At 43.3% G+C, this 72,089-nt stretch overlaps 1 protein-coding gene and 1 pseudogene across 1 annotated transcript; one reads left to right on the top strand and one right to left on the bottom strand.

The window, feature by feature from the left end:
* Window positions 1-4,394: 4,394 nt before the first annotated feature.
* SLC24A3 (solute carrier family 24 member 3) lies at window positions 4,395-44,597 on the bottom strand. Its single transcript, XM_066625265.1, has 14 exons — window positions 44,523-44,597; window positions 42,633-42,717; window positions 38,247-38,350; window positions 31,193-31,267; window positions 27,855-27,880; window positions 23,716-23,769; window positions 21,041-21,174; window positions 19,167-19,327; window positions 16,257-16,527; window positions 14,074-14,240; window positions 12,438-12,552; window positions 10,497-10,609; window positions 4,908-4,973; window positions 4,395-4,544 (listed from the first exon to the last, which is right to left on the bottom strand). The coding sequence occupies exons 1-14, from the start codon at window positions 44,586-44,588 to the stop codon at window positions 4,395-4,397; spliced, it is 1,587 nt and encodes a 528-aa protein (XP_066481362.1). The 5' UTR covers window positions 44,589-44,597.
* On the top strand, window positions 30,000-30,119 carry LOC136650320 (5S ribosomal RNA; annotated as a pseudogene).
* Window positions 44,598-72,089: the final 27,492 nt, after the last annotated feature.

The raw sequence follows: 72,089 nt of genomic DNA on the forward strand, positions 1-72,089 counted from the left end.
TTCCCCTTGGCAAATGGTTGAATATTCCAGCATTCTGAATGTTATTTGGATGTGATTTACCAGAACTGGTCTATACGAGCAGCAAAGATCAATTAACACAACCAGATTGGCACGTCCAGAGTGTGGGCTTAGTGAGATCCCTGCAGAGCAGAACATTCATTAATGTGAGTACATCACCATGAATGTTGGGTACAACTCAAATCTACATACATTGACGCCACTGTGAAGCAAGCTACAAGGGGGTGATACATGGCAAAGAAATCTCACTCTCTAACACACATATTTCACCATGCACTCAATTCTGCCTAGATCTATATAGTCAAGGTTGAAATAGGAACTTCAGTGGTAGCTCTGCCATATTTTGCTCCCTCCAAGCATTATTTCTTAAAACACAAAACCAAACCCTAAAGTGGAAGCTGAAGTCATATGTTGAGGAACATGTGTAGTTTGACCCTAAGAGCCTGGCATCTTGTGCATGCCTGGCATACAGAGCAGAATCCTCTCCCTGTTACCCTTCAGGCTCCAAGGCAGTTCCTGATCTCAGAGACCTTGGGTTGGAGAAAACACATTACCGGTCTGAATTCAGGCATGGTCACATGGATCCACATTTTTCAACATCTCAGAATAAATTAACTCAGTTTTGTGACTGGTTTTTGTAATGAATATGCAGTACTGGTAAACCAACTTTTCAGTGCAACAGAACTCCTAAAATATTTGATTCCCTCCAAAATGAAAGGTCAATTCAATGCAGTGTTTCTACTATGGGGTAGATAAAGAATATTTCATAGAAATAGATCCAGCTAGCTCCATTGGAGCTTCTCTACAAACACTTGAAAGAGGTCCTGATTTGACAGGTCTAGATGTGAACTAGTTTTCCACATACAACCTACTGTGCAATCAAGGAAGAACTGAGAGGCTATGGGGGGGAAAAGCTGTAAATATATTTCTGAAGTGCTAATTTGATTAAAGGAAGTGTATTGAATGGCCACTATTACTGAATTCAGTGAAAACACCACTAAGAAGTTATGACAGGGATGTCAAAAACAACACTTTTCAAACCGTATTTTGAAGAATCCCCAGTAACTTATCATGGGTTCTTCAATAAGAATAGTAGCAATGGTGAACAAACTTCCCTGAAACACAGTACAGGTGTGCACCACTTAACAACAGGGATGTACAATCCCTGCTATTATGCGATTAGGTCATTAAGTGAACATTCAGTCCAATCTATTGCTTTTGTTTTGTAAACAGACATTCCCTGCCAGACACTAGTTGGCTGCACAGGTTACTGAAGATAGTTTGCCTCTTCTTTGCATTAAGAGCCTCTCTGTTGTGTAAACAGACACTCTGCTGCAGGCTATGGGAGATGCAATTGCCTCATTAAGAGCATCTTTATTGTGCTTTGTCCACCGTTATATATGTGATCCATCATTAAGCAAACAGTTGTTAAGTGGTGCACGCCTGTAGTCTAGTTCAGATATAATATTAAACTATGGTTTAGTACTGTATGAATGAACGGTGAGTCATGGGTTCATTCACTCCCCCTTTTCTTTCCCCTTCCTTCATATGCAAGAGGAGGAGACAGAAGACTTCTGCTTTTACTTCTAAACAGACCACAGTTGCCTGTTATGACTGAACTTAGGGAAAGTAATCATGGTAAGTGAAACCAAACCTGGATCAAACTATGAGGAACTGTGGAACAATCCAAGGGAACTGCAGTTTGTCAAAAAAATGAAAGCAAAACCTTTCAATTGCTACCCCTTGCACAAACAGGAAGGAGAGAAGCATGCAAGCTCACAGCTGGCTGAGATGCGATCTCATAGTCTAAAACAAACAGTAGTTCAGCATTATATCTGGACTAGGCCAATGTGTTCATCATTACCAATCATCCTGCAATCCACAGCTGCAAGGGAATGTTGGGTGTGTTAGGGTGCATGCTCTCTTAAAGCCTAAGATCTAGCTAGTTTCTCACATGAACCATACGTATACAGTACTCTAAAACATGTCCCAGAATCCTCTGCCACATATATAAGTTCCATGGCAGATGCTTAGAGGTGCTTCCTCAACAGGCAAATTGATGTGAAAAAATGTTCCCTGAAAGGTGTCACTCTTAAACAATTGGATCATCTCATTATGGATACATCTGAATATTCGTTATAAGCGAGTACAAGAATATAGACAATGGATAAATGTTATTGCAGTTGTTTAACACAGAAATGCAAACACAAAGTAAGTGAGTGAGTGTGTGTGTGTGTAAGTGAGAGAAAGAGAAAGTGACCAAACTCCTCTACTGAATGAAGTTCGTGTGTTAATACAAGTATGTGGCTGATAACCAGAAAAACCCCAACAACTATCAAGGGCTCAATGTGGACATCATAAGCAAAAGCAAGGTGCTGTGATGACGGGAGATCACAGATTGGAAAATTTTATTTCACACTAATTATCCAAAGAAAATTCATTTTAAAATAATCAAGTGTAAAAGTGCAAACCAGTGGGTAGATTGTCCTCGGAAATTTGTTTTTATCCCCTAACACTCCAGATTTGTGCCTCTCTACTAATAACGGCCTTTGCTGGTAACATAGAGAAAAATACTGTATCTCAAACATTTCCTAGAAGGAAATTCCTTATTAAATTTCAGAACAAAAGGTACATCCCAAGTAAAGCAGAAATGCCCAGCGCCCAATGCAACTGTTACAATCAGGAACTCGCAGTTCTGATAACTATGAAAGTGTGATGGGGACGGATGCTTCTCCTGAGAGAAAATGCATTTGCAGAGTGAACAGAGCAAACCACAGCACAGACAGCAGGGTCAATGAAACACTGAATGGCAAATCTTTTGTAACCACCACAGTAACGCTCTGCATGTTCAGAGTGCCATTTCCGGCCCTGTGCCAACCTCCAGGAGGATATGGGAAAACTTCTAAGTACTTCTGAGTCCCTTTGGGGAGAAAGGCAGGGTAAAAATAAAGTCTGATAATAATAATAATAATACTTTTGATTCAGGGAGAGGACACAATCCACTGGGAAGGACTGCTAAAATGTGGCTTCAGGACTCCATCTTGTAGATTGTGCCAGTACTCTGTAAGGGAAAAGAACAAACTCTACCCAGGTCCAGTGTATCCTTTGCAGAGTGGCAAATGATAACATCAGCAATAATATCTGTGCAAAATATGCCTTTCAGAAACCAGTGTCTACAACTAATTTTTAAAAAACTTGTGCCATGTGCTTATGTTCCTCTCTCAATTAATAAGGTAATTCCACACTCCCCATGCCCCCTTCCCAGTTCCCAATACACTGAGAGCCAGTCTGGTCCGGCAGACTGAATTCTGACTTGGAACCCGGACCACTTTGGTTCAAAACTTAGCTCAGCCCTGGACTTACTCACTGGCCTTTGGCACACTGTTCTCTTTCAGCCTCAGTTCCCCCATTGGAAACATGGGAACACTAGTGACTTACCTCATAAGATTGTTGTCAGGGCAACAAAGGTAAGCGTTGTAAAGCACTTTTCAAACTAAAAGTGCTGTGGAGACTATTGATATTGAAAAACCACAAGAGGCCAGTCCAGGCTTTGCTTCTGACCTTGCTTTTTAAATTGCTGAAAGTTAAAAACCAGGGTTCCACCTCACTAGCCTTCCAGGGTTGGTAGGCCTAAAAACTATTGCTTGGAAATACAGCAAACAAGTTAGCAATCAAATTCTGACATAAAGAATAAAATGGCAGCAAAATTTATAGTCCGCATTCAGTTAGGGTTCCTTTCAAACCCTTCTGAGTGATACCTCACTTCCAGTAAGGAAGCCATTTTGCATTACTTCCATATTTTCTTTTCATAAGTACAAGATCCACTCCTATAACAAGTACCTTGAACGCAGCTTCCACAGCGCCATTTGTGACTTTTGGATCATCCAATGAAATGGAGCACTCAGAAGGAAGCTGCAGGAAAGCTTGTTTAGGACAAAAAATGATAAAATAGAATACTTCCATTTTCCTCCAAAAGCACCCAACACAATGTACCCTCTTCTTTGTTTCCTAGCAATAGTCTCAATTCATAAATTAGATTAGTCTTCTGTCAAATAAGTTAAAAAAGAAGAAGAAACTGTAGGAGTTCAGTTTCTCTGGCTCAGTGCCAGGTAGAAGCTAGCTCACTTAGACAGCAAGTCACTGTTCAGAATATCTGAGTTTGTAAATCTTCACATCAATGTAGGAGGTTTCCAGGTGTGTATCTGTATGTGTGAAGGGGTGGTTTAGAGAGCGACTAAACCAATATCTTGATGAACAGTGAGGAGGGTGTACTGCATGGCCTTCATGGGGCACCAACCACAGTTTGGGGATGCCGACCATGTTTCATATTGCACAGGTAATGAAGGAGGTTGTCTCTCCACAGTCTGCCCGCATGATCAGTGATCTCTGCACATCGGTAAATTCACAAAAGTGAAGACATTGAATTCTGTCATGATGGAGAAGCACAAGAAGATGCCATAGAGGGAAAGGCACACAAGCCCCAGCTTCTTATCCAGCTTCCATTTGTTCATGTGAACACCAAACACCTGCAAAAAACAAGAAGAAACACTTGCTACAAGCACATTAAAAAAAAAATTGCACAGGAACACAGAGCTAGTGCTGACCCAAGCTGGTCTAAGGGGCCAAAGTGAAGCCTTCTCTTGACCAACCCCCTCACGTATCTGTTTCATCACTTGCTTTTCTTACAGCCACAAGTTGGCCCAAGCAAACTTTCTGAGCAACAGAAGTTTCAACAAATGCAACCCCCCCAGTACATTTATTATAATGCAAGTTTTCATTGTGCTACTGCCTCAACTTTTATATGAGCCAAAGCATTTGGCTTTGGCATTTGATTTCACCATTTGTCATAATCTTAAAAGTTAAGAAGAACAAGAGGATGATATACTTACAGTGACAAAGACAGATGCTAGCAACAAGCCCACAGAATAGATAAGTCCCCGGCTATTCAATTGAATCTGAAAAGTTAAGGCAAATGGTTTAAGAATTGTGTCACACACTTTGTATGTAATGAGCTGTATCTGAAACCTCAACATAGTAGAAAGCTATAGTTTAAATATATAAATGAGACAAGGTCACGACCTAACAGTCTTTTAGATCAAAGCAGAATTGCTGCCCCATTATCCACAGTCTGGTGTTCGTGTGTTCTTCTGTATTCTATCTGTAGTGCTATATTAAACCCACATTAAACCTGCATAAAGCAAAAAAGAAACAGGAAATGATATATTTCTCTGTAATGAGCTGTTCCAAATACCAGAGCGGAACACAAAAAGCAAACCTGTTTTTCTACTCCGCATGTTGGAAACTGACAATACAATAGTCTGATGGCAAAGGTCATAGAATAAAATAAACAGTGGCCATTTATCTGAGCCTAGAAGTTCATTCTGCCTATGTGGTTATGTTAAGCTAACAACTCACTTGCTGAATTAGACCGAGATCCATCTTCCCAGGCACTGTTTCCAGCATTGGCCAGTCAGATGCCCTTCAGATCATGAGGGTGATGGCTTCCCTTGTCTGTACCCTTAATCTGGTATTCAGAGGTATACTGCTTCTTAGCTTGGAAGCTCAATTTAATTATTAACAGCTATCACAAGTTCTATCCTTGAAGAATCTATCAAACGATTTTCTTATGCCTCTCAAGGAGCTGAACACAGGTTACAAAAATTAAACAGAGACAGCAGGAAATACTTTCCATGTAATGACTTACATACCAGTGTACGTGTAATGACTTGCATGTCCAATGCATTATGGTGCTAGCCCATCCTGTCATTCTGGTTCCTAGCACAGAGAGCTTCCAGGCTTCTGTAAACATTTTTGGGGACTCTGGGAACCACAACTGGGAACTATCCAGGTTAGGTGCCAGAACAATATAATGGCTGGTGCTACATGTTATGGCCACAGAGAAAGCAACTGAACACACCGGGGCCTTTTCTACTGGATCTGCCTCTCCCCCCTCCATAAAGTAGATGGCAGGCTAAACTTAACAGGCTTCCTGAAAACCAAGAACAATTTGGGGGAAGCGTAGCTGATCATACTGGGGTGGGAAAAGCTTCTAAAATGCCCTATTCTGCACAACCACAAAAGGTACAGGAGTCCTCTCCCCCTGCATAGAAGTAACAGATTTTTTTTTTCTTGGTTTGACTCAATTCAAGCTAAGATTTTTTTAAAAAGCAGTAATAGGGGTAAGGAGGGCTTTCATAATGTGCACTTATAAAGAAAGGTGGCTGAAATGGTCCATTTAGCCTTGAAAATGGTTTTTCCCCCTCAAAGAGTTGAAAGTGGGTTAAAAAAAAAAAAAGGAGTGTTGCTCATGGCGGATAAACTCATTCCACTTCTTGTCTGGTAAACAGGTTTGGCAAGTTTTTCTCTTGTATTATTTTAAAAACCAGTCAACCCCATTTGGCTACAAGCAACAGTATGGCAAAAGAAATATCTGTGGTGCACCATGAGAAGGGAAGCCGGCTCCCAAACTCCTTTCAACCCTGTAAGCAATTATTGTCTGTCTCCAGCCTTAATCAGTCCTACACTGAATTGTTCTGTTAGCCAGATTCCTGCCAGAGTTTTATATTTAGCAAGTCAATTTAAATGAAACGCAATTGTTCGTTAGAGATATTTTTTATATGAACATCATCTAATATTGGTTGGCTCGCTTTTGTTGTCTTTAGAGTACAAGAATATTTTTCATGGCAAGCTGCCATTTGTTCTGGGGGCTCACAGCAGAACTAGTAGAGCACTGTTCTTCTTCCAAAGGTGATGGGATAATTTCCAGATCTTGGTTGCTCAGCTGGGCTGACAGATGTACAGAGAGAGGAGAGAAAAAGCATTTGGCCGTCACCATGAAATAACTCCGAGGAGAAAAGTTCATGCACCATTAACAATGTGTCTCTTGTTTGCTCAACAGCTGGGGTTTTTTCCCCCCCCACTAAGTAAAGTTGTCCTCCATCTAATAAGCAATTCAAATCAGAATTTTCTGCATTGAAGTAATGTTCTGGGTTGCCAGTTCAGTAAATAATATTCTACGTTGTATGAGCTACAGATTTCCACTCATTTTGCAGCTGGGTTGAAAAAACAGCAAACTTGTGGAAGAGTTAGAATATGCAGATGCAAAACAGATAAAACATTTGACCTCTTCTGCCACACATGCAAATACTGGAGAAATAACCAGACAATAAAATGCTCTGTGTGCACATGTGTGTGTCCAACATTCCCAGTCCACCTAGTACAGCCACCAATCTTGGGCTAACTCTGATCCTTTGAACTGTTCCCTGGATGTCAAATCTGAGAGTCTCCTAAGTAAACAAAAAAGGCTAATTTCCTCAAGGAAAATTCTGGGCAAAAATTCCTAGAGACAGTTGGCAACAATGCTTTATAGTTCTGGAATGCACTTTCTCAGGAAGCTTGATTGCCGGCAATAGACATCACAGCTGTATTTCCTGGAAAAGGGACCAGATTTCACTGGGCATAAGTTTTGGCTAGCAAAACAAATACTATTCCCCTCCAATGTAACTGATAAAGAGACAATTGCCTTGGGTTCAGCCATCCATAAGCTGTGCTTGACATGCCTCAGTTGTTCCAGGTTGCAGGCTGGTGCAAAATAAAATGAGGCAGTTCAAATTACAGTTGAAAAATCAGTGAGAAACTAGGAATCTTCACAGAAAGACCAGTTCATGGAAAACAGGGATAAAATAGTAAAGTTAGTAGCTCCCCCTGTTGGTCACATTGTCCAGGTTGCAGGTTGGTCACCACCACTTACATTCTCCTTCTGTAGCTTCTGACAGACAAGAGGGATATGGTCAGGCTGCACACAGCAGCACAAGCTGACTTGTAAGTAAATAGCATATGCTATCAGCTGCTACCAGTCTTATTTCTGAGTTTGCTTCTCAGAGAGAAAAATTACAAGAATGGGAAATCTTGGGTAGATCACTGAAGTTCTTTTAAGTTGCCTACTCCATAAGACCACCAACCTTTTCAGATGCCAGAGATCATCAGAATGGAGGGTCCTGGCTCATTCATCTACTGTGCACTCTTCACATTGCCCAGAAATGCACATATTCCCCTCCCCCCATACACTATGATATGAGTCAGTGATGTTTGGTGAGATCCAAAACTGGCAGCCATGGACGTATGGTGTGACGTAATGATGTCACACTGCAAGGCATTCAGGAGGTTACCCCAGTGCCTGCTCAGTCACAGGGAAGGCAGAGCTGTCACAGCTCAAATCTCTTGGAGAGACATGGAGAGACTAGAGCTGGCAACAGCGATGGCCCACAGGATCCACAGTTTGGAAACCGCTGCATTAAATCCTACACGGAGGCGGACAGTTGGAAACAGTAGTTTTGTAGCCTACCCATTCATAGCAAACCTTGGTTTACAGAGAGAATTTTAGACTGTGAATAGCTGTTGCCTTGTAGACTTGGCTCCCTCACCTTTCTTCTTGTTGAGTATATTTACTTTCTGGATAGTCCTGTGACTCTTTTAACCCCACTTGTGCCATCCTCAGTGGATGCTATTTGGCACAGAAAGGAAGCTACCTCTGATGACAATGGGAACTCCTCTCCTGGAGTAAAGAGCAACCATAGAATACCCTGCCCTGAGCCAGATTAAGATCTGGCAAAAGGTAACCCCCCTCCCCCCACAGTTCCAGTTCAGATCAGTGCCCCATGTGGCTGCTGATTAATTTTAATAAAGGAACACACAGGTGCCAGTCATATGTGTGAATTATCTGCCCTCAGTAACCTGCAGTTGATGAGGAGCTTTGTATTCAAAGAATTCTTGAATGCTCATGGAACAATAGTGTCTGTCCTGATACACGGTTTGAGAATTACTGTGGCAGAAGTGGTTGGGGGGGGGTGTCCTATCATACAGAGACTCCCAGGCACAGAAATGGCATCCATACCAAGTGAAAAGAGCAAAGGAGGCATGGTAGAATCAAGCAACAAACCGTAGAAAAAGCAGCAGCTCTCTATGGAAGTGAAACAGGTCATGGTGTTTTTCCAGAAGTCAAATGGGAGAGGAGGGGGGCAGAACACCCTCCCACTCAGGAGCAGAAGCTATAGCCTGCTCAGGAGCAAAGACCTACTTGCAAGCATAAAGGTTGGGGATAGAACTGGGAATGGATGCAGCCAGGATTTGGGGGGGTGGGGGTGGAGCAGCAGCAGCAGCATAGATGACAGACAACTGAGGTTTTGGGCAACCAGTATGAGCAGTCGGAAAGAAGACTCTAAATGTCCCTTGGGAGTTGTGGTGGTATGAGACCAGCACTCCTACACAGCATATACTGAGTTATTGTTAACAACGCTATCCAGTAATTTTTTTACATTCTGTGGTCAGGTAGTTCCACACAATTGCCAGCAAGCATTCAAAGGTCACTCACAGGTTTCAAATGGCAAGCAGAGCACATGTTGTGGTTTTAGTAATAGACAAGTATGTTTCTTGGCATTATACATTTAGAGGCTTCACTATCAAATACACTCTCTTTGCTGAACATACCAAAAACTCTCCATTATATTAACCTGGCAACAATTCATTCCAGACAACTAATTAACATTGAGACGGTTTCTGAGTCATAAATTTCATTCAATGTCTAATGATATCTAATTAATCCTAAATGAGATAGTACTGATTGGTGCTTTCTAGACTTTTCTGGAAAGTTTTAAAGAAAGGAGATTTTGTATATGCAGAAAGTATACGCAGAAACTCATATTCATTCAATTTCTGGTGTTTCCTAGGGTGGGGAAAGATCAAAATCCTGTTTGAGAGCTGTTCACCTGAGCTAGAAGGACCCAATGGTCTGACTTTGGATAAGGCAGCTTCCTACAAAGGGAGCTATAATAATTCTTATTTATTTACAGCACAGAGTGGTAGGTTGCAGTACTGCGGCCAAGAACTCTGCCCATGACCTGAGCTCTATCCCAGCAGAAGATGGATCTCAGGTAGCTGGCTTGAGGTTGACTCAGCCTTCCATCCTTCTGAGGTTGGTAAAATGAGGACCCAGTTTGCTGGGGGAACATGACTGGGGAAAGTAATGGCAAACCACCGCACATGAAAATCGCCGTGGAAGTGGCGACACCCCAAGGGTCAGTAATGACTCAGTGCTTTGCACAGGGAAACTTTCTTCTCTTTATAAAACACTCACAGGCAAGCTTCCCTGTAAGCTGTGTGGCCACGTGGCTGCACAGCTTGAAAAGAAGGCCAGGTAGCTTCCCTCTTGGCATTCCAGGGCTTGACAACAATGTGATCACCAAGTGCTCTAGAGCCATCCCCAAGCAGCCACAGTAGTGCTTGACAGTTAGAGGAAACATTGCTCACAGATAGATCTAAAGAATGTTCACAGAAAACAAACTGCAATGTCCTGGGAATCTGTCCATGTATATCACTCAAAAGCAATTAATGAATTTGTATCTGACAGTAAACACAAAGAGGGACTAAAAGGAAACCTGTATATCTTAGAAAGGAGAAGTTCAGCTAACGTTAGAACTTACATAGGAGCCATATTTTACTGCTAGAGTCTGTAGAGACCACGGAAGGCCAAGGCCAATTAGAATGTCAAAGACATTGCTTCCAATGGAGTTTGACACAGCCATGTCGCCCATGCCTGCAGAAACAAGGAATCATGATAAATCAGAATTAGTGGAATCCATGGTTATAAGCAAGACTCGGTTATAAGTAAGACTGTTCTTGCCTGAATTGCAACTGCCATTGTCTTGGTAACATTTTGATTCCTCCCTTTTATGCTGCTAGCACATCCCCTCCACTTCATCACTAATTCAGAACAAAATCTGAGCAAATTCAGAACATTAATTCAGGTTGAGCAGTTACGCACATAATATTCTTGATGGTCACAATCAAGCCTCTCCATGCACACAAGTACAGGCGTCTCCGGTATCCATGGTTTCTCCCCCTCCATTGCAGATACCGCTGTGGTGTTCTGCTGTCATAAAATGGCTGCCGGTGGGGGTGCTTCATCAGCAGCAGAATTAGTTAGGATTGCGCTGTAATGTATGAAAATGTACTTGCTTTTGCTCGCCCTGATTAAATGCCAATTAACTTAGGGCGCAATTCTAATCACTTATGTCAGTACTTTCCAACACTGGCATAGCGGTGTCAATGGGACGTGTGCTGCATCCTGCAGTTGGGTGTCACTCACGGAGGCCTCCTCAAAGTAAAGCAATGTTTGTTCCCTTACCTCAGAGCTGCATTGCCCTTAAGTCAGTGCTAGGAAGCACTGATGTAAGGGGTTAGGATTGCGCCCTTTATTGAGTGACTCTGGATTCTAGTTTTCTGAGAGACAGACAAAAAACTCTCCTTTTCCAGTTTTCCACACTAAGCATAATTTTATAAAACTCTATCTTGTTCCCCTTTAATCTCCCCGTTCTGCCCTTTCGCCAAAAAAGGAGCTCCAACCCCTCAATCCCTTTGTTGGCTCTTTCCTACACCTTTTCAAGCTTCTTGATATCCTTTTTGGGATGGGACAATACCGTTTTATTTTCAGCCCCTTTGCTAATAATTCTTAGATTTGCTTCTTTTAATGCCACTATACACCAGTGGCAGACCTCCCCAGCCCCGCACCTGAGGCAAAGGTTCGTGATGGTGCCCCCGGAGGGTTGTCGCTGCCCCCCTGTGTGAAAATCTGCCCCCCCACCTGAGGCTCACAGAGCTGGATCGGGGAAGTCGCTCTGTGGTTCCCTGATGCTATAAACTATGCTCCCAGAAAACCAGAAGTACAGTTTCTGACCCCATCAAGAGCCTCAGAGAAACCTCCATGGGGTCCTTGGGGCATTTGCCCATCGGACCTAATGGTAGGTCCTCAACTGCTGCGCACTGAGTTTATTTTTTCATTAAGCTATTCATAATGACCCCAAGATCTTTTCTAGTTTATTTGCTGCCAATTTTTGCCTTATAAGTCACTACGTAAATTCAGGATGGTTTGCCTTAGTGTGTGCATCATCTGCACATACTGAACTTAATTAATATTGAACCTTTGGCTGCTCATCTACTCAATTTGGGGAGACCCTTTTGGAACACTTTTTAGTCTGCTTACCAAGTGTATATGTGCACATTTATATAGGTATAGACAATATAAATGGGCAATTGTGCTAACTAAGCAGGTTTCATCTTGCAGGGTCAAAGAGATCTCAAGTTCCATAAATACAGGATCTCTCTAAACATTCATAAGTGCCTACCCCCATGAGAAGGAAAAGCAGGAAAGAGACAGAGAAGGAGGGATTGTATGCTTTATTTCCAGTTTTAGCCTGGGTAAAATCCTGGCTGCTCAGTAGCATCTGAACAGACTCATAGTTGGGAATGTCTGTTTTGTGACACAGCATTTGCTGCTCTTTTATCTTGAAACAAATTTAATGGTTTCCCTTGAAAAGCCTTCATCAGCTCTTGGATATTCACGTTTAAACCGACAAAAAACCTACCTTGTCTTGCTACAATAAGGCTTGCCATGCAGTCTGGTACACTGGTTCCAGCTGCCAGAAATGTGATTCCCATGATCACATCTGGAATACCCAAAGTGTAGCCAATGATTGTGACCTAGAAAAATGAAATGAGCTGTCAGGATGCTTAAGCTCATTAAGGTATACACACCTGTACCTACCTACAGCAGATAGTGAAAGGTTTCCTGCTTTGGGGTGAGCTCTGCCCCTCCTTTGCTTCTTGTACATATGTACTTAATGCCAAAATAGTACTTATATTTCCAGTTTCTTCCCCCCCCCCCCCAATGCTTCAGGCAGGCTCACAGCACAACAAAAAGGGACTGGCATTTTCATCCCACTAAATATATATTAAGCACTTAAAAAAAAAGTCAATCCTGTTTTTTAAAAACATGGAAGACTGCTTGTTTAGGGGAAGTGACATTTGGCCCAGTTCTTTCCCCCACTATCCTATGTGATGAAGTTGTAACTGCTTGAGTGCACACTTAATCCAATGGTGAGAGAGTGATCAGACGGACATGGAGAGATATGTAAAAGTATTTTGTTTAAAACTTACCTCCCTGGTAGGCCACCTGGTCACTAATGGTCATCCTCAGATCTACACCAGCCATTTAGCTAGTGTAAGTCTGAGGAGCCTCACAGCCCAATCCTATCCAACTTTCCAACACCGGTGCAACCGCAATGCAGTCCCGGGGTAAGGGAACAAATGTTCCCAAACCTTACGGAGGCCTCTGTGACTACACCCCCAACACAGGAAGCAGTGCAAACCCCTTAGGCACAGCAGCACCGGCACTGGAAAATTGGATAGGACTGGGCTGTCAAGGGGCAAGTCCAGGCCAGGAAAAGGGGATAGGATCCTGGCATGTCCTGCTGCAATGCATGCCTTCCCACACTTGCTTCCATTAGTCCTGGGCTGTTGGTCACAGAAATACTCACCTCCCCCAACAATTAGCCACTTCTGGTGGAACGAGTTATTTTAAGTATGAAAATAGCATAGGGGAAAAGTATTAGCCTTCTCCCCATGTGCCACAATTCCAGGCCCAATTGTGCCCCCAGCCGACTATTACTTTTTAAATGAAAACGAACCATGTAGGGCTCAGAGTACCCAAAGGGCTTCTGCTGCTATTCCTGCTCCTCTCTGCTGCAATCCCTGGCCTCTCCCAAGCCTGAACCGTCACCTGGGCTGCTCGCCTCTAATCCGTTTTTGCTGCCTCTCTGCCTTCCCCCACCCCAGAACACCTCTGGCAGTCATCCCACCAGCACAGAGCACCAGTGCCAACTGACACTGGCCTCCCCTCTCCTGGGAGCCACAATGTGACCGCCTCCACCAGGGCAACATCTGGGAGACCAGTGTGGCCAGGAAATAGGACTGGGCCCTTAGTCAAATTCACATAGGACAGGTCTATCAGCAGCTGTTAGTCTTGCTCATTAAATTGTACCTAACAAAATGTTTGCTGGAGGGCAACTAAGGAAGGGTTGTTGCCTTCCTGCCCTGTTTGTGTTGTGGGCTTCCTGGAAGCATTTGGCTGGCCACTCTTGGAACCAAGAAGCCAGACTAGATACCTTGGTCTGATCCAGCAGGGCTCAAAGCCCTCTAGCATTCCTCAGGACCAATACATACCATCCATACCATTATGTAGGAAAAGCCTGCAATCCATAGGGTGGAGGATGCAAAGGTGACCAAGAACCACTTCTCCCAGTGGGGCTTATTACAATTGGGTACTGTGAAGTACAAGAGGAAACACAGGGGCCAGGAGAACAGCCACTTGGCCACTTCCACTTTGCCAGCTGTCAAAAAGGAACAGACACAAATATTAATTAATTTATTGCATAGATTTATGTCCCTCCTTTCCTCACTCCATGACTGCAAGGTGGCTTAAAAAAACAAGTTTACCAAAAATACTAAGCTACAAAAAACAATACAGAATGATAAAATATCTAGATTTTCTAGAAGTCAATAAAACATTGATAAAAATAACAGACCAGTCGTAACCCTCCTTTCTGCCAGCAGAGTGTGTATGCTGCTGGTGGAAATGATGTTCCGCTAACTGGAACAACAAGGCCACCAGTACATTGGCTGGCAGTGAGTTGGTGGTGGGAGTGGGCAGTGGGAGGAATGGGGTGTTTCTGGGTGGGGAGGGGGAACAAACTAGGGCATGAGGACAAGGTGGGAGGAGGTGGATCCAATGGCAATGGTGCATACTGGATCTTATCCCCTCTTTCACAAATCTCCCTGCCCCTTCTCCTTCCATGGACATATGTCACCAAAATAGGTGGCCTATGTCTAAGGAGACCTATAGCCAGACAGAGGGATTACTTGGTGGTAAGTAAAAATGTGTTTTACTTTCCTCCAGTTTGCTTTCAGGTGTCCCCCTACCCCACCATAGGGTGCAGTGCACACCATTATGGCACGGCTGCGTTGGCACTGGTGACGGGGCATAGGATTGGGCTGCAAACTCATATAAGGCTGAGAGAAACAACATTGAAAAGCTCAAAAAGAACAAGTTAAGTCTTCAGTCTCACTTGAAAAATGGAGAAAGAGGAACCTCTCTGGGAAGGGAATGATAGAACAGAACAGCAGCACAGCCACTGAGAAGGTTTAGTTCCTGGTGCCCACTAGCTAAAAACAGAGCCTGCCCTCTTTATTCAGTCCTATTTGTTGAAGATCACAATTATAAACATTATAAATTATAAAATAAATCTAGAATCAGGTTTTGTATAGTTTCTTTCCAATTCCTATCTTAATACCCCACCCCCAAATATTATCTGTTTGGATTTCAGCTGAATTAAATATGCACACTTTATTTTAATGTTTTTCCTGGTTGATAAGCAGGCAATCTCTAGTGCTTGGCTCCATATTACACTCAATATATGAAAAGTATGCATGTGAAAGCCAGGATCTGACTGTTTAGAGGGCTGATGGCTTTTCAGGTCAGGCACAGAAAATTGAAAGAGATTGTAAAGCTACTATGGCTGCCTTTCTCCCTTACCTTATTTCTTTGCAAAGAATTGTCCCTGCTTTTTCTCTTCCCAAGTGCTATAGAAAACTAACCACTAAGGAAAACATAAATTAAGGACCCATAAATAACATAGAAAGGTGACCAGCAGCTCTAGGATCCCCCTAATTTTCTTTGCTGATTTTGGGGGCTCCTTCAGAATCTCCAGCAGTTAGAATTAGGTCCACACATTGCTTCTTTTAACGCAATGCGTGTAAACGTGGAGCTAGAATCTTAATTTTGAAGAGGAGGTGGTAGCGTGAATTGGAACAACAGCAGAGGTCATGGTGCTGTCTGTAAGTCCCACAGTGCTGCTCTTTTAATGGGAAATCTCCACATTGGCCATCAAGGGTATTGTTATAATATAATCACCACATGTAGCCGGTTGGCTACATGACATATCATAAAGCCAAATCAGAGTGAAGGCAATGCTTTCTGTCTTCACTTTGGTGTTGTGGAAGTAAGGAAGAAATTGTCTTCAAGCAGTGATGGGATGTTCCAGTTCTGTACATCAGTACTGTTTCTTATAAGTTGGGGAATCTGGCCTTTGTTCACAGGCCCTTTTCCTAAGAATTGCAAAGCAGATCACTTCTGCAACCTAACAATAGGACTGCTAAGCCATTTGGGCATATAGTCAATAATGAATGTGTGAAGAGAGGCCCACATTTGCTGCCACTGCTTTATGCTTGTGTCTCCTCATCCCAAATTCTCTGCAGAGTATCTAAAGGAAGCAATAATTTCTTTCAACACTTACCAATAAACTGAAGCAGGTTGAAAGTGTTAACTGTGAAACCTGAAAATATCTTACTTGGTAGATCAAAGGGTGTGTAAGGGCCTTCATTCTCCTCCTCTTCCTCCTCCTCTTCTTCATCATTTTCATTGTTTTCATTGTCATCATTCTCATTCTCTGTTTCATTCCCAGTCTCTGCAGTGTTGTCATCTCTTCTGGTTCCATTTGCACCTTTCTCAGCAGAATTGCTGGGTCCTGAACCATTCTCCACAGTATGCTTGATAGGGACCTTGATAGCCACCTCTGATTCTCCATTAGTGTATACTCTGCTATTTATTAGTCTTTGTCTCTGCAGGAAAAAGATATTGGCAATGCAAGTCAGGTGGATCAGTTGGAAGGAGGCATTGGGGTTTGTGCCTTCTCTCTTTGCCCTGATCTGCCCTTGGCAAGGACCCAAACTGGAAGACTCTGCTCCCACCAGAAGGACAACGCTAGACAGAGAGAGACTATCCTCAGGAGCTTCTAGTTATATGTCGAATCCCTGCCAAAATCTATCTGATAGTGTTGAACCAAGGAAGAGGAGAAGAACTGGGGCAAGGTTCTCACCACATTCAACCAACCACAGGCAGGTAAAAAGTTATAATACAAAAAGGTTTATTAAAAATTCAAGGGTGGATAATGCACGGAGCAAAAAAAAAACACACCGACTTGGAAAATGGCTTGGGCGCTGCTGGTATCCAAGTATTGATCTTAAATAAAACACAAGCAAGAGATTACAGGCAAACGTTAAGAGTCCCTCCTACTGTCATTGTCCCTCCGCTGATGCAGTGGTGCCAAAATGGCTACCGTTGCATCCTGTGTGTGTGTTTGGGGGGGATGTTTCATTACCCAGATGTCTCCTCTGGGTAATAGAACAATTGTTTCCTTACCTGGGGGTAAGCTTTGTGGCACTGGAAGGGTGTGTCTACTCAGACCTGCCCTAGCCCAGGTCTGCAAAAAAAGGTCCTGGAAGGGGGTTAGGATTGGTGATCACTGTTGCCACCAAACTGCCCCCTTCCTGGATCTAATCCATCCATCCCCTGTCCACATTGCCACCCCATTTGACACCCCTGACATAATCTTTCTGAAACAATGTTGATTACAACATGTGTCAGGGAACCTTATGCTGAAGCTTTTCTTAAGACATAAAGAAGGGAGCAAAAGCGAGCTCAATCATCACAGCATGAATACTCTTTCAAGCACAATGAAACAAAAAAACAAAACCTGTACAAAAAAATATCCCAAGTAGCTGAAAATGAATATTTTAGTTAAGGCAGTTAATGAATAGTTAATGAATATTTAGTTAATGAATATTTAGTTAATGAATATTTTAGTTAAAAAAATATCCCAAATAGCTGAAAATGAATATTTTAGTTAAGGCAGGCAACACAGCAGTGTCATCTCATGTAATTTCAGAACACTTACAAATGGTGCTGATTTCCAAAACCCTGCATATTCCATTCCATGAAAATTTAAATATTCATTTACAAAAGTTGAATGACAATAGACTTTGAAGATGCAGAAAATGTTACTTCTGGCTTTTAACTCACTAATCATGAACAAATAAACTAAATATAAATAAACTTGCATATTACTGAAACTTCAGTATAATGCCTTTCTGAAACATCGAACAAAATGTAGGAGAACTCAAAATCTGGTTAGATAGGAAAGCCATTCTGAATATTTTTCATTCTGAGTTACATTAATCCCTCAGAACCAAAATAGCTTCAAGAAAGAAACAAGGGTGCCCTTGGTTCTCAACCCCAGTGATCAATCAAATGAAGTTTCAATTGATTCACCTACTTGTTAAACCAATTAAAGGCTGCAAAATATCATCTCTATATACTTTATTTTTAAAATCACATATCTCAACAGTCTAACAATGTGTTAATATGTGACTTTTCAAGATTCTCTAAGGTGGGGTGTGTTTCTGCTCTGCCCTGTGCCAAATATAACCTGATAATTGTTATCAGTGGAATAGAGGGTGGAGAAACATATGAGGTGATATTTTGGCAAATCACAATCTCTATTTCCCATCTAAATAAAATATGGAAACAAAAGTGACCAGGTTCATAGCATTGTCTAGAAAACAAAATAGTATTAACAATCATTTTGGACTGTGAGAACCAGTCCCTGCCAAGAGTAAGCTGTGTCCCAGTGACTCGGATCTGGATTTCTTCAGTTTTTCTGCAGCTTTTAGGCAGAGTCTCATAACCACTGAGCAGCGAAGAGGTAAGCGGGGGCGTGGTGGGAGGCGGGGAGGAAGCGTACTGGGGAGGAGGGCGGAGGGCGGGGAGGAGCCATTATGGGGAGGCAGGAGGTTGGGAGAGGGCGGGGAGAGGCATGCCAGGGGGAGGGAGCAGGGAGGGAGGTGGGACCGATGGAGCGATCCTCCACCTGATCCAGAGCCTCCATGTTGGGCTCACTGCCTTACTTGTAGGCTCTTGATTCACCGCTGACCTTTTGGTTGGCAGTGAATCAAGTGGCCTCATTGCGGGGCTACTCTCTTCACCCGGGGGAAGGGGACAAAAGTCCCCTTCTCCCGCCGGTGGCTGCTCAAAGTGTGCAGGATGCGGCGGCAGCCATTTTTGGTGTTACCGCAGTTGTGCACCCCAGGCAGCTCAGGATTGGGCTGTGTGTCTGTCAATCATTGTACTCAGGACATTCCTTGTCCCCTCTGACCATCTGATATGATAGGAGGTGATAGGAGGAAGTACAGCATGAAGCACAGTTAGTGTCAGGAAGCTAGCGTCATCCAGGCAACACACGTGTGTGCACGCACCCACCCACTCACCCACCCACACACACAGAGGGAATGAGATGTTTTGTTGCCACCCCTTCTGAATGGTGACATGAGAGTAGACAAGAACTGCTTCCAGTTTACAGATCATAGCTAGAGCAAACAAAGGGATGGAGTGCATCACTTAAACAAAAAAAAAGGGTACATACCTCATTGATCAACATGCGACTGGCCATGGATAGTCGGGTTCTGGGAGGAAAGTGACTGGTTATCATTATACGGAGCCCAGCCTCTGAAAAGGAAAGCTGATGTGGATATGCAGATAGCAATTCATCCACCATGATCACGGAAGCTTTGCGATGGAAATTTCCTGAGGAGAGTTAACAGAGGGAAAGGGGCTTTAGCGTCATCAGGTGTTTTTCACGTAAGTGGCTGTCATGCATTACAAGTTCGTTACGGCTGGGTGTAGAGAATAGGACTTCCTCCAAACAGCCTGCTTTAATAATTCCTTCCCTACGTTCAGAAACGTCTGCAAATTTCTTAGTTCTGAAAAACCTGGACATTTTAATAGGTGTATTGGTATTGCTCCTTCCATTTACTAGTAAATACAGCAATTTTTCTCATCTTCTGTGGTATGTAGCTTCTATGGTATGTAGTTTTGAAAATGTTGGAAGAACACCGCAAAAACCCTGCACACCTGATATAAACCAGACATCATACAAAGACATAAAAACAGAAGACCTACGCCCAGGGCCAGCTTTAAGCTAACTAGACCAATTGCTCTCTATTGAGCCCTGTGGCTAAGGATTCTGCCCCCCCTCCCCCCGCATTAGGCTAATCTACTCTAGACTTGGTCAAATGCACACAACAACACAATGCAACTGTTCTTGTGTTTGCGACGCCAAAATAATATATATGCCTCTCAGATAAGGCAGAACAGAAGGGTAAAAATGTTTTTAACAAATAAATCAGGCACTGAGCCAAAAAGCATTACAATGTTTCAAACCTTTAATGTAAAACCAAAACCAGGAGGCACTGCACCAAAATATGGGGTGCATAAAAAAGATAAAAGACCCATTTTATTATTATTATTATTATTATAAAAGACCCATTTTTCTTGGTAGGAGACCACTGTAATTTATATAAGAATGTTAAAGAGAGCATCCTCAGAGAGGGAAGTTGAAAAGGTGACTAGCTGCAATACACACATGCAAATACCAAAAAATCTACTGAAAAAGGCAGATCCCACTCACAAAAATTAAGACTGATTAAACTACTTAATGTAGCAAATCAATGTTTGGTTTTTTTTGGCACTTTACCTGACATCATCCTCACAGGCAGCTGGAGTTATTTTCCTGCTATTTTGTTTCTACATAAGCTGACTGATTGGCTGCAATTATAAAATTGTTGAGCAGCTTGAGAATCTCCATGAAGATTCTGAAGAATGAAGATGAAGAATGAAGACGGAGATTCTCATCATCTTTTGGGAAAATGTCAATGTTTGGAGACTGTCCTAATGGAACCTCTGATGGTGGGCACATATGAGAAAGAAACATCCCCCATGAGCTGGATGGCAGCCATGACCTGATGCAAACCTAACTTGGAGCACCCAATCATTTTCAGATTAGTTGAAAGAAGCTTTGCTTCCCAAGGTGTACCCATATATGTCATTAGCTCACTGTCACCTCTTGTCAAACAGGTTTCTGAAACAACAGAAAGCTCTGAAACCTTTATAACTCCATTTGCTCATATCCAACCCCTGTTACACGGACCTCTGTCCTCCCGCCTTTCTTTTTGTTGCCTCCTCCATATTTAATTTTAAACTCTAAGTCAGAAACTTCTTTCTTCTTTAAAAGAAATGTTATGTGTAAAATGCCACACATATTGATAGAACAACAACAATGAAAATCTGTTGTACTTTTTCTGTCTGCTAGGATTGGTTCCTACGTTCAATTGTTTTTTTACAAAGAGGATGCCATTTCTCTTCCCAAGATATTTTGATATATTCCATATTTTGATTTGGTCCATTAGCACATCAGTCAGAATTCTGCAAGTAAGCAGGGTGACTTACTGGAACAGTTACCTTTCTTTAGCAATACTACTGTAGCATCACAATTGCTGTTGTCATCCATCTCTGGGTTATTTGCTAATCCATTCACCATGTTTGTTGCATTCTTTGTCCTCCTTTCGAAGATATGTTGCAGAGTGGAATTATACCTAGAGAGAGAGAGAGAGAGAGAGAGAGAGAGAGAGGGAGGGAGGGAGGGAGGGAGAGATTTCATTTGGATGGCTTTTTCCAACAGATGTCTAACGCTTTCAAGAAAAGAAATCTAATGTTAAAAGTTAAAGAAATCTAATGTTAAAGATGGTATGCAGGACAATTCACTATGTGTGCGATGGCTGCGCCATCACAAGAAAATTTACAGTAGCAAATCACTAGATCCCTATTGGATTGGGGCAATAGAATGGATAGCAAACTTTCTGTGTCTACCGTTAAAAATGTCTCCACCCTGGTTCTCCTTGGAGGCCTTTTCTTATCAAGAAAGTGTTGTATAGGTGGAGCCTGATTATATATCTGCAGATCTGGCTCAACGTGGGTCCCTGGACCCGCATTGAACCAGACTTGGCTCCACCCAAGCCCTCTGAAGGGGACTCTGTAGGGCTTTCTGAAGCTCAGAGAGGCAGCTGGCGGATGAGGCAGCACAGCTCCTTCTCTTGGAGGGGTTAATGGAGTGAAGAGCGCAGATTTGAATATCCAACAAATTCGATATCACTGGGGGGGAGGTTTGATAACAGATCCCCCAGGGATACTTAGACCCCACTTGTATGTGTTTTTTATTTTTATTTTTTGTAAATATATGTACTGATTGTATTTAACCAACAGTTCTAAATTGTAAATTTTTAAAATTTGGTTTAATTAAAAACAGAAACACTGAGGCTAGACAATTTCTAACAAGTTTAGTTCTTTCAAGCTGAGAAAGCTGCAATGCTACACACAGGCTGCTTAAACCTCATTAAAGTTGATGGGAAGTAAGCAGCTTAGCTGTGTGTCAGATTACATTGTGTGTTTTGATAGCAGACAAGCCTTTTAGTGTGTTAGATTTTTAGACAGAAGGATTAAGGCCTGAACTAGCATAGGGCCATTTCACATATGTGAAGTGGTCACATTCTTTCTACCTGCAATCCTTCCCATATTTGGGATGTTAAGGAGAAGCCTCAAAAAATGAGTCCACAGGAAATGTGGCCAAGTTGGGCAATCCGACCACAGCAGCTCTGTCCAGCTCCTTTAGGGGTGCATGTCTACTGCTCAGCCAGCCTAGGAGTTGCTCTGGCACTATTTGATTTCACAGTACTCTTCCTGGTATCATTTCCTGTGAGTTTATGTGCAGTGCTTCCCTCTGTCAGGCAACTCTATACACAGCTGCTATGAGATGAGGGACTTAGATATCAGAGAAAAGAGGTACTTTGGGATTCATCAGTAGGATGAATGAATGACTGTGAGGCATAAAGGTTTCCAGCATGGACTCTTAGCAGTAGGCTTCAGCATCTTACCGCTTGCACTATTGAGGCAACACGTCTGCTGAAGGAGTTGCAGCTTGAATAGTACTACAGCATTGCAAGCCTCGTCATTTACTTGCTATCCAAGTACAGGTACCAAATCAGTGGAAAAATAGCTTTAAAATAGAAACCACTTCCAGGTTTCTTGCTTCTCTATTGATGCCCCAGAATGCATTGGTATAGACACTATACAGCATTCAGCCGCAAGATGGGGTGAATAATGGAATCTAATGGAATGAAATTATAATTATTTAACAGCGTGAAGGTAGGAAATTGGATTTTGGTATTTTTTTTCCTTGTTACAAGGCATTTAAAGGTGGACCTCAGTATCAGTGGTAAATCAAATCAGTGGATACTGAGGTCCCACCTGTACTTAATACCTAAGTATTTGCTGACCAAGGTGCACGTCCTCTGGTTTTTCAGCCTAAGCAAATTGTTTCCAGTGAGAACAGCTTGACAAAGGGAACTCCTGTCCACCATCCTTCCCCACATCCTGCTTCTAGAACCTGATCTTTTGCCCATCTCAGAGTATGCCACCTGCCCTCAGTCCCCACCTTGCCAATAAGTTGCTCCTGTCCACCCTTGGGGCTCTGATCTTACAATCCCTTGGAATCTCTAGTGGACCCTCTTGCTGGCTTAGTTGCTCTGTGATGCTTTTTAAAATTTAGACATATGCATAAATATTCACCATATCAGTCTAAAGCCTGAATAAACACTAGAATTAACAGATGACTGGTTGATAAAGCAGAATAAACTGCTTTCATTTATCAAGAAAATCATTCAATGTTTATCTTTTCTCTTTCGTTTGCAAATATTTTATTAATTTTGCTATTTGCTCCAAGATTATCTGGGCACTCAAGAGCTGCTTTAGGCCAGCGAATGTGTGCAAATTTGTAGTTCCTCATGACAGGATTGCAACCCAAATCTGGAGTGAAGTGACTCTTTATGGACACTAAAATTCTTATTTGTGCTTTAAATGAATGCATGGTAAGATTCCTACTATGACTCACCAAGTCACTGAATTACACTAACATTGGTGTAACAGAATGAAAAATTGGAAGCCTTGATTCTGTTTAACAAATCTGCCCTTGCAGGTGATGCTCCCGCACTATTTGCTATTCCCTAGCTTCGCTGGAATATTCTGAAGTGCAATTTAAAGTACCCTTGAATGCTAAGCTGATAAGGATACATTATACTTACTTCATGATGAGAATGTAGATAACATACATCAGCACTAGAACTAAGGACTCCCACCTGCAACCAAAACAAGATGTAAAATAAGGAGAGGAGCTCCACAGGCAAGGAAAAAAAAACCCTTCCTTGACCATACATGTCTAGGATTGTCTGGTTTCTTGAGGCTGAGGGCTGAACTAACATAACACGGAAGTTCTATGGACTTAGCTTAGTGCTAGAGAACATGCTTTTCATGCAAAAAGTCCCATATTCAATCCCATGTGTTTGCAGGTAGGGCTGGGAAAGTCCCCCATTTAAAACCTGGAGAATGAGTGCAGACATGTTGTGACATAAAAAAGCATACTGTGACAGTGTAGTAGTAGCGCTAGCAGAAAGGCCTTTGCTGTCCCACCAGCACCAGTGGTGCGCCAAGCTCTGCGCCAAGCAGTGGAGGAATGGGGGAGAGCGGGCAGGAGGTGTAACAAGGTGTGTGAGGGTAGTAGGTAGGGTGGGCAGATCGGTCTTGGGAGGGGGGCAGGATTGGTGATGCTTGCAAACAATGTATCCTATCCTCAGATCTACTAACATGGACCAGATCTGCTGACATGGACGCACTCAGACTTGTGCCTGTGATTTCACAGGTGCAGGTCCAAGTAGATCCATTGCCTCAGCCGGAGAGGAAAGAGGAAAAATGTCTCTTACCTCAAAGAAACTTCCAGAATGCAAAATTTCCCATGGGATACAGCGCAAGCTGAACTAGCCCTGCTGCACTGGCTTGGGGGGTATTTCAACAGGATTGGGCTGAAAAATATCTCATCCAAATTCCCAAAGTGTGCTATCAATATCCCCAAAGTGGCTATTTGCTGTAGAGGGAAAAATGTTCAGGCCCGAATAGTTCAGGCCCATAAGTTTTCCCCTCTGTCACTTGGGGGGATGGTGGTGGTAGGGCTGGCCCAAGACAGTAATGCATTCGATTTTTAAGATTTAACATTTTTAAGATGCCTGAGATGGAACACCAAATTCTGGCCCCCTTACCCAACCTCTGCTCCTCCTACTCTAAATATTCTAGCCCAGCACTTTCCTCCTCATGTCCTTCTCCTCTCTGTTCCCCTCTTTCTTTTCCAATCCAGGGACTGGAAAGAGAAGGAGGAGCAGTGGAGGCAAGTAGGCACTTGGGCAAGATGGGCAAGCCCCCACTTTGTTCTATGGTGTGGGAACAAAGGGCTATAGCCACCTTTCCTATGCAGCTGTCTCAGTCTAAATCAATCCCCTATGGCTCCTTTTTTGACAAAAAAGAGAAGGACTTCCATATCACAGGGCAGTACCCAACAGCACCTAATATGGGTGAGATGGTACCTGTTCGGAAAAGTCAATTTGTGCTGGGTTCTGACAGGTGATGTCCCCCCTCTCCAATTACCTGGTTATGGCAAGAAAAACAACAGGGAAGCCTCTCAGGAGATATTTATTACTTCTATGTGTCTTACAGCGCAATCCTATCTTACGCTGGAACAGGCAGGCCAGGAGGCCTGCGCTGTATCCAGTGTAAGGTTAGGTCCAGAGGTGGCTCAGCCGGAGGCAAGGGGAAACTCTTCCTCTGACCCCAGGTAAACCACCACAGCCCCAATGGGTCTCCTCGGACTTGCGCCACCTCAGGAGGTGGCACAAGGAGGATGGAGCAGCTTCAAGCCGCTCTGTGGTGCTTGGGGAACAGAGTTGGGATCTGACATAACCGCTGGGTCCCAGCCCTGCCACCCGCTCCCCACCCACTCATCCCCTGGATACCCTCTGCCCACTTGCCCCCTACCCCTGAATGCCTCCTTCCCGCCTCCTTCCCATCTTCTCCCTGCCCTCCTCAGACCCCTACATTGGCGAAGCTTGGCCAACGCAACCCTCCCTCTCCAGGTCAGTGCAAAGGCTAGATGCAGCCTCTGTGGACTGGCATGCATCCCTGCGCCAGCCCAGCCAACTCCCGAGGAGGTGCAAATGTAATTTATGGCACACTTGCAATCCTCCTGGGCTAGTACAAGGAATTTGCCCTGGCCTAACAGGAAGTTAGTATTGCGCCCTTAAAGGCTGAAATGGCAGAGTCCTCGTACCAGGGCCCCTGGGACATGCAGTTTTCTAGGATAGCCCCACCCTTACCAATGATGCAACACTTTGTTCCGCTCCCACATTCTGCATGTTCAGCATTAGTTTGCAGTGACAAATGCTGAACACAGGGAATATTCCAGAAGTGTATGGATGGCAATAACAGAGATAAACTCTTCTTGCATTCAGCATTTGTAGCACATCTGAAAAGCCATATACTTTTGTGAATATATGCAACACATTTGATGCATCTGAAATGGCCGACTGTCATTTCAGTGGCCCAGATGCCAGCTGGTAAAGGAAGCCTCCCCATAACTGCAACTCCTCCTTGGGGAAGGAGAAAGATGCTGCAGGAGGATGCGATGGCACAGCTCACTGTGACCTGTACCTGAACTTCACAGGGTTTCCATTTGTAATGTTAGGCAGGGCAACTCTTAAGTTCACAAGCCCCCCCCAAATAAATATTTAGAGCCACAGACTTCAGAGACAATTACCTGTCTGCATACGATCCCAGCTCCTGCTTACATTGTGTGTGCTGTAGTGCCAACACCATGCGATTCCCCCACAAAAATGTTGTGGCTTTTTGGCTCGCTTGGCGATTTCCACTTGCCTCCCACCCAAACACTCCCTGCATCCTACTTCTGGATTGGGCCCATCCCACAGCCAGACAGTGTATCCCAATGATGTCATTTTAAATACCATTGCTGTGCCACCCTGTCTGAGTAACAGGACTAAGTGGTGGTGGAACTGCTACCTTCATTCCACACATAATCAGATACACCTGCGCTCCACCCAAAGGAGCTTGATGAATACTCAATAGATAAGGGGGCGAAATCAGTCCCATCTTCCCATCTCTTCATTAACAGTTTCCTCATGCCCATTTCTCAGTTGCTCTCCTCCACTGCTATTGCTTCACACCTCCAACTTTTTTTGAGGACACCCTACCAGTCTTGTTCTCCTTACCCCTTTCTCATATCTCTATGATCCCCTTGACACACTTCTCCTGAGTTGTTTGGGAGTGGTTTTTCACTGGTCTTGTCCTGTGACAGACAGTGGTCTTGTCTATATGAATGAGCCCTATGGTGCAAGTTTTTCCCATACAATTGGCATTTTGCTAGAGAGGGAGCTGCAACTCAGCTTGGTGGAGATATGATGAGGCTGTGGCCTCCCATATCCCAATTCCCAATTCTCCTCCCATTCTTCTGTTCCTTCTTAGAAACAGCATTCTTGTCTCTTTCTAGTTCTCAAAAGGTCTCAGTAAAAACAATAGTGTTTCAGAGATTGAAGGAAATTTAATCATTGCCTATCATTGCCTATCACACATTCACTACTTCCTCTTCCACTTCTCTAATAGCTGTTGCATACTGCTGCAAGGTTCAGGTGAAACAGTTAACCTCAGCAGCCATAGGGGCACCATGAAAGTTATAAGGTTGTGATGATCTGTGTACCTAGTCCCTGTACATACTGTGGATGACGCACCATGGGGAGGCCATTTGGCAACATCCTCCTTGGTGGAGGTAACATGTTGACAAGTTCTTATTTTCAGAATAATGGCAATATGAACACACTTGTCCACATTTTCAGTTTTCTGCTTTTGCTACTATCAACCTGGTCACAGACTGTTCAGAAAGAGTTATAAGATTATCATATTCAGCCTGCTTATGTAAGCTGAGTGCCTTCAGTGGAAGTTTGAGTGGGTGTGTAGAACAGGCTGACCAGGAAGTGCTGATAAAAAGCTGTCACTTCTTTTTACTCTGAAAAGATTGACACAAGCTGCTGCACTATTTAGGTTCCTGAAGAGAAGCAAATTTTGTCCCTGCATTATTGAACAGAACTTTGGCTTCCCTTACCTTTGTTAGTCAGAAAAAGACAGCTATAGTATACTATATAATAATAAATTCATAAACTGCAGACTTTAAAGACTATCACACCATGCCCAGCCATCCCCTTGTTTCTTTGCTTTTTTAACTGTTTAACATCCAGCCTGAAGAATAATTCTGTATCACTTGAAATCTTGCTTAAGATATTGAGTCTTTTTGGTTGCACCTACAGAAGACATTTCCAGCTTTTATACTTACCAAGAAACCTTTTCATCATAAATAAACTGTGGAAAAAATGTTAAAAAGTTTGTTATCATGTGGGACTGTCTATAAAGCATACCACATTTTTAAAGACCTTCAATATTTTAAAGCACTTCAATATAGCCCATCACAATTAATTCCAAATTATTCTATACATTTCATGGTCTTCACAGTACACCTTTTTACAGCTACAATTTAACCCCAGTTATGTAAGGAATATGTTTTTATCAACACATGTAAGAAGTTCTCTGAAAAGGAGTAACAACAACAACAAAAAAACACATTTTTACACTTTCGGTCTGATCTATCCCTTAGTAATTTATCTACAAGAAAAATATTTTACATATTATCCTTTTCTCATGTAGTGAATCACTGTATGGAAAAACAAACACAGACAGATGCAAGGTATTGAACTTGGGTCATTGCACATGCAAAGCATGTGCCACTGAGCATCAAGCAAAGGGCTTGGCTGAACCACCACATCTGGCATGGACATATGTTAGCTTACATGAGGCTGTATTTTTCAATGCTCCCCCCATATAAAATAATGTAGTAATCCAGCACTTCAGGGAAAGGGTTATACTTGACCTTTCTCCCTAAAGCGCTAATGTTTTTCAATATATGCATAGTCTTTTTTTTTTTTAAAGGGGGAACTTTAAAGGATGCAACCCCCCCCCCCAACACTTGCAGCCTGAAGTGACACAGTTGGTAATTCTACCATCACATTCAAATGGGTCGACCATGGCTATTCTTCTGGAATTCAAATAAAGAAGATTTTCGCCCATGGCCACCACTAGGTTGCACTCATATTCTGTGCCTCAGCTTTCCTTTTCTTTTTCCTATTATGCCTGCAAGGATGGAAGCAAATTATCGTGATATATTTGGTAAGGAATATTTGCACTGTCACCCTTGTTCTTCCTTTACAAGAAGAAAATACAAAAAAATGGCTCCTCCAATGTCAGCCACAATTACAAGCCCCATTATGGAGCAGCCTGTAGCCAGGGATGCATGCTCATGCAACAGGGCAAAATGGGATGCAAATGTAATATCAAGCAGAAAGAATGAAGTTCCCTATCAAAGTTGTACTGCCACCTCTCTCTCTCTCTCCCCGCCCCCTCACTCCCGGGAGTTAGACAAAGCTGTATGGTGCTCCACAGGTGTGGATCATCTAGCATTTCCACACACTTCAAGAACTCCAACAGAAGGGGTGAATTCAAGAAAAGGAGTGCAAAGGAGGACACACAGATCAGCAAATCCCAACAGGAGAGTACAAGGCACCCACAGTGACTGGTGAGAAATATTTCCCACCTAAACTCTTTGACCTGATACCATAATGGAACTCAAGATACTTCCAGCTCTTTAACTTCCCCTTCAGTGGTGAGATCAGAAACATCTGACGTGCATACAATTGCCTTTGGGAGTGGGATGGGCTGCACAAAAGTGCACTAACTACATGAATGAGTAGCTATGAGCGGATGCAGGTCATGTGATTGCTGAAATTAAGGGTTGTGCGTTAATTTTGCAAGATATAAAATTTTGCAATAAATGACAGATACCAAATGGGGACCATTTTGTTTCATCTTTTACTAGTACAGAAAAAAGGGAAGACACCAAGGAGTCCCAAATGACATACTGATTTACTACTCATTTGAAGTCAATTGTTTTCTCCCAGCAGACAACAAATGAGTATTTCTAAATCATTACAGGAGTAATATAAATACTCAGGCAGAGAAGGAGTGATGAGCAGGTTTAGGGAAGAGATGATACTTTAACCTTAGAACCCTCCAAAAAAAAAAATTATCCCCCACCCCCAGACTTCTAAACAATATTCAACTGCAGATTAAACAGGGGTCCTTCTATCTAAAAGTATAGAGTTTGGCAGGTCTGATCTCAGGTAGGAAAGGTAGGAGAATAGGGGGTAGAATCAGGGTGGGGCTCAGCTAGCTAGGGACAAAGGCCCATCATGTCTGTAGATGGGTCATCATCTGGACCTTCCCCTGAATCATCAGTATGGGTGGAGGTGGTACTACTATCAGAGGATGGATGTGGGCATGATGGGGGACCAGGTCTTTGACCCAAGACCTTCAGTAATCTAGTCCTGGCACTGAGCAAAACGCCTGAAAATTTCATACCATAGGGATGGAAAACAGCAACTGTTACCCTGCACATGCCTGATTTTGTCTGATCTCGGAAGCTAAGCAGAGTCAGGCCTGGTTAGTACTTGGATGGGAGACCGCCTGGGAATACCAGGTGCTGTAGGCTTATACTATAGTCTTTCGAGATTGAAGGTTGCCAACCAACCATAGGGATGGAAAATTCATTACAGGCAGCAGAAAAAGAGCTAGATCTCTCATTGAAAGCAATGGGAAACAAAAATGAACGAGAACAACAGAAACGAATAAAATAATAATGAGAACACATGTGATTTTAATGATAATTAATGACAGTTTTAATAACAAGACTGAAATAACTAAACAAAACAAGTTTCTTGCACATCTCTACTATGATTTGCTCAGTTTTTTCAGGGCCATAAGAACATAACAAGAGCCCTGTTAGATCAGGTCAGGGTCATATCTAGTCCAGCTTCTTGTATCTTACAGTGGCTCACCAGAAGCCGCTGGGAGTACACAAGATACCTGTATCCTGCTGCCCACTCCCTTGCCTCTGGCATTCAGAAACAGGCCACCTCTAAAACCCATACTTTTGATGTACATTTCATTTATAAATCTCTCCAGTCCCTTTTTTAAAGGCATCTAGGCCAGGTAACATCAAAGCATCCTGTGGCAAGGAGTTCCACAGATTAATTACATGCTGATTAAAGCAATAGTTATTTCTACTATGATTTTGCATATTGAGGCAACTGTATGTCCACATATTTTTGAAAGAACCGTGACGTAACAACCTTTTTTCTGTAGAGTTAAATTCATATTCTACAATTCAATTATTACCCTGATACATGGTTACTGTATAAACATACATGGAATGAAATATGCCCCCAGACCATATTGGAGCAACCCAAAGCTCTCCTAATGATTTGTATCTCAAAACATTATTTCTCAAATCATTATGGATAAACTACAAAGTCAAAACAGGTAGAAAAATGAAATTGTAAGGAGCACAGAAGTGTACTCATTAAATAATAAGATCCTGGATATCTAACCAGCTAGGTGGCCTACCCTTTTAAAACAGAACTCTTTGCAAAGGAAACCAAATAGCACACCCCACCTTAAATCCCCACCTTAACCAAACCCTATGAAATGGGAGCCGCACCACTGTGGAATGTGAAGAGCAACAAAACAGATCCTTATTCAGGAGAGCAACTTCTGAGTGCTTACCAAAATAAGTGCAACAACAGAGCAGGTATAGTACATTGAATCCCTCAAGAGACTCCAAGATGACAGTGCAACAATCTGAGAAAACAAACAGGAAGAAAATGAGCCATCTTTGGACCATTCCAAGAAACACATTAATAGCAAGCCACAAGGGAGAGCTACTGTGCTCATTATCCTGAAGTTCAGACAGTTCTACTTGGTCCTCATAACAGTTTTTACTATCTTGCAGAAAGAATAACTTTTTCTCAGGTAGAAAATACAGCACCAAGTGTTCTCAAGACTCTGTATTCTTATAATAAAAGCATTACTCTGAAAGAATATGTCTGGAAAGATTATGATTATGTCCCACCCAATGAATGAGTAAAAAGCATTTATTGAGAGAGAAAAAATGGTTGTGGAAAAGTGGAATATTGCTAAGTGTTGGTCATTGGCTGGGGAAGCAGGGTTAGCACTAGTCATTTTGGCACTTAGAGGAAATATAAATTTGGCAGCACCATCCATCTCTCCTCGGTGGCTTTTAAAAAACACTGTTCAACAACCTTGACACTTTATTCTCAGATTGTTATTGCTGAGCAATTACCTTCATTCTAGGCACGGAACAGCCTCATTTAAATGCTCGTTTCAGGTGGGAAGTTGTGAGATGTGGCAAACTGAGGGAGGTCCCAGGAACCTGTGTTCACCCACAACCTCACTGAGGCTGCCCCCTGTCCAACCACTCCACCCACTCCCCCTCCACTTCACATACAAAAAGTGTGTGAAAAGAGGAGGGGAGAAAGCTCTTATACCAGCTCTGTCACTGCTGCAGTCCTTTACCCAAGCGCTCTCCCAAGTGTTTCGGAAAGGGCTGCTGCCTTTCCTCTTCCACAGCTTCTGGTAAAATTCAGATGTTTGAGAGCCGCAAGAGAGATGTTTGTGAGCCACAATATTTAAGAAGCATTTCAATTTTTAAATATATTTACTTACCGTTAACATTAAAATTATGTTTCAATCCAGTGGACTCTCAGTTTATACCCAGTAAATAATTATAACACTTGAAAATTTCTTATTTTATATTTGTTTTATTTTATATTGCGAGGCAAAAAGGAGCTTGGCCAACATATTTCTGAGAGCTGCACATTACAGTACAGGTTGAGCCTCATTATTTGTGTGGGTTCTGTTCCAAGCGCTCAAGTGGATGGCAAAAAACGCACTATAGCAAATCAATTTAAAAAACAAAGTTTCTTTGCTCCAGTGATTTAAAAACAGCCTTGATGACCTTTGTGATGTACGATAAGAGTCATTAAGAAGACAATCCATCAATCTGTCCCCCTCCAAGCGCTTCACTCAGCCCCTCCCTTCACCAATGCAAAGTGCTCAGGGGGAAGTGAGGGGTCTGCTGGAGAGAGAAGGATTGATGGATTGTCAGCCAGCTGCCCTCCCACTCTCTCATTAACGAGGCTATTGTTAAAGGACTGTTCAGTTTTTTAAACTGATTTTAAAGGGATACATTTTTCCCCTTCTCCAGGGATCAGCACATTCCTTCTCATTTGCAGGGGCCATTTGTTGAGTCAAATCTGTGTATAAAAAATCAGTGTATAAATAGGCTGGACCTGTATATGTCAAAGAGCTGCATGTTGTTTGAAAGCCAGAACATTTCCATCTCATTCCCACCTCATTCGATTGTTTGTGTAGAAGACCAAGGCTGAAACTGCTGCTGTATCCAATTGTGTTTGCATTCGTGCATGTGTTTTTTCTTGGTATTCCAGTGAGATCTGCAATGTTGATTTTTAGCAGAAATCCTGCACTTGGCAAAAATTTTCAGGAAAAGACCTTTGGCTTATCTTATTCAGTGTACTAACAAAAGTAGGTTGAGCCTATTGTCAAGGTCGAGCCTATTATCAGTGAAGAAGCCACTACTCATTCCTTTTACTGAAAAAGTGCACATTTGCAATATCCAGTACATGAGGTGCACCACAGGCTGTAAGCTTTTTTAGGGAGTGTCATATACCAAAACAAACATTCACAAAACCATTTGCAAGGGAGGACGCTCACATTAATTGTAATAGCAGAGATCAAAGCCTGGGCCAATCTGAATTACTTTTAGTCAGCAATCTGAACTGCTTGCAATCCATAAAATTAAAGTTTAAAAGATTAAGATGCATGCAAACCAACTGATATAGAAAACCGTTTAAAAATGTTTCTTAGCCTTTTCAATAAATAATAACCTACGTGTTAATTTCTTTTATTCAGAAGCAGATCTTTATATACTAGTTGCACTAGGTCAGAGGTAGGCAATCTGAAAACCTGTGGCTCAAGATCAGGCTTGTCAAAGCTTCACACCAACCAACCATCAGGTCAGTCATTTTGTAGGAAAGGAGATGTTCTTGAGGAAAACCTTTAGGAGGCCAGATACAGATTATTGTCTACCTCTGTGCTGGATGGGGCTGTCAACCCTTCAGAATTAACCTGGGGTCTCCAGGAATCAGCATCAATCGCCAGGTGACTAGTGAAAGCAATCCTGGAGATTTTAACAGGGCCTCAGGGAATTTCCAGTGTTACATCATGGTGGGGGGGAAAAAAAAGATTTCCAGGAATACCTTCAGTCAAAGTTGACAACTCAAGTACCGGATTATATATTTCCCCACACTAACCATCACTCAATCACGAGAGTTACAAGACTCACAAGAGTCTCCCATTTGGTCAGAACCGGTGCTAACAGGTATTGGAGATATAGAAAAAATAATTGTGAGTGCTGGGAATAAATGGTAATAATAAGCAGTGTGAAGGAGGACTGCTCTTGTGAAAGCAATCAGGACATGTGAGCAACCTGCAAGCAGTGGCACCTCAACAGCATTAAATTAAGCTAGTGTGGAAACACTCATCACCCTAAAGTGGCAAACTGATGTATCATTTGATTTTACTGGAATGGCAGCTGGCAGGAACATTTGACAGGGATGTACGGTGTGGGGGCGGCAGGCGAGGCAAAGCCGTCAAAAGTGCTACAAAAGGTCAAAAGTTCCTACAAAAAGTGCCATCACTAAAGTTGTGAGTGCACAAACATTCACAATATAAGCGCTCCAGCCACTGTTCAGAGTGCACTGGTTGTGAGTGTTTGCACACTTACCACTTTGGAGTCAGTACTTTTCAAAGAATTCCGGTGGAGCAGTTCAGCTTCACCTGCCACACCCATACTGCCTGTCCCCGAATATTTGATTTTTTTTGAGAGAGAGATAAATTAGGAAAAGATGGTTAAGCCACATGAAAACAGGAATCAAGAAATATATACCGGTATGTCAAAAGTTAAGATTTTCAACAAGTTATTGAGATTATAGGGAAGTGGGTTAGGGCAGGGAACCGATGTCCCCTCATCACAGAAACATTTTGAATTCTGTTTCTTCAAAGCAACAGAACTTGGGAACGTGTCCATACCACATACAGCAGAAAGCATTATAATGAAAGGTCACAGTCCTAGTTGTTAAGAATAATGACAACAATAAATGGACTAGAAACAATTTTAGAGCCTAATCCTCTCTGCAGCTGTGCTAAAGCAGTTTGTGGGAAACATCCAAATGGTAGACAACTACCAATGACATACAGTGGCTTGAATTCCAAGGACCATGACTGTGAGGAACAGCCACTCATGCTGCTCCAGCACTGCTTGCACCACCACCTATATGAGTGGAAGGCCAGGAAAAGTTTTGCTTTTCTTGTACAATAATAGCATTATATAGCATCCCTCCCATGAGCAGAGGATGCCTTCCCTATGCAGAATACCATTAGATCCAACCCACTATCTGGGAGGTGAGGCCAGGTGGCCAGCTCATGTCCCTCTGAAAGGGGTATCCTAAATGATTCTGATTATTTCGATTAACCAAATGACACCTCCAATGCTTTCTTAGCAAAAACATGTTCATAGAATAGAATTTTACCTTCTGCTCCCGTTGTTCTCTCTCTCTCTCTCTCTCTCTCTCTCTCCCCCCCCCCCCAATTCAACTTAAATTCCTGCGCAGTGATGGAGTGGTGCTGCCATGAGCTATATTGCATCATGTTTGGGAATTTCAGCTGCTGGAGGTCTCCTCAAAGTAAGGGGGTATTTGTCCCCATGCCCCAGGGTAAGCCCCAGCAGCCACAATGGGTCAACATGGACCTGCACCAGATGTGTTGATCTGTGCCAATGGATCAGGGCCAGGAAAGGGGATAGGATATGACACACAACAGTGCTGCCAATCCTGCCCCCCTCCTGGGCTTTGTGAACCGGGGAGTTTATTTCCGAATCTTCTGATTCTTTTTGTCTATTAATATGCATTGAGAATGAGAGTTCATGTGTTTTGATGAAGTTAGGTTACTGTAATTAGCAGCCTATTTCTATGCCTGAAATAAATCATCCTTCCACGAGATTATGGTATGATGACTGTAGAACGGTTCTTGCGCAATTGCTGTGATTGTGCTGGTTTGGCAGTAGCAGCCCAGAGGACAGATGGTATATTAGAGCAAAAGCCATCTTCCTTGACCTGGTTTCCTTACTTCTGGCCCTAATTAACGTCACTATAAGTTTTATGTAAGGATTCCAGTGCCATTCACAATACATCTGTGTTATTGACTGACTATGTGACTCTTATCAAAACAAAAACTGCCGTGTTAAACAGTGGCTAGCCAGAGATGGTTTCCCTAGCAGCAAAAATAAAGAATAAGGATGAAGAGAAAGATCTTTAAAGAGAAGTCACAATGGGTATTTCACACACAATGTGAGATTGGCTTCCTTTCAGCTTTGAGGCTTGCCTGACAGCTGAATCATGAGACAACAGGCAGACTTGCTCCTCCCCTCATGCTTCAGTTGGAGTGCCTGCCTTTATGATATGTACTTTTATTCAGTTATACAGTCATCCTTAACTTATTTTAAGAAAACGCAACAGATTAAGAACAATTCCAAAATTGCTATTAGAATTCAGAGGGCGGGGGGCACGCACATGTTGGTGATGTAGGTGCTAGCAAGTACTGGTCAAACTGTGGGTTTGTTTTGTTTTTATCCAGACCTGAACACTTCGAAGGGTTCAGCTTGTTCTAAACGTGGCAAGGGTGCTTCCAAAAGAGCCCCAATACTCTACAAATGTTATATCTTTCATCACTCTCAATCAGTGGTTCCCAAACTTCTCTTCTGAAGTTTGGAAGCATTAAGTCTTTGTGGGGAGGGGGAGAAGGCAGCGATGTGATCCCCAGGATTATGCCACTGCCAGGAACAAGGGGGGTTCAACATACCTCTGTCAGTGCCAACCTCCCAGGGGGCACAGGGAGCCCTGCAGACATCTCTGCAAGGCTTCCCAAGTCTTAGAAATGCTAAAAATAGTGATCGGAAACTTTCCGGTTTTCAATCACGAAACTGCAAGTAGTAAATTTCTTTTACTCTCTTCTCTGTCGCACCACCATGGTTCCCAGCCATAACAGAGCCAGCACTGTTGCATAGTGTTTGCCAGCAAAGGACAGAACTGGGTTGTAATGCTGCAATCCTATACGCACTTTCCTGGGAATAAGTGTGGCTGAATACAATGGAATCTGAGTAGACATGCATAGGATTGTGCTATGTATAGGACATGCATTTATTTTGCGTAACTAACTGTGATTAGTGTAACCAGACTGGGACTACAAAAAAACCCATGGTTTATTTGGGGTGAACAATCCAAGAATAAGCCACAATCTGAACCCATTTTTGGAAATTATTTTGCTGACCGCAGTTTGTCTTAGCTGTGGTTTCAAGTGACATCTAAGCAGAAAATCCAGGTTATGTCTTCCTTGTCTCATCAGCCTGCCCTCATAGCACACCCATCTTCAGAGATACTAGTCTAGATCAGCAGTGAAAGAGAGTTGCTCTAGGTCAGAAGTTGCAACCCACCAGGAGAACTAGAAGAATGCCATTCCCCCTTAAGAGGAGTGGCCACAAAATTACTTCAGTGACAGCACCAAAACGATTGTGCTGCCACCATGAAAAGGGGGCAGTACCTGGGGGTAGCTCCGGCCATCCACTGGTCTCCCCACTGCTGAGAAAGGCTCTTACCTTCGATAGAGACCCACTTCCATTTTGCAATCATGAACCTGGAAGTGGGTCATGAAAGAAGATAAGAACCTTTCTCAGCAGTGGGGAGGCCTCCAGAGAGAGCTGCAAGCCCTCCACGCCCTCTGGCTAGCCAGAGCTACCCTCCCAGATACGTTGTAAAGCTCCTTGTTCAAGGCGGCAGCATGATCACTGCAATGTCACCATCCCTGTCCCCACCAAGACTTACAACTCTGCTGTAGGAGTTTGGGAACCACTGCTCTAGGCTATATACTTCTGTAGCTAGTGCTCTCAGAACATCTGTGCCTTTTTGACTGACTACGAACAATTTTGCTCAAATATTTCCCTCTCACTTGAAATGCACAGACTGGCAATTTCTCCACATAGCCATCCCACCAAACAAACGCAAATAAATTGTATGGGTCAAAGGCATCTCTTCTTGAATTTTATTCTTTGAAAGATCAAAAAAGGGTAAGTTAAAGAACAAGACCCAACTTGTAAAGTTGTCTTTAAAACTCCAGAAAGTTTTTCTTTTACCAACTTGTAGTCACTTCTGCTTGTGACATCAGATAGATATGGGAAATGGGTAGGAAACAGTTAACTTTTTTTGATGAGCATCTGTGGAAGTGGGGAGAGGATGGATGGAAGAGAACTGTTATTTTTACTTCTCAGCCTTGCCAAGATTGGCTGGAGAGTTCCAAAAAGGCTTCCATGCTTCCTTTCTTCTGACCAATGGTAAGAGTGTAGCCAAGATGCAATGTTTTGCCAGGATCTGGGTAGAACTAAGCAATCTGGAATTGCATCAACCCCTTCATGGGAAGATGGGAGATGGGGCAGAACGAAAACAAACAATGACGAGATGAAATAAAACAGAATTTGCTGATCATCTGTAGTGCCAATTCTGGGTTATTTAACAAACAGCCATTAAAATAAACTTTGGTTCAGTGTGACATCTGAAATAACCCATTACTATTCATGCTCTTTTTCTAAGAGGAAAAAAATGTTTCAGAAGTATTTTCAAATGGTACTTACATGTCCTGCGAATAGGCCGCATACTCCAATTATACACAGAATATTGAATACTGCAGATCCAACAATAGTTCCAACACCTACGTCTCCTTTTGTGATAAACACACCTGGGGAATAAGAAATAATTTCAAGGCATTCTGCATCATTCAGGGCAGCAGCCAGGTGTTATTCAGAGGCAAGCAGAATTTCCCACCATGTACCAGAATTGTGGATAGCCTTCAGCCGGCCTGATGGTATAGTGCCAAAAAAAAAAAAAACCAACGTCACTGCATCTTTTTTAGTTGTAATGGAAGCAGAGTGACCGTGGTTAATAAAAATGAATTTGTAGGAGATTTCTGCATTACCAACAATAGTAGCCAAATTTCTTCTAGTAGGAGGCATAACAAATGTGTGGAAGAATAAATGCATTCTGATCACCTATTCATAACACATGTAGTCCTGGTTGATACATCCACCAACATGAAGTGTTAGAACTTTAAAGTGGTAGAATGGACCACACCGCTTCAGATGGGGAATAACAATATTGACTGTTTCCCCCATATAAAAATAGTTCCCCCACATATCAAAAGTAGCCCATCAGAAGACTAGTTCTGATAGTGCTAGTTCAAGCTGCTTCCTGCTGTGCTAGTTTCTGAATCTGCTGGATGATGCGATGCACTCCATTTTACTATTTTAGGATTCAATAACTTCATTGTAATACTGTGGATACCAGGCCCTAGTTTGGTCCAATGAGCAGTTAAGGAGTTTCTCAGATTGCGATATTTTCAGGGCAACCTAGAGAAAGCCCCATTCTTATTCCATATTCATCTGTAATAATTACTACTTTGCTCACATATAAACAGGATATAAAATTCAGCTTTGGGGCAGAAAATATTTGTTAAAAGTCAATAAAGGTGTAGCTAATCTGAATGATAGGAACACAGATGATGTCCCTAGAATTCCTAGAAGAGAAATTCTAACCTTACATAGATCTAAGAATGCATGGCAGGGTTTGAAGAGCAACCGATATAGTGCCACTGACCATTTCCATGTCTAAGGACAACAGTAGATTTTTCCTGGATTACATATTTTTCTTTCTGACTACATATTCCACCAAGGCCATGCAAAATGTTAGCTCCACCTCACACAGGAAGGAGGTGCCAGCAAAAAGCCCTTTACAAATGTACTGAATTTTTACCATAACAGGAATCTACTGACTCTTAGTACGGACAGTGGGCTGCTAGCGCTTTTCCTTTCCTAACCACACATTAGGGTATACCAATCAAGCCCCAAACTAAATAGATAAAGAAGCGGGGCTTGCTATACTCTGAAGATCTGTTTCTTCTTCTCCAGAATCACACCAATGATGTGCTACTTTGCAGCTTCCCAGGTTCCATGATCTGTGTATCACTGCTGGAGGAGATTTTTTTTCTTAACAATTGGACAAATTTCAGGCAGCTGCCCCACTGGCAGAACTAACATTCTGCCAATGCTGGTTGCTGAGAAGCACTGCTGCTAGTGTTCCAGGGGGAAGGTCAGAGCATTCTCACGCATGTTGTTGGAGTGCTGGCCACCTGGAGCACATAAGCCAAGCAGGAGAGGGTGGGGGAGGGTAGAATGGGGACAGAGAGGGCTGAAACTGAGTGGGGAGAAGGGGGAATGGGGGAGGGGGGCTGTGGGAAGGGGTAGGTCCATTGGCAATGGGGTGCATCAGATCCTATTCCCTCCAGCAGTCCCTGCCCCCTTTCTCTTCTCAGACTTGGGTGCAGGTCTGAGGAAACCCACTGCAGGGCAGGGGACTTACAGAGAGGAAAGGGGATTTAAATCCTCTTTCTCTTCTGAAGGCTCTTTGCTCTCCTGCTTTGCCCTCCTGGATACAGCAAGCACCTTTTCAGCGCTGCTGCACCAGCAGGGGGGGGAGGGGACAGGACTGGGCCATAAAAATAACTTTTCCCTTCCTCCAAGGGAGTTTTGATTTTGCAGCACTTAACTTGGTCTCTGACATGTTATGTGCTTGGAGAAGTCCTACTTGAAAATGTCTGAGCTGCTCCTCAGTCTACCCTAAGATCATCTCAACTAACTTTATGTTACATGAAAACAAAGGAGAATATTTAAAAATATGAAACTTCCTTTTATCAGACTAGCTTCAATCTATCCAAGTACAGGCAATTTTGACTGGTAATGACTTTCCAGTGTCTCAGGCAGAGATCTTTAGATCCCTGCCATCTCAATGGACATACTGCACATGATGTTAAATGCAGCATTGTCCTGATGGACTTAGTTCTCCTTTCATCAATAGCAACCATAGGGAGGGGGGATCTGGATAGTGACCACAACATTAGAAGGAGATCTTGTCATTTTCCTGGTCCAGATAAGCCATGACTCTGTGGCTGTGAAAACCAAAATGAAAACCAACACCATCAGGGCTAATGACACATTAAACGTTGCATGCAGTTTCACCTTTATGGAGATGCCAGGGCCTGAACTAGGAACATTATAAATCTCTGCCACTGTGCTATGGCACTTTCATTTTCAGGCAACAGATTTCATCAGAACTTGAAACCACGTACCACAAGGCCAGCAGCTGGGAAGCTTAAAAGCCTGATGGCAAGCTGAGCAGGCACTTGTCTTGGTTTGCCTCAGCACCCAGCACTCAGCAAATGAGTACCTAGGGGGAACACCTGGAGGAGCAGGGAGAAGACAGGAAGGGGAGGGGGAAGGCCAGCTGAGAGGGAAACTACAAAGAGCATGCTTGCTTGTGATAAGGCAGCCTCGGGAGGAAGGAACTAAGGGAGGTCAGAAGGCTCAGCTTAATGGGCAGAAGTCACAATGTCCCTAGGAAGTGTCTTGAGGTTGGGATGGGAGGTGTCTTGAGGAGGTGTCCCAGGAGGGTGGAGAAGGAGATGGGGTGCCTCAACCTACTTCTCAACCCAGTTCTGAGGCAGCATTAAGATAGCATGCCCCCCAGTGGTTTAGCACCCCCCATTATAGCCTATTCTTAAAGGGGATGCACTCCCTCAGTGGCATGGACCTCTTGCTGCGGCATCTGGGGTCGCAATACTCTCTGCATGCAGCTGGACAACAGCAATACAGGTGGAGCCTATTTATCCGTGTTAGTTCCGTTCTGTGACTCGGCGTGATTAACAAAAAATGCGTTGTGCTAAATTGCATAGAGTTATGCAAATACACTGCAGCCTGACACTTCTGGATGGAAAGAAACTAAGGCAGCTGTTATCAATTCCCTTCCCAACCCTCCGTACTCAGCCCTCCCCATTGCCAGCTGCCTGGCTTCTTTCATATGGGATGCTGATCTTTTAAGAGTCCAGTCCTATGTGTTTATACTCAGAAGTATGGGGCTTACTCCCAGGAAAGTGTGGGGAGGATTGTAGGCTAAATCTCATGCTTTGCTTGGTAGGAAGGCTTGCTTGCGTGTGATAGCCTGCACTATTGGGGGGGGGGGTTTGCTTGTGTCGGTGATTGCCTGCACCATCTCAATAGGGAGTGGGAATCTGGCAAACAGTCCCTGGGTTTTTTAAAGCAATCCCCTCTGTTGTTACCACACCTGCCCCTCTGTGTGTGTGTGTGTGAGTGAGAGAGAGAGAGAGAGAGCGCGCGCGCAAGAGCGCGAGCGAGCTCCACCTTGCTGCATGTGTTCTGGTTACAGAGATTTTTGACCCCCCCCCTCTCCTCCTCAGTCTCTTTGCTGGCTCAGGGGCTCTAGGAGTGTTACTGTTCCTTTGCAAGGGGAACCTCTTTCAGGGCTCCAGGGTTATTTCCCTGCCTGGGTGAGGCAGAGCCTTTTTCCAGTGTTTTGGGCTGCCTGGAAATGGAGTGAAACGCCAGTGCAGGGCAAAGGAGGCAAAGGCGTTCTTGACTTTCGGTTCCCCCACCCCAAATCTGCAGATAAAAAATCCATGGATAAATAGGCTGCCCCTGTACTCCCTTATGCTCACACTACATTCTGAATAATTTACAACAGGTATACCATTCTAAAATATTGCAGTTTGCGTGAATTAGGAACACAAAGACTTGAACATTCTCAATAATTCTCAACTGAGGGATGCTCCCATCACAACTTTTTCAAATTAATATTCTTGTCATAAAATCAGGCATCTTGAAATTTCAGAAAGGTGGCTGTTATTGCAAAATTGACATACACAACAACCCCCCAACATTTGTGCACAGGAGAAAAGATGCATACACTTCACCATTCTGTCACTTTTTCTGGCAGTAAAGTTAATCTTATCAGCTTGCTCTTTTAGCAACATCCATCATTTCCCCTCTCTGCAAGTATTTTCCAGAAGGTGACTCCTTGGTACATCTTTCCGAGAGCCTAAGCAAAACTATAAATAGCTGCACTTACACACAAAACTTTCCCAAGTGACAACAAGGAGTAGGTGTTTTAATTACCTATAACGGATGTAAACAGTTCTGGAGCAGAGCTGCCAGCTGCCATGAAAGTTGCTCCTGCCACATCTTCACTGAGGTGCAAGCGCTGCAGAAGGGGGGAAAAGGGTTTTATCAGAACTAAAATAGAACAGATTTTCAGGTGATGAATGCCTGAAGGATTCATAGAGAACTCAGGCATCTTTTCCAACATCGACCCCAAGCAGAATAACATACGAGAATGTGCAAGAATATGTATTTCCTTAAATGTCATTTGAAAGCAGAAGAATATTGGAAGACGTGCAGCATTCAGTATCTCATTTATATATTTTAAGCATATATACTCCCAACACAAGTGTTTTCAGGGTGTCTTGCACATAAAATAGTAATACTGCAAAATCAACTCAGCACCTAAAAACACAGTGGTGAAGTGAGGAGCATAGGTCAATGAATGAATTTCAGAGGCTTGTGAAAAATAAAAAGGCCCATGCCTAGCACCAGAAAAACATGAGAGCAGGAAACAGATCAGCTTCCCTGGCAAGCACATTCAAGGGATAGGCTGCCAACAATAAGGACACAATCCTAACCAACTTTCCAGCACTGAGGTAAGGGTAATGAAGCTGTGAGGTAAGGGAACAAATATTCCCTTATCTTGAAGAGGCCTCCATGACTGCTACCCAACGGCAGGATGCAGCACATGCTCCATTGGCACAGCTGTGCCAGTGCTGGAAAGTTGGTTAGGCTTTGGATCTAAGATAGCCCAATCCCCAACCAACACTCACTGCATCTCATGCAGTGGGGTCACTCAGAGAAGGGAAAGATTATCTCACTGTATGGGCAGGTCACATCAGAACTGGCGATCTTTCAAGTACCCAGGTCACAAGTTGTGTAGAGGTAAGCATCGTCACTTCAAATTAATGCTGGTCCAAATAACTCACCAAAATGTATTTTGGAAAATGCATTCAGGGGAAGGGTGAAACAGGCTCGGTTGGGAGGGCACTACATGGAGGTTTACTCTGAGTTTTTACCCAGTTTGGGGGAAGGGGCATCCCAGCAATGGTGAAGGCAGTGCCTTCATTTTTTCTTTAACACCACACCTCTGAAAGCGGCAGTAGAAGCAGCAGTAAAAATGCTGGTGGCCTTTCCAGTGTCTGGCTCCTGACATCCATCATTTTCCCCCTAGTGCATTCTCAGTAAACAAAAATTACAGTAGGCAAGAGCTGGCCACAAGGAAGGCCTCCAGTACTTCCAATGTTGTTGCCATCACAGCTTACACAGCCATGGTGTCAAAGAAAAATAAAAACTAAGGGCACTCATGATGCCATCACAACTATCAACCCAAGCTCCTGAACTTGTTTAAAATATTCATCCCAACCTCCCAACTCTGAAACACCCCCCTCCCCAATTTCTGCCTCCTGAGAATTGGAGCAGTGAAAATGAAAGGATGCTTTTAGATCAGCGCTACTTTTAGTGGTGGTCCCAAAGTGATCCCTATTTTTCAGTACACAGTTGTGCTCAGAAACAGACCTACTGCTTCAGTTATTAACCATTTCTTATATATGGTGCATTTATGCACCATTAATATATGAGTGTAGAAAAGGTATGAAGGCTACAATCCGATCCATACTTACGTGAAATTAAGTTCCACTGAATTCAGTGGGGTTTACTTCTGAGCAAACATGCTTAGGATTGCACTGTCAGACTCACTGATTTACTTCTGAGTAGACATGTATAGAATTGTGCTGTGGTAGCGCAATTGTGCTATTTTCATTCAAGAAAGCTATAGTCACAGAAATTAAAAATGTAAAGTGATCAAAAGGCATCAAACACAATGTAGTGTAAAATAAAAATTGTACGTCTGACTGTATACCTTCTGTTAATACCCCTGGGAAAGTAGCACCATCAGATACTTACTTCACAAATCTTTTCCAGCGAAGGGACGAAAAAATCATCACAAACAATAGCCAAAGCATAAAACATATAGACAGCCTAGGAAAACAGAAAGAATTCCAGTTAGAAAACAGCAGTTTAATTCAAGTAGTCGACTATGTAGCTGTGCTCTTTGGGAGGAGGGGGTGTTTATGCCTATGTCTGCTGATAGCCACAGGCGTAAAACAACATATACAGGTGTGTGCCACTTAACATATAACTTAACATATACAGGTGTGCGATACGTTCTCCAATATCCATTGTCATGCGATTAGGTTGTTAAGCGAACATTCAACCCAGTCTAGTGATTTTGTTGTGTAAACAGACACTCTCTTCCAGAAACTAGCTGGCTATACAGGCTATGGGAGATAGATTTCCTTTGCATTAAGGGCCTCTTTGTTGTGTAAACAGACACTCAGCTGCAGGCTATGGGAGTCCTAACTGCCTCATTAAGAGCCTCTTTGGTGTGTTTTGACCACTGTCATATATGCGGTCTGCTGTTAACCGGAAGGTTGTTAAACAGCGGATGCCTGTATATCACTTATATGACAGTGATTACACTTGATAAAAATGCTTTAAAATTGATTAAAATGTTAATTTGGAGTTAAAAACACATAACACCACTTTCAGTCTTTTATTTTCTTAAGGATAATAGCAAAATTCATGAAAAAATAAAATCATTTTAGACTGCCGCTATGTATAGTATCTGTACTGGGGACAATAGGGCACATAATCCTAGACAATACAGGACACTGTCAAATATTTGAATCTCTTATGTCCTATAAGGGACTGTGTAATATCCAATAGTGTTAAATAAAGATATTCTGAAGCACAGTTCGTGTGATTCTGATAAAATATTGCATGATTCTGTACACAGTTGTTGATGTTAGCTACTAATCATGCACTTTATAATTGATATGTCAAATGCACATAAAGAATGAGAGTCCTCATTTATGCATTATTTGTATGGAGGAAAGTGTACTAGTTTAAGGTGCACAGACAAATATTTCAGTTGCACATTCATTTCTGTGGACTCCAGCTTGCTACACTTTCCTCTGTTTTGTTTTGGGGTTTTTTTATTGGGGGTTGTTATTTTCTCAAAAAGATCAATGCTGTTTTCATGATCAAAATCACATATAAAATATATACACAATAAATAACACTATCAAGAAAATAGTATGCCATATTAAATATATGAACATCTCAACCACTATCATAATATTTTATCTTGCTTGCTAATTGCTGATGCTGAGCTTCCAGCAATCCTTCTGCCAACTCCCAAATGTGTTCAGCCCAGGCACTGCAAGCAAGATGCTGATTAAATAAACTTAATTAAGTGTTGCACTGTCAGCTCATGGTCCAGTGATTCTTTGCAAGTGGGGAACTCAGATGCACACATGCAGCTCCCATGCATGCAAGAGCTTCCCCATTCGTTTGTATGGATTCACATGCACCACCCTTTTGCGCAGTACTCTGAGCATCAGAACACAGCGCTCCAGATCAGGGGCATGATACAAAAAAGTCCACAGTTATTGGACATAAGTCCAAGTACAGCAGGACAAGTGCTTTTTGATTGGCTTCTATGAAGCAAAATGTTCCATGTACACATGGAGACTCCCTATAAACCATTTTTGCCCGGCCCACAGGTGTTGGTGCCTGTTGCGTATATGCAATGTTGGGCAGAAATGGTTCAACATGCAGTGCATTCTCCAGATCAGGGTAGAAGGAAGACTGGGTGGGCACAGAGTTCCAAGCTTGCCTTTAAGGACACTGGATAGCAGCCACTGCTTTTCTTGATGTGCCAAATCAGTGCTACGTTTCCATACATTGTGACAATCTGGTTTCTACTGGGAAAACTATATTCACAATAAGAAAAAGGAAGGAACTATATCATTATCTGAAATGATTGCTATAATTCTAGATCCTCGATGCTCCAGGTAACATTAGTATTTGTAAATAAGATAATAAGATAATCCAAATTATTAGGAGCTCATTAGGTTATTTATTTCTTCATTATGGGGTTGTATGTTAACCTGAGCTCCTTTGACACCTTCAAATATTATTATTATTATTCTGTGTGGGGGGAGGGGGTATACAAGTAATACATTTTTGTACTTGGCTTAGCTAACAGTCACTCTAGTTGAATATCTGAATACCGTTTCAATTGCAAATGACTGCAAAGACAACAGAATCACACTGATGGTTTGAATGGACTACTCTGGATAAGGTAAAATGTTTGCTTTCTCCAATTTAGAATGCATATTTCATACAAATCTGAAAGCACTCAAAAGCTAAATCAGCTAGCAGGAAGCAGCACACAGTGAAGCTAGATACCTATATAACGTTGACAAAAATGTGTGGTTAATGACAGTAATGAACACATCAGTAGTGAGCATAATGTGAGACTGCAAATACCATTAAGTGGAATGTCAAATGGCATCATCATGTTAGCACAGCATACCATATCACTTAAGGCAGTGATTTTCAACCTTTTTCATCTCGTGGCACACTGGCAAGGCACTAAAATGGTCAAGGCACACCATCGGTTTTTTGACAATTGACAAGGCACACTGTGCTGTCAATGTGGGCTCACATCCCCCAATGGTCCTATTGATAAATGACCCTCTCCCAAATTCCCGTGGCACACCTGGGGACCGTTCGCGGCACACCAGTGTGCCATGGCACAGCGGTTGAAAATGGCTGACTTAAGGCTTAGTTTACAACAGCAGAACACCCATTAGCTTCTGAATTCCCATTACACTTCTGTCCTTCTGGATTATGCAAATCCTGTCCTCCTCACAGCAGAAACATGACGACTCACAGCTGTCTTTTGCTTGCTTGTCATTTAAATCCTAAAATAGTAAGGGAAACACTGCCTGTTCGGCTGCAGGCAGCTGATAATATGAACACTGTAGAGTTAGCCCCAGAAGGATTGGGATGGACAGGAGGGTCAATTGGAGGCAGAGCCAGTGGGAAGTCAAGGTCTGACTGAACGAGTTTGGAAAAAAAGGCGTAAATTTGGCAGCAGGTAGGCGAGTAGGCAAGCAGATAGGGAAGATGACAGTCTGAAAGGGGAGACGGTAGGTCAGGAGGCAAATGAGGATCAGGTGAGCTGCAGGGGTTGCTGTTAAGATAGGACTGCATGAAGATAATGCACATGAGCCACCTCACACACTCAGAAAACGCTACCCAAATGTAAAGTATTTATGACTGTTGGGGGCTGCCCAGTCTTACCTAACTCCTTATGCACTGATGCAGCAGTGCCAATGCAGCACTTGCTGTATCCTATGGGGGAGTTTCAGCCTCTAGAAGCCTCCTTGGGTAAGGGAACACTTGTTCCCCTGCCCCAGGGTAAGCCCATGGCATCCTGCCAGGTCTACTCAGACGTGGGCCAGTGATATATAAGAGTTTGGGGTTGGACAGGTCAGTGGCTTTCCCCAACATTTTCTAACAACCAACTCCCAAGATGCAGGAATCACTGTGATTGGGCTCATTTGCAGGACAAGAGGGAGGGTAGGGAAGGGCATAACCTTTTCTGATCCTTTCCCTTCCTGATTGACTGCATTGACTGCTTTTATGGAGAGCTCCTGTCTGGCTGGGAGGCACCCAAGGATGTGCTGGGCTGTGGTTAGGTGCACACCTGTGGGCTTTGCTTCCTGACCATCCCTGTTTGGTGGCCTTTGGTGGCCATATTGGATCACAACAGCTCTAAGTCAATACTAAGTAGTGGCAGGCCTTGACTCTGAATCAGTCCACAGCTCTCCTGCAGAGAACGTGTTCCTCAGACACAAAGATTTCTTGAAGAATTTTCAGGACAGCTTTTTATAGTGGTTAATATTAATATTTTTCTCTTCTGTTTCAAGACAGTGCTTCACTGCTATAGCAATACTCATAAAAGCATCCAAGCAGGAAACTGGTAGTTGACATTCTGCAAACATGACCTTTTATTTCAAAAAACAAAACAGCTCAACACATCATAAAGACACTAGAGATAAGTAAGGAATGAACTGATTGTCTGTTAGGAGAAAAACCTCATAACTTCAAATCCATTGTATACAGAGATGGAGAAAGCAATCAGATTATTTGACTAATATTCCATAAAAACTTAGACCAATTTTCTTCTGTGTCACAAAAGGAAAACCAACTGCAAGAAAGACCATTGCTTCTTCCTGCATTTAAAAATGGATGTTTATTTAGATGGGTTGACATCTTGCTTGCAGATCTATAAAACACACCGCCACAAGTATCAGTTTCCCAATGAGAACACCACACGTGAAAAAAGCACTAGCATTTCCAAGTGACGCTGACGACGCCTTTTTGTTGCTCGTGTAAACACTGCAAACATTGCTAAAGTGGCAAGTAAAATGGAAATTAGCTGTTTTACTTTGGAATCAGTCTCTAAGAACATAAGAACATAAGAACAGCCCCACTGGATCAGGCCATAGACCCACCTAGTCCAGCTTCCTGTATCTCACAGCGGCCCACCAAATGCCCCAGGGAGCACACCAGATAACAAGAGACCTCATCCTGGTGCCCTCCCCTACATCTGGCATTCTGACTTAACCCAGCTCTCTCAAAAGCTGGCTATTTTAATTAATTAATCAACAGTATTTATCAATCCATCAACAGTATTTAATTAAATTAAACAGTATTTAATTAAATAATTAAATCAATTATTTCTTCAAATAATTCAGGTGTGATTCAAAGTGATTCAAAATAATTCAAAGTGAAAGTAGAGAAATCGCGCCAAGCCGAGTCAAGCTGAGCCAATCGCTATCGATCTACTTTCACTTTGAACCAGCTGGGGGGCCCTGCAGGCACTCGTGTAGGGCTCCCTGCACCTCCAGGACGATGCTGCAGGGACTGGTGAGTGCATCCCAGTCCCTGCAGACCCCTGAGTGGCGTGACCCTGGGGATTGTGTCGCTGCCTTCCCCCCGCCCCCGCTGCCTCCCCCCCCCCCGCTCCCACAAGGACTTACTGCGCTTTTCAAACTCCTGGAGAGTTTGAAAACCACAGCTTTACACCATTTCCCTGATGTAAGTCTGTTGGGAAGAAAACATATCTCCTATGCTCTGAGGCAGCGTGCTCAATGGGGTGCCACCAGGAAGCTGGCAGGAAGGCAAGTGCCTTCCCACCCATATCATTGGCTCTCCTGCCACCCTCTGGAACAAGCAAGTCAGTAGGAAGAGCAGAAGTGATTAAGGGTGCAATGGGGCAAGGAAGGGGTGAAACTAGGTGGGGAGGGGGTTGTAATGGGGCAGCGGGGAGGCTACCAGAGGGGATGGATCTGGTGGCAATGGCGCGCTCCGTATCCTCTCCCCCTTTTCTGAGCCCTCCCCACCCCCTTTCTCAGACACTTAGTGTCACGTTATTTTCAGTCCTTCAACTTGCTTCCTCTGAGCGCTTCTTGCTTCCTGTTAGCATTTGCAGACAGCAAAGAATCAGGAAGACACAGGAGACAGTCACAAGAGGCTACAATCGCAGGCAGATAAGTCATTCACACGAAAAGGGGATTTTTGAACTATGGATAAGGGATCCGCAGATATGGGGGGACACACCTGTACAAACACATGAATATTCATGTCGTATTTTTTAAAAATTAAAAACAGTGGTCAGCATTTCTGAAGCATGGGAGGAAAAGCAAAATAATGCCTTGGCCTGTGGCCAATTTACCATATAGTTCACTTAAAAGTTCACTTATAGTTCACTGACATATTCACCAGGTCAGTTCACTTAAAATGCTGGGAGGAAGCCAGTCTCACCTCTGGCTACTCTGTGAGTTAAGGTGACTGAGATCAGACCAAACGAATGCATACAGTGACTCAGTTCCAAACACTGCAGTTTGCAACCCCAGAGGTTTTTAGTGCTGTTCATCTTGTTTGTTAGCTGAGCTATAATAGGAAAGGTTTGAATCCTTGCCTAGTTGGCAGTTTCTAAGAGGAGACTTCATTTCACAGGGACTTCAGTCTAAACATTAGAGAACTTCAGCAGGAAAAGCCATATCCCAGAGATAAGCGACGTGCTTGTCAGTATTACTACAAGGGATAAGAACCTTAATCTATGAGCCTAGAACCTTAATTCCTGCTAGATGACATTTTTCCATGTTCTATTATTTGTTCCTATAACATAAATTATACACTTACAATAGCAGAATCCTAATCTGTTCTCAAAACAAAAGGAAAATGTTTGTACTGTAGAGAGCTGAAATTTGGAACATTTTCAATGTACTGCAGATTGACTTTATGAAACAAGAGGCATTTCATAAAGTAGATGTCATCTGAGAATAAGAGGCATCTGGCAACCCAAGAGACCATCCATATGGCCAAAGATGTATTGCTTATTGGCGTAATATTTTATTTTCTGAAACAACATTAATTTTGGAAGTTATGTGAAACACCTCAAGTCTTGGAAGCCAGATCTAGACTCATTATGAATGTGGTTGAATATTTTACTTTTGAAATATTTAATTTTATTTTTACATAATTTGCCTTTTATCTGTCTGGTCTAGAGGTAAAAACCTGGGATCAAGAATCTTTCAGGAAATCAGCTCTCAAAAAATTGGATGATAATTACGTAGAAAGCTCATGAATGCAGCAGCAGTGCATGGGCCAGCTGCCACCCAGGGTGGGGTGATGCGATGACACTGTGATGTCACTCACCACACCTGTGCATCACCCCTGGCTTCTGGAATGGCTCCAATTTGGAAATCAGAGCCTATGAGTGGGTGGGAAGACCATTATTTGCTGTGCTTACCATTCCGAGCACTTGGGTGGCATGTGCAGTGCACACACACACACGCTGCAGAGAGCCCGAAAAACCCCCAGAGCGCAGCAAGGGGCAGGCCGCAGCAGCTACCCCTCTCAAACAACTCCATTGCATGGACTTGTTAGTAATATGCAGGGAAGGGAGAAGACCAGAAATATGAGCTACTGCCAAACTGAGGAGCCAATGGATTGCTGGCAGGGTAGAGCCATGCTGGGATCTGGGAGAACGAAAACATCCCTTCTCTGTGCTCTCTCAGGATAGCTCACTAGAAGGAGCCCGAATGCACAGAACAGAAGGCTTCTGTTCCTGGCTGATCCTGATAGGTGGCCTGGAAACTACTGTGTTCAAATACATGCACCACAGATCATGTGGATCTGTCTTCCTGCATTAATGAGGAGAAGCCAGTGGTGGTGCATGCAGCGGAACGTGAAAGCGCTACTTGGCCATTGCCATCAACTAATGGCTCAATCCTATCCCTAGGACTTGTCAAGGTACTGCCAGGCACACCAGTGCAAAGACTGGCCTGGCATCACAGAAGTCCCTCTGCCAGCAGCTGCTGCAAGGACACAAGTGCAGTAGATGGAAAGCAGCACTCCACCATCAACAGAGAACAGACCAGCTACTGGAAAGACCCAGAAAAGGGCAGAGAGCAGGGTGGGATCAGGCAGAGTTGGTGGCCAACAGATCCCAAACCCCCTTCCTGGGCCAGACGTACCTCCAGAGGATTCAAAGCGTACAACCAGCAACAGAGCTGGAATAGCTCTGAGATGACCCACATAGCAGCGTGCACAGGCAGGTGCATTACCCTTCTCACCTCTTCATGATCAGCCTCTCCACCATGACACCACATTGGATGTGGCAGCCATTGCACGAAATGATTGATGGATTGTCTGTCAGCTGCCCTCTCCCGCACTGAGACTACTGTTAAATGACTTTTTTCCTTTAATTGAAAGAGCCCTTCTCATCGCATTGAGGTAAAACCATGGGTGAAATATCTGTGGATAATTAGGTTATTTCCTGTACAGTTTGTGCCTCATTATCTACTGATTTGGCATTCACTGATTTGACTCACCACTGATATCATGATGCAAATGCTTTGTAACAAGGGAAAAAAGCACCAAAATCCAATTTCCTACCTTCATGCTATTAAATTACGCCGGTTGCAAGTTTCTCGGGGTTAAAGATAGCTTTAAAGAACCATTTACGGGTTTCTTGCTCCTTCATTGTCATCCCAGAATGCATCAGTGTAGATGCTATACTGCGTTCAGCTATTAGAATAATGGCATAATTTCATTCCATTAGATTCCATTATTCACCCCACTTAGTGGCTAAATGCGGTATAGTGTCAATACCGATGCATTCTGGAGCGACAATGGAGGAGCAAGAAACCTGGAACTGGATCTTCAAAGCTATTTCTCTATTGATTTGGTATCCACTGATTTTTTATCCACTGAGGGTTCTGGAATGGTGTTTGAATGGTGGATGGCTGGAATGGTGAGGGAATCTTGATGGCAAGGGTGTTTCTGGTAAGAACCAGCAACTAATATTTCATTTTTTTCTGGTTGACGCCACAAAGTCTTCTTTGTTTACTTTCTGCCACAGGGTCAAAACATGTTCTTTTGTGAAAAGTGCTTTGAGACTGAGAATTGCTGTTAACAGGTATTATTAATTATTGCTTTGGCTGTTTGATTTTTACTGCTGCGTCATTATGCTCCTTTATGTGAAATTCTTAAAGGGATAAAAACCAGAACATACAGAGGTAGAGAGGCCAACAATGACTCACACAGAATGCGTGCAAGAGAACTGCTCCATGCCGCCGGTCCTCATTCGTGAAGATGTCCTTAGGGAATTCATGAAGAGCTGGAAAAGAAAAAGGCAAATAAGCTACTGGAAACATTTAGTTCATAGGAAAGATACATTAATTAAATGAGTCAAATGCTTGAGTAGGCTGACAATCTTTGCACGTTTCCCTACCCCAGAAACCTCCAACTGCTTATTACTTCATTTGTCCCCTGGCCATTTTAGGCCTTTTTGGGGGTAAATATTTATGGAGAAATTTGATGCTACAGTAATGTTAACAGTATGTGTCTTAAAGCTGCCTTGAGTCCAGCTAACAAATTCTAAACACAGTGTTCTATTCTGCAATCTTCTGAGTTGGAACCTGGACACAATTAAGAGAGCACTTTTTAACAGTTGATTAGATTATAACATTAAAACTGCAATTATAGCAGATACAATAGATGCTTGGGAGCTTTTCTGTTTTGGCAATTAAGATTTCCTTGCTGTGGTGAGAATGTTGCTAACAAGTTCCAAAAGGCTGGATTCACTTCATTAATTTTTTTTTATCAATTCCAGAAAGGCCAGATATCTATTAATTGGGAAGCAGTGGTGGTGCATGCCGTGGAATGTGAAGGAACCGCTTGTCCATTGCCCCTGAGTGATGATGTGGGCATGCATCTTAGATGGGAGTAGTAGGCCAGTGCTACTCAAAGTGGTGCCCCGCTGACTGGCGCCAGTCCATGTGCAATCAGCGGCTGGTCCATGGCGAATTTCCAGAAAAGAAACAAACAACAGTAATAATATGGCACAGATATGGTACTTGTCCCTGGCATTCCCTGCTGGCTAGCGGGGATACTCACCACCCAGCACTCCAGTCCTGTGTTTTCCCAGTGCTGAGGGTCAGCACCAATCGATGCCGGCCTCTCCGCTGGTGCTGTCTTCCACTATCAGGAAAAGTATCCTACAGCACTTTTACTACACCGCCGCCAGAGGTGGGACTAGAGTGCCTGATAGGATCAGGCTCTTAGTTGCATTCCTCCCCTTCTCAGTCAATTTCATGCCAGCTTGGGGTTTTGAGGACAAGTGGGCAGTGCAGGGGGATTGTGATATGGTGATAGCCAGCAACCAGCACCCTGCATGACAGCTGTCAAATGAGTGGTAAGAGTGGGGGACGGGCTATCTATGCAAATGCGGGTACCAGTGCAACAGCCTGGCATGAAGATTACCCCACCAGCAGCAGTATCTACAATTCACAGAAGAAACTCTGTAAAATACAGCTGCAGTTAGCAGTCCTAGTAACCGGTTGTTTATACAGTGTTTATATATGGTTGCTGGGTATCAGGGTGTGATCTGAAGTGTCATTTCAGAGCTTTTAGGAGAAGCATAATCTCTGGGTTAGAATCAAGGGGTTGCAAATTATTAACTCCATATCCTGTGTTCATCAGGGGCCGCCCTTAGCCAGGCACAGTCCTGGTTACTTTACTCCTGGCCAGACAGGTGCCACCTGTGATAGGCAGATTAAGAACATGTGCAACCAAACAAGGGGAAAAACCTGAATGCTCAAAAGAAAATGACTGGCAGGCATTAAGATGCCATGAGCGTCTAAAACAAATGGTGCATATTACATGGTAGATGGCACTGCCTGTTTGTGGCTTCATGTAAAAGCATCTAAAAGTATACGTGGATTGTTGCACATAAATTTTGGTGGAGGCTGCTGTGTCATACAAGCACCATTACCAGTAACATGATGAGAAATCCCTATTCTAGCAGCTTTTAATCACTGACTATATCAGCACTTCGAATAGGGCTTCAATCAAAAACCCAATTCCAAAATCCCCAAGATAATCATAGAATCATAGAGTAGGAAGGTACCTACAAGGTCATCAAATCCAACTCTCTGTCTGTAACAGGAAATTCTCCTAGAGCATGTCCAGCATCTGCCTGTTGATCTTCTGCCTGAAGATCTCCAGTGAGGGAGAATTCATCACCCCCTCAGTAATCTATTCCACTGCTGAACCACCCTTATCGTCAAGAATTTCTTCCTGATGTCCAAACAGAATCTTCTCTTTATAGTTTGTACCAATTTCATCTAGTTCTAGTCTCAGAGGCAGTTGAGAACAACTTGTTCCTTCTTCCATATGTCAGCCCTTCAGGTATTTGAAGAGTTCTACCATATCCCCTCTCAGCCTTCTCTTCTCCAGGCTAAACATACCAAGTTTCCTCAACTTTTCCTTCCTCTCCAGCCCTCTGATCACCCTCTTCATTCTTCTCTGAACCTGCTTCAGGTTGGCTACACCCTTCCTGAATTGTGCCACCCAGAATTGGACACAGCACTCAATGGCGGGCATCACTAGGGCGTGCAAAGGGGTGTGGAACACACTGGGTGACGCACTCGGGGGAGTGACACCACTGCTGGCCAAGACTGTGAAAATCTTGGTATTTTTGGATAGTACCATCATGTTATATATCATTTGATGGGTAATTTAAGGAAGAATGCAATGAAACAAACCATGTTAAAATATCTGTATTCATGCATGCCAATAAAGGCTGTCTGTCAGTCTCTCTGTCTGTCTGTCTGTCTAATATCTGTATTCTATCAAAAGTTATAGTCAAATAACCAGAAAAGGAAAACACATCTGCATTATGTAACAAAAAGTGGGTTTCTTTAACTCAAAACTGACTGATGAGACTGAGGGCACAATCCTAACCAGATCTACTCAGAAGTAAGTCCTATTTTGTTCAATGGGGCTTACTCTCAGGAAAGTGTGGTTAGGATTGCAGCCTGATTGTTCCAAAAGTCAACGAGGTGTTATTATGACATAGCTGAGAACCAATATAGTGTTAATATGAGTCAGCTCTCACTTACATGTATCAGAGCTACTGCTAGAACTCTTATTCAGTTGTGTGAGTATCATCAAGTTGGCCACTGGTTTTTTTGGTTACTGATTTATTAGGTGACCTGTACTGTTATATATGGAAATAAAGTTAATGAACGTTACACTAACCCTTGTGTTGCCACTGCATTTAGGTTGTGCGTATGATATTGTAAATTATTCTGTATGGTTTGATACGGGAGGAGGTCCATCATGGGGGTGACACAAAGAGCTCTTGCACTAGGCGATGCAAATTCTAGTGATGCCGCTGACAGCACTCCATGTGAGGTCTGATTAATGCAGAGTCAAGTGGAACTACTACTACTTGTGATTTTGAAGCTATGGTTCTTCTACTAATGCAAGCTAAAACTGAGTTAGCCTTATTTGCAGCTGCATCACACTGCTGACATATTTATTTTGTAATCCGCTGCAACTCTGATCCTGCTCATATGTGCTGCCAAGCAGGTATCCCCCATTCTATATTTGCATCTTTGATTATTTTTGCCTAAGTGCAGAAATTTGCATGTGTCCCTATTGAACTTCATTTTATTCATTTCAGCCCAGTATTCCATTCTGTCAAAGTCTTCCTGAACGCTTCTTCTGTTGTGTTTGCTATTCCTCCCACTTTGGTGTGATCTGCAAATTTGACAAGCCTCCTTGTGTCCTTTCATCCAAGTCATTAAAGAGAACCAGGCCCAAGACAGAGACCTGGGGCACTCCACTTGACACAGTCCTGTGAGTTAGTAGTTCTCACAAATTGAGCACCGGGACCCACTTTTTAGAATGATAATCTGTCAGGACCCACCAGTAGTGATGTCATGACCGGAAGTGACATCATCAAGCAGGAACATTTTTAACTATCCTAGGCTGCAATCCTACCCACACTTACCCAGAAGTAAGTCCCATTTACTATCATTGTTAAAAGAGTATACATAGTAGCTTGTTAAAAGTACAGGTCTGGAAAATGTATTCTTTAATAAGTGTAGACTGTTTTAATAATTAATTTTTTGTATGATTTCGTAGTAGAACAAAGAAATGTAGTTCAAGATCTCCGCACTTGCCACATAACTTGCAATGTCTTTACCTTTTAATTTTTTCTCTTTTCCTTGTGTTTGCTTTTAATAAAACTAAAAACTATTAAAAAAGAAAAGTACAGGCCTGTAACATTTCCCCAAATGCAGTCACATACTATGTCTAATATATTAGACATCAAGTCTAATATATTAAAGTCTAGTATAATATGTTAAAAATATAGTCTAATATATCAAGTCTAATATATCAAATCTAATATATTAAAAATAAAATACTGAAATGAATGGGAACCCACCTGAAATTAGCTCACAACCCACCTGGTGGATCCCACCCCACAGTCTGAGAAACACTGCTCTAGGTTGATACAAAGCATATTTAATATTAATAATCATATTTAGATTCAGGTTACACAGATGAACTATGAGAGTCACAGTGCAAGCCTATGCATGTCTACTCAGAAGTAAGCCCCATTAGAAACAATGAGGCTTACTCCCAGGTGTGGATAGAATTGCAGCTGCAGGATACAAGTCATGAAGACAGAATGGCAAAGAGAGTACATTCAATTTGCTACTAAGTACAGTATCATTTAGTTTTGTCAAATGGAACACCAGTTTGCATTCTAGTGAGCTGTTAATTAGCAAAATTGATGAAGCTTTCACAGTGGTCATTCATTTAAGGCTACACTGTTTGATTTCAGATTAGAACATATGTGGAATGTCATATTTGTTTCTTGGAGACAATTCTAGCTGACAAATATATGAAATCTAAATGGATTATGTAAGGACTAGCTCAAGAAAAAGGGTTTTGCCAAACAAAATCAAATGACATTCATTTAATCAAACCTTATTATCCTGATGTGTTAAGTGGGTGAGAAAGCACATCAAAGTTGACAGCTGTTTATGTTGTGTGCAAGACTTGCAGGCACACTCTGCAAATTGACTGCAAAAATGGCACTTTGGAAGTTGATTCTGTCCATAAAAATGTCAAGTTTGATTCTTCTAGTCTGGAAACAAGTTATTCATATTTAGCAAGCACCAATACGTCTTGCTATATATTCTTCCTGGTTTGGCAGAGCCCAATCCTATCCAGTACAGGAGTACTGGTACCAAATGATGCCTGCTGAATCCTGTGCTGGATCTGAGCAGGCTGAAAGTATTCTCGGAGGAAGGGGACATTTGTCCGCTTAACTCGAGGAAAGCCCCAGTCTGCTCAATGAGGTTTCTTGGAGCTATACCAGCTATTTAGCTGGAAAACTCAAGAAGCCCCATGTCAGGTTTTCAAGCACGGGAGAAGGGATAGGTTTCAGCAAAGGAGGCCTCTGCCAGTCCCACGCACTGTTCCACCCTCCCCTCACCCAAGAATGCTTCCCCCACCTTCCTGCTACCCTCCTACAACCCTGCACTGTTTACCTTGTCTCTGTTGGCAAAAGAGGTTTCAATTGGGGTGTTGATGTGGCGGGCAGGCCTCCCCGCTGGCACCACTTACTCCCTGGGTGCAACAAATGTTCTTTACAGCCCGTTTGCAACACCCAGTGCAGGTGCTGCAGCTGTGCTGCGGGCAGCGTAGGATTGGGCTGCCTGTCTCATTGGCCCTTTTCAGATGTTATGTGGAATCACGGTTTAATCATGGTTTCATATAATGATCATGACCACAGGCTCACGTGCACCCATCTCTCCTTCACATCTTAGGGGGAAAAGTTTTAAGTTCCTAGTCCTGGTTTCTTCAGGTTTCATCAAAATATCAGTATTTGCCATGGTGTCCAAATCCACCAAATCCTGGCTTGTTCAAATCAGAAATTTTGCAGAAGTTGTGTGACAGAAATAAGATTAAACCAGATTCAGAGTGTATAGTTAGTGCTAGCACCAGGCCGTTTGATAACCCCAGGGCAAAGCCTTGCACTGGGTTCCCACAGAGCCCCTGTTTTCCTCTCCTACTACTGCCACTGGGTCTTGAGGCTTCATGCATTGGCCTGGTCAGGTGGTTCCCTAGACAAGTGTGGGCCTTTGACCAGTGTCCAACCTGGCTAACCTCCAACACCATCCTGCCCCTGGTCGCACTATACAAGGTGACCGAGACATGTGACTGTATCTCCAATCTCTTTAAACATTTGTAAACAGCAGCCACTGGAGAACCAGGATCATGACCATGATGCAGTGGAAGAGGGTTAGCCATTTTCCCCATGCTCCATTTTCCCTGTGAAAATTGCCACCCAAGTTGCTATTTGTCCAATTAGGGCAAACACCTGTGACCCTAGAGATGGGACTGGGGAAAGAGATAGATCTTCAAACCACCACATCCCAAATAAGGGCTTGTATCTTCTCATCCTTCAAACAGCTGCTGGGTCAAGGCAAGGTTTTGCAAGCCTGCAAAGTGACAGGGGATGCAAGGCAGGCAAGAGAGTCATTAGTTTGAGTCTAGCTTAGAAAAAGAAGCTGAAGGAACCTCCATCTCCCACAACTGCAACCTCTCACTTTAAAGGTTTGATGAGATTTGGGGAGTTTTCAGGTGACAACCAAGTTATTGAAACTGTGAAAACCCAGCTCAGTAGCTGCAGACTGAGGGCAAATCTACATGTAACATTAGATATGCCCAGGAATGATTAACATGTTTATTAAATAGCAGGGGGGGGGGGGGAATCAGATCAGAAGCATGGTGTGAGGGAGGGAAGGCTTTGAACTTGACACCCATTTTGCAGTGTAGATCTGAGTCGGCTCACCTAGACATGGCTTGTATTTAAGCTGACAAAAAATAAGTGCCATTATGTTTTTAATAGATTGTGCAGGTCTGATAAGCAGTAGCTGAACAATGATGTTATAATCAGGCTAGTCAACATGAGGTCATTTTTAGTCTCTTTTTCAAGTGTTGCACTTTTCAGAAGCTTCAAGACTTTAAAAAAAAACACACAACAGCAGTTGGTGGTGATTCTTGTTTTTATACCTGTTAACTTATTAATTGCTGATGCAATTACTTAGAAAATCAGAAACTTTGGAATAAATCTCATTGATCTAATTCACTGCAGGCATAGCATCTGCAAACAGAGGTTTCAGCAGCAATACAGCATTGTCCCAAACAGTACCACCACCACTTACAGGCAACACAAGGGAACCCTCAGGGTGAATGTACTGTCCGTGTTTGCCTCTCATATCTAGCCCTCATCCTCTGGCATAGGAAAGGTGGGATATAAACAAACAAACAAACAAATACTTGTGTACCAGCTCATGAGAAGGAGGACTGGATGAGGATATAGGAGATGCACACAGATCTCTTACATTGGATGCGCATGTGTAGGTGGCAAAAGGAGGACAGCCAGGGCACAGCTGTGACCACAGTGGACTAGACTGCCACATCTGCAGCGCTTCTCATTTGACTTTGTGGTGCCTATATTACCAGAGGTGTGGGGTAAAGAGCCACAGTGCAGTCAGCAGTTCTCATACTGTGACAGAATGTAGGAATAGGGCCCCAGTGTTCCTGATGAAATTGCCCATGGTCAGGCTGGCCTTGATTTCTTATCCCTTTTCTAAAGTGCTACGGACACACTTATTCTGATAATAAATAGCTTCTTGGCAGGAAGAGCTCCAGAATCAAGCTATATTTTAAAGTCTGATTAATAAGAAAGACTGCTAAAATCCTCTATATAAATCCAAGTGAATGGAAGGTTTTCATCTCCGTTGATTAAAAAGAAGAAACCTTGGTTTTAATCCTGAAAGTAGGGCTCACAGAATGGCAAGGAATTTTTTTTTTAATTCAGAGGAGACATGACTGAAACAAACCTAATATCTTTGAAAAATTAGAAACAGGATTTGGATGACGTTGCTAATACTGTTTAATGGAATAGAAGTCAGCGCTGATAACTATATGCCAGAGCAAGAAATCTTTGCTGAAAGAAAAGAGCTAGCATAATGCCAACATCATAAAACCAGGGAGAGTACAACAAAATGCCAGGTGGAACTTTCCTTTCTCTCCCTTTGCAGTGACATAATTGTGCTCAACTCCTCTGAGCTTTTTCAAAATACACCAAAAGCTCTTTCAGCTGGGTTCCTCCTTACTCTCAATAAGCCTCATGTTCCCCATTGTCTGCTTACTTCTTAGTTCTCAGTCCTCTAAGATCTAAGAATTTAGGGCCCAATCCTATCCAACTTTTTAGCACTGACGCAGCCGCAATGCAGCCCCGAGGTAAGGGAACAAACATTCCCTTACCTTGAGGAGGCCTCCATGACTGTTTCCCCCGCCCCCGCACTGCAAGATGCAGCGTACACCCTGTTGGCATGGCTGCATCAGTGCTGAAAAGTTGGATAGGATTGGGCCCTTCGCCTTTAGTTCAGTGGTTCTCAAAGTGGGAGTTGTGGCTCCCCGGAGAACGGTAGAAACCAGCAAGGAGAACTGCAGAATCCTCACAAATAAAAATCTGCTGCTGGGGTCACTAGGGTTTGTGTAACCTGATACAGGAGGCCAGAGTGTCATCCACATGATGGACCTCCTCCCATACAGTGGGCGGGGGGAAGCCCTAGGCAGTGGTCATGGTGATGCACCACTGGTTCCTGCTGGTTTTTTTGGACTATACCGTTTGATAGAATCAAGATATTTCAATGAGGTTTATTTCATTGCATTACACATGAAATTAGCTAACAAATTATATATAACATGATGGCATTATTCAAAAATACCAAGATTTTAAACATTTTGGCTAGTAGTGGAGTCACCCCCCCATGCACGCTACTCAGTGCGTTCCACACTCCCCTAGCAATGCCACCGCTGCCCTATATGAAAGTTTTTGGCTGGAGGGTCACATCATCTCTCTGACACTGTGTTGGGGGCGGGAGAAAAAAGAATTAATTTACATTTAAAATTTGAATAAATTTACATAAGTTTTCATAAATGAATATATTAAAGATGAACTTATATGAATGAATGAAGGTTTTGCAATAGCTCAAGGCCTATAAAAGGCCTTGCACAAAGCAAGGCTGGCCTTTCCTTTGCTGCCGCTACTTCATCACAGACGTGAAACAGTGGAGGGAGCCCTCATCCCACAGCTCACGTGAGAGGTCAAACAGTTGTCCTCACGCTGAGAGCAGTTGCGTCGGGCCAGTGTGGGCTCCAACAAATCTCCGGAGGGCCAGAGGCTCATTGGAAACTGGGGGCTCTCTGAGGGTCGCATTGAAAAGCCTTGAGGGCTGCAAGTGGCCCCAGGGCTGGGGTTTGGGCACCCCTGATGTAGAGGATTGTAGCCATGGGGAGCCATGGTCAATGGCCCAATAGGTCAAGGGAGCCACCAGTCAAAAAAGATTGGGAACCACTGCCTTAGTTTTTAGACCTGCTAATCCTGACCTGAACTTTCTCATTTTAAAACAACATAGAAGAACTATAATTCAGATAGGGCCTATGTTTTTTGCAACTTTCAAGGAATAGGCAATTCTGAGCAAGAACAATTTTGAACTCAAATGAACCTGCAACACTGCTGTTGTGTCCAGAATCACAATGAAGTTAGTTCTCTAGCACAAGCCGCACTGAAATGGGAAAAAAAAATGGTTGGAAGAATGCTAATAAAGTTTTGTCAACTGCCACAGAGGCAGCATCAAGAATTGATCAGGTGAGTCACTGGCCAAGGGAACATGTTATCAGGGGGCCCACCTATGCCAGTACCTGCTGGCAGTGATGGCACAAGTCAGTTGACAGACTTACACCACTACTGCCTTTATTTGGCATTCATATCTCTTCTGTCATTTGCAACTACTGAGTTCCTACTTGAGAACAAAATGCTTATTTCTGGCTATCACGTGCTTAATGATGTCACTTCCTGCTTAATTACATCACCCCTGGCTCTCAACAAGTGCCATGAATGGCATTCAACCTGTGCTATGGGATAAATTTGACACCTCTGATCTAATCCTTTAAAACAGGTTTTCCAGGACATGTAGGGATGTGATTCACAAGAACCATGTCATTAGGCCAGTGGTTCCAAAACTCGAGCAATGTGACCCTCACCCTCCCAACCAGGGGAAACTGGTTGCTACCTCCTTAAGGGGCACGACATCCTTCTGGTCGCTGCAATTGTGCTCCTGTGATCATACCGCCGTTGTGAAAAAGGGTGTTTTTGTTTACTCACTGGGGGTCACACTGGCCCTGTGAAGGGGGGAAGACCACGGACCCCTCTGCTGTTCTCCCTGCACCTCAAAACTGCTGCTGAACTCCCACTTCCAGTTCAAAACTTCCACCTCAAAACTGCTGCTGTGACCCACTTCCAGTTTTCATCTAGAAAGACTTAAGAAGTTCCAAACTCTTTGGGAACCTCTGCACTATACGATTAAGAACATTTGCTAAAGCGAGAGGAGGGGCCAGGACATGTGCATACCATGAATGTACAGTTCTTTAATACATGAGACCAGGCAGATTATAAATGTATAGTTTGAACTGTCCCACTGTTTATGACCTATGTACATAATTCCAGAGAATCAATGAGACACCAGTGTACTAACTCGTTTCATTAATTAAAAAAAAAAAAAAGGCAATAGCCTCCAATTCAGCTAAAGTTAATCATGATTACACCCCCTTGTATCTGATTAAACAAACTGGTCACGAGCCACTGAAGTTCCATTAAGTTTAAAGTGGTAGTAGCCCTGATGGGCTTCATGTTTTCTTGAGTTAATAGCTGCTGAATCAGCACCTCCTACAGAACAGCACTGTACAGCGGGATGGAAGTGAATCCTATGCCTCCCACATAGTCCCAATTCCCAATTTATCCCAGAAAGAAAACTGGAACAAATCAAACTTCACTGCAGATTGGAACTCTGGCAGGACAGACTTAAGACCCCTGCTGTGGTCCCAAAGAAGGCCGGATAAAGCTGCTGGAATCTACTTTAACACTAAGCCCATCAGGTAACAATGCAGTAAACACAGTGTGGAGTTTGGTCCTAACTGGACTAATTTTGTAAGTTCCTAACGACTGATTTATATATTTGTTTGAACACTTACGGGCCGGACTGGGGACCCTCTAGTGCTGAACCGACATAGAATTTGCCAAGCGTTCCAGCACTCTCAGACTGTGTTGGTGTCCTCTGAAAGAATGCTGGAGCAGACAAGAGTCTGTGAATCTGACTCCAGCTTTTTAGATGTATTACCAGTCTCAAAATAACCCCAAACTGCAATTACACTCATCAATATGGATTGTTCTTCTAAACAGTTATTTTTGTCAGAATGGCTGTTTGTGCTGAGTAGTCCACATGCGTCCTTTCAAAACGTAGCCATTTAATTAAAGGGAAACAGGAGGGAAGTTCAAGAACAATGTATTAATATAAACCAACTTCACCTTCTTTTCTCACAGGGTGCATTTTATTTTTTGGTCAGTGAGAGCAATTGCAAATGGGTTCAACTTATTTTTTTAAATGTACAGGTGTGCATCACTTAACAATGGGGATAGGTTCTCCCATTCCAGTTGTTATGTGATTAGTTGTTAAATGAACATTCAGCCCAATCTAGTGCCTTTGTTGTGTAAATAGACACTCCCTACGAGAAACTAGCTGGCTGCACAGGCTACTGGAAATAGATTGCCTCTTCATTGCCTGAAGAGCCTCTTTGTTGTGTAAACAGACACTCTGCTGCAGGTATGGAGGTCCTGACTGTCTCATTAAGAGCCTCTTTGCTGCGCTTTGACCACCATTGTATATGCAGTCTGTCATTAAGCAGAAGGTTGTTAAGTGATGCACAACTCTACTTTAAAGCTACCCTGCCTCATTATGGTCTAACAGCCCAATTCCAAACTTCCTGGTGCTCGCTGAAGCAGCGGTGCCAAAGCAGCTACTGTTGTATCCAGCGGGTTCTGGGAAGCAGCTGGAGGTTTCCTCAGGGGAAGTGGACATTTGTCCCCTTCTCCCAAAAAATCCCCAAGCCCATAATGGGGCTTCTCAATCTGCGCCTGCTATTTTGCTGGTGCAGACTTGAGACACTCCATGTCGGCACTGGCCTGACACGGAGTTCAGGATATGGCGGAACAGAGCTCCGCCAATCTCGCCCACGCCCACCCCAGTTCCTCCCCCCACACTGCCTCCCTGCCCTTGTTCTGCCCTCCCCCCAGAAGCTGTACTGCAGCCCAGCCATCACACTCCTGCCGGCGGCATATCCTCCTTCTGCCAGTGCTGGTCCAGTGCCTGACTGGGGTGGCGCAGATCTGAGTAGCTCCACTGGGGCTGCTGCGGTGTTACCTGGGGTAAGGGGAAGGAATTGCCCTGAGCTGAGCCGGAAATGGCCCCAACTCCGTTTTGGATGCGGGGCAGACCTCTGCCGGCCTCTCTGTGCCAGAGCAGGTTAGGATTGGGCTGATAGACATATAACCTCAGCAAATCTTCTCCTCTATTTTCTTTCTTTCTTTGAAATGTCTGCCTCTTAAATAATATCCACATGTCTTGTTTCAAGGACTAGTAATTAGGAGGTAACATACACTGCTAAATTTACTCACAGACCAATCATATACTTATTGCAGAGAACCGCCAATGCCAGTTCCTCCTTTGAGATGGTGCCAAGTGCTGTGAAGCAGTCAGTGCCTGTCACAAAACATGCTCTGACAGCGCATAGATTAGGACGCTGCCAGGAGCGCCAGTGGGAAGCACTGTGCCTTCCCACCCTCGTCATTGGAGGTTTCCCTGCTCACTGGAGCAGGTCGGATGATGAGAAAGGCGGGAGGAGTGGCAGGAGGTTGGAACAGAGGCAGGGAAGGGGAGAAACAGGGTGGGGGATGGGCAGATGGGGTGCCAGGAGGGGGTGGGATTAGCAGCACCAGGGCCACCAATATCCTAACCCCCTTTCCAGGTCTGATCTTGTGACACTGGTCAATGAAGACATATGCCAGCAAAATAGCTATTGTAGGTATGAGTAGACCTATGTGTGCTGCAGATAGCGAGAATAATTGTTCCCTTACCTACAGGAGACTTCTTGGACTGCCCACCCCATCACAGGATGCAACAGTTGCCATTTTGGTGCCGCTGCATCAACAGGTGGTGGAGGGGATAGGATTAGATCCTCAATTTATTTAGGAAGATAAAAACAACTAAGAAATGAGAAGACACGTTCCTTAGAAAAAGTACATTCTTTCCGTGTCATTCAGTTCCAGCTTGCATTGCATTTGAGGGGGAAAAATGTAATTACTAAACATTCTTAAAGAAGATGGACACCAGCACTAGGCGCTTTAATTTCAAAATTAAATTAACAGAAAATACCAAATGCAATAACAGAAGAGATGATTTAGATATTAAGAGGCTCACAGTAATGAGAAGAGTTGAATAATGAAAAAAGTTCTCAAAAAGCACAACTTTTCCATGCTTCATGGAAAACACTTTGCCATTTATTGCATTTCAAATCTATTTTTCCCTAAGTAATTTAAATCCAACATGTCTTCAACGCACATAAAAAGGGGAAATTGTCAGAGTAAATGTTACAGTGCATTCCAGCATGCCCATATTCGCTTGCATTTATGTTGGCTAAATAGATGCTTCGAATGGAATGACTACCCTGGCTCTGGGACAAAGGGAATCCAGAAACATGACCCAAGGTTTCCATGCACCCTGCCAACCAATCAACATTTAGGATATAGAACAGACTTGTCTGAATAGAAAGAGCTGAATAAATATTACTTCTTTACCATTGCAACTGATCAAAGTGTGTAATTCTTTCTTGTTTCTAAGGAGCCAGAAAGGAACCACTTTCAGCATAAATCTGGAGTCAGTCTGCATGTTTAAAAGGGATTACTTCAAAACAGAGGGTGTTGCAGTTCATAGCTAGGATCAGAGTCTTCGAAATTCTAAGACCTCTTCTACAATCTAAGACACATATTTCGTTAAAGGTGAAAGCAAGTTCTTTTCCAAGTTTTTATATTCATACAGGACTTCTAAGGGCCAATTAAATACCATCTGGAAACCCTGATACTAGTCCACAATACATAGCAAACATACCTTTTTCTCTAAAATATGCATTCCTCCCATGGGCGGTATAGAATGCTCCTGCCCTAAAACTATTCATGGTCTTATAATAATGTAGTGTTAAAGAATTTAAAATTATCTTGTACTGTATGCAGATAATATATCCCTCTCAGAGAGATACGTGCATATGCACAATGTGATCTGCATGTTGCCTCTGAAGTAAGCCCCATGGACTCCAGTGGGACTTCCGCTCAGACTAATGTGGAAAAGAAGTTGGGGTGGGGTATTGAGCATAACACACTGCCACCCAGCTTTTCAAAGGAGATTTGGTTGCAACATTTTGGCTGCCAAATTTGATTGCAGGACTCTTTAAAAAGGGAAGGAGAGGGGACCCGGGTAACTATAGGTCAGTCAGCGTAACATCTGTTCCAGGTAAGATGGTGGAATGCCTCATCAAAGATAAAATCTTAATACACATAGACGAACAAGCCTTGCTGAGGGAGAATCAGCATGGCTTCTGTAAGGGTAAGTCTTGCCTCACGAACCTTTTAATTCTTTGGAAAGGTCAACAGGCATGTGGATGTGGGAGAACCCATGGATATTATATATCTGGACTTTCAGAAGGCATGTGACATGGTCCCTCACCAAAGGCTGCTGAGAAAACTCCACAGTCAGGGAATTAGAGGGCAGGTCCTCTCCTGAATTAGGAACTGGTTGAGGTCCAGGACTCAGAGAGTAGGTGTCAATGGGCAATTTTCACAATGGAGAGGTGGAAAGCGGAGTGCCCCAATGATCTGTCCTGGGACCTGTACTTTTCAACCTGTTCATAAATGACCTGGAGACAGGGGTGAGCAGTGAGGTGGCCAAGTCTGTAGATGACACCAAACTTTTCCGAGTGCAGAAGACCAGAAGAGATTGTGAAGAGCCCCAGAAGGATCTCTCCAAACTGGGAGACTGGGCAGCAAAATGGCATTTATACTTCAATGTAAGTAAGTATAAAGTCATGCACATTGGGGCAAAAAATCAAAACTTTACATATAGGCTAATGGGTTCTGAGCTGTCTGTGACAGATCAGGAGAGAGATCTTGGGGTGGTGGTGAACAGTTCAATTAAAGTGTCGACCCAATGTGTGGTGGCAGTGAAGAAGGATGATCCCATGCTTGGGATCAATAGAAAAGGCATTGAGAATAAGAAGGCTAATATTATAATGCCGTTATACAAATCGATGTTAAGGCCACACCTGGAGCATTGTGTCTGGTTCTGGTAGCTGCATTTCAGAAAGGATATAGTGGAGAAGGAAAAGGTGCAAAAGAGAGTAACCAAAATGATTACTGGGCTGGGGCACCTTCCCTATGAGGGAAGGCTACAATGTTTGGGCCTCTTCGGTCTAGAAAAGAGGCGCCTGAGGGGGGAAATGATTGAGACATACAAAATCATGCAGGGGATGGACAGAGTGGATAGAGAGAGACTCTTTTCCCTCTCACATAACACCAGAACCAGGGAACATCCATGAAAGTTGAGTGTTGGGAGAGTTAGGACAGACAGAAGAAAATATTTCTTTACCCAGTGTGCAATTAGTTTGTGGAACTCCTTGCCACAAAATGTAGTGATGGCATCTTGCCTAGATGCCTTTAAGAGGGAATTGGACAAATTTCTCTAGGAAAAGTTCATTACGGGTTACAGGTCATACTAGGTATGTGTAAGCTCTTGGTTTTAGAGGCAAGCTGCCTCCAATTGCCAGATACAGGGGAGGCCACCAGGATGCAGGTTGTGTCTGTTGTCTTGTGTGCTCCCTTGGGCATTTGGTGGGCCACTGTGAGATACAGGAAGCTGGACTAGATGGGCCCTTGGTCAGATCCAGCGAGGCTCTTTTTATGTTCTTATGACTCATAGTATCTATTCACAATGTCCTTTCCTATATCAATATTAATGGACATGTTTGGGCTCTGATTGCAGACATTCTGTTCGTTCTTGATCTCTGTTGTGGTATAATGCAATTTGCAGTATGCAGGGTAATGCAGAGGAACTTACTGCACTTTGGGATGGAGGGGTTGGGATGATGACTTTCAGGTAACACTTGGGCCCGAGGATACAGTGCATTCTGCTCTTAATCAGTCAAACCAACTAAAGTGGGAGTGAATGATAACATAAGGAATGTGAACATGACTGGTCCAGCCATAAGGCAATCAGATGCAGCTTATATCAGCAGCAGGGGAGCAGATTCAGGGTGCCCTTCACCCCAACTCTGCCATCATCTTCCTCTAACCTGCCATGGACACGAACCACAGCAATCAGCTTAGCACTAGCTAAAAGCAAGCAAGCGAGTAGACCCACTTCCTTACCATGCTCTGTCACGTGGTCCCTTAGATAAAACTGGAAATTCCTATTTACGGATTTGCAAAAACCATGTTGTGGAGCCCGTGTACTATGGCAGAGATGGTAGCAGCAGATCCAGCATGGTGGCATTGGGTGGTGTTTAAGGCTACACTCTGGCTGCAGCCACCCAGGTAGTCCTACAGCAAGGAGTTGTAAGGCTTTCCCAGCTGCACAAGTCCTGTAGCAGGGATATGACCTTCCAAGGCCCTTACAGTGCAATCCTATATATGTATACTTAGATGTATGTGCCATTTTGTTCTGAGGGGCTTAGGGCACAATCCTAACCCCTTATGTCAGTACTTTCCAGCACTGGCATAGTGGTGCCAATGGGACATGTGCTGCACCCTGCAGTTGGGTGTCACCCACGGAGGCCTCCTCAAAGTAAGGGAATGTTTGTTCCCTTACCTGACAGCTGCATTGCCCTTAAGTCAGTGCTGGAAAGTACTGACATAAGGGTTAGGATTGTGCCCTAACTCTCAGAAATGTGTGTTTCTGAGGTCTGCAGCCTTAAGCTATTTTTTTAATAGGTCTGACCATATCTGCTGAATTCCAACCGTAGTCAGACTATTCTAAACAAAAGGGACAGAATCCAATTTAGCCCTAGTTCTCACTGGGATGTTAAAACTATCTTTGAGCTGTATCATTTCAGTGTGCCCTTTTGTCCATACCTGCAGTCTGAAGTGGTAAAGCCCAAGTTTATTACTTCAGAGAGAACTAGGGGCCTAAAGAAAAAAACCTAGAGCAGCCATTTTCAACCACTGTGCCGTGGCACACTGGTGTGCCGCGAGTGGTCCACAAATGTGCCACAGGAATTTGGGGGAAGGTTATTTATTAATAGGACCAATGGGAGATGTGAGCCCCCACTGGTAGCATGGTGTGCCTTGTCAATTGTCAAAAATCTGGTGGTGTGCCTTGACCATTTTAGTGCCTTGTCAGTGTGCCATGAGATGAAAAAGGTTGAAAATCACTGACCTAGAGGGATGCAGTTGTCATACCATATTCATTAGGGCAGGGGTGTCCAAACTTTTTGGCAGGAGGGCCACATCAACTCTCTGACACCGTATCGGGGGCTGGGAAAAAATTTGAATAAATTTACAAAAATTTACATAAATGCATGTAGTAGAGATGGAACTTATAAGAATGAACAAAGATCTTGCAGTAGCTCAAGGTCTATAAAAGGTCTTGCGCAAAGCAAGGCTGGCCTTTCCTTCGCTGCCAGTGCTGCTTCACAGATGTGAAACAGCAAGCAGTGGAGGTAGCCATTGGCCCGCAGCTCACACAAGAGATTGAACAGTTGCCCTCATGCTGAGAGCAGATGCGTCGGGCCAGCACAGGTTCCAGCAAGTCTCTGGAGGGCCAGAGGGTCATTGGAGACTGCGGGCTCCCTGTGGGCCGGTTCTGCAGTCCCCGAGAGCCACAAATGGCCCCTGGGCCAGGGCTTGGGCACCCCTGCACTAGGGGGTAGGATGGAGTCTGTTTGGCAGGTTGCTTCCAAGACCCACACATTCCCTTGATCACTGCTATCTTGACTAGTGTTGACCAGGATAGAAACATTGATGTGGATTCACTGAAGGGTAAAAAAGTGAGTTTCAGGGATGTTTTTAAAAAAATTCAGGATGGAAATCTAGATTAGATACCATAAACCTGCCTCTTTGACCATATGTTCCTGCCAAGGAATAGAAAAAGCCTCTTGTGTAATCAATCTTATTCTAGAGAAGTCTTTTTTCCATGAGGCTCTAATTGAACTTTCCTGCTCTCTTTTAAGAACCTATTAAGGAGACTGGGGCCCACGAACCTGCAGGGAGGGCTTACTTAATTGAGCTGTAAAGCAAGAGATGAAGGCTGAGTTACAAAACTACTCGCTCCTTTCACTGCAGTTCACAGCAAAGCCTGCTATTAATAAAAGAGAAAAAGTGGTTGAACAAAACAGATCAAATTATTACTGCTATATTGCCATTGTTAGGACAAGCCTGTGCTCACATATGCCTTGAAAGAGAAGCAAATTGTAGTCCTATTTTCTTACATCTCTACCCCTGCCTCATCAAATATATAATTATTGGAGCCAATTCATACTTATATTTTTGTCATGCAAATAAGCATACAAATGTTACTAGCTCTCAATATTTTACTAGCTACTCTGCCCACAGATATAGCCACTGTAGCCTGAAAGAAAAAAGGGTGGCCTCATGTGCCGGAGCAAGTTCTGGCAGAGGTAAGTTCATTCCAGCGGTGGGCCACTGGTGCAGGGTGTTGGGGAGACTGGTGGAAAGGTGTTTGGGGGGCATTCTGGGAAGGCGGAGGGTTGGCGGTGGGCAGACTGGTGGGTTGGCCAGGCTTGGGAGGGCTGTGGGACCAGGGTGACCAGATGTCATAACTGCAAAAGAGGACGAGGCACTCCAAAATGTAGGATATCCAAGAAAAATGTAAGACATGACAAAATAAAAGTTAAAAACACTTGTATATTGATTTCATGTGGTTGATTTAAACTCTACATTACTTAGCTAGCTAGTTGGCAACCTTCAGTCTCGAAAGACTATGGTATCGCGCTCTGAAAGGTGGTTCTGGAACAGCGTCTAGTGTGGCTGAAAAGGCCGATTCGGGAGTGAACTACATTACTTATTAAATTTAAAACTATATTACATGCAATTTATTATATATAATTTATTAACTACAAGAAGGCTATATGCAGCCTGCAGGGGCTTGCTCACAGGGAAAAAGAGGACATTTAAATTCTTTTCCAGGACACAAGAGTAAAAAAGGGGACATGTATGGAAAAAGAGGACATCCCTTTTTCCCTGGGTGGGACTGGCCTCCTGCAGTG

The sequence above is a fragment of the Tiliqua scincoides genome, chromosome 4 (assembly GCF_035046505.1).
Source record: "Tiliqua scincoides isolate rTilSci1 chromosome 4, rTilSci1.hap2, whole genome shotgun sequence".
NCBI lineage: Eukaryota > Metazoa > Chordata > Lepidosauria > Squamata > Scincidae > Tiliqua > Tiliqua scincoides.

Coding starts and splice junctions, on each gene's coding strand:
- SLC24A3 (XM_066625265.1), bottom strand. CDS start 44,588: ATGTTTTATGCTTTGGCTATTGTTTGTGATGATTTTTTCGTCCCTTCG. Junction 16,528..19,166: donor GTCGCATGTTGATCAATGAG/GTATGTACCCTT, acceptor TTTTTCCTGCAG/AGACAAAGACTAATAAATAG. Junction 12,553..14,073: donor CCTACATAATGGTATGGATG/GTATGTATTGGT, acceptor TCATTTTTCTAG/GTCACAATCATTGGCTACAC.